At 31.7% G+C, this 72,089-nt stretch overlaps 3 protein-coding genes and 1 long non-coding RNA gene across 4 annotated transcripts in view; 1 reads left to right on the forward strand and 3 right to left on the reverse strand.

The window, feature by feature from the left end:
• LOC132740700 (uncharacterized) overlaps nucleotides 1–126 on the reverse strand; it is a 7,773-nt gene extending 7,647 nt beyond the window's left edge. Inside the window, exon 1 of the mRNA XM_060728666.1 lies at nucleotides 109–126. Coding sequence (XP_060584649.1) covers nucleotides 109–126 — 18 coding nt within the window. The remainder of the gene's footprint in view (nucleotides 1–108) is intronic.
• Nucleotides 127–7,866: 7,740 nt separating this feature from the next.
• Nucleotides 7,867–10,463, forward strand: LOC132740699 (uncharacterized). The gene is made up of 3 exons (XR_009627191.1): nucleotides 7,867–7,951; nucleotides 8,819–8,905; nucleotides 9,570–10,463. It is a non-coding gene; the product is annotated as an uncharacterized LOC132740699 (long non-coding RNA).
• A 22,549-nt stretch (nucleotides 10,464–33,012) lies between these two features.
• On the reverse strand, nucleotides 33,013–53,477 carry LOC132740701 (uncharacterized). The gene is made up of 6 exons (XM_060728667.1): nucleotides 53,451–53,477; nucleotides 53,046–53,085; nucleotides 52,303–52,368; nucleotides 51,353–51,778; nucleotides 50,966–51,083; nucleotides 33,013–35,990 (listed from the first exon to the last, which is right to left on the reverse strand). The coding sequence occupies exons 1-6, from the start codon at nucleotides 53,475–53,477 to the stop codon at nucleotides 35,102–35,104; spliced, it is 1,566 nt and encodes a 521-aa protein (XP_060584650.1). The 3' UTR covers nucleotides 33,013–35,101.
• Nucleotides 53,478–53,556: 79 nt separating this feature from the next.
• LOC132740703 (uncharacterized) lies at nucleotides 53,557–60,118 on the reverse strand. Its single transcript, XM_060728669.1, has 8 exons — nucleotides 59,936–60,118; nucleotides 58,965–59,043; nucleotides 58,078–58,708; nucleotides 56,377–56,640; nucleotides 55,611–55,880; nucleotides 54,830–55,383; nucleotides 54,464–54,637; nucleotides 53,557–53,776 (listed from the first exon to the last, which is right to left on the reverse strand). The coding sequence occupies exons 2-8, from the start codon at nucleotides 58,995–58,997 to the stop codon at nucleotides 53,636–53,638; spliced, it is 2,067 nt and encodes a 688-aa protein (XP_060584652.1). The 5' UTR covers nucleotides 58,998–59,043; nucleotides 59,936–60,118; the 3' UTR covers nucleotides 53,557–53,635.
• Nucleotides 60,119–72,089: the final 11,971 nt, after the last annotated feature.

Here is a 72,089-nt window from a genome sequence, read left to right on the forward strand (position 1 = left end):
TATATAGATCTTAAAATATAATTTACAAAAGCAAAGTGTGTAATCCTACGATAATCTATATAATCTAAAAACTATTAAAAATCAAAACTTAACAGAAATCAAGTTTACCGATGATGGCATCTCCATTGTTTCAATTTTTATTCGTTGTTACGTTGTTCGTCCTGCTTTAAATTGTCAGCCATACAGAACTCTAGAAGAAAGAAAATAAAATGATATACACTTCCTTTACTAAGATATTTTGAATAAGAACTTTATGTATATTTTTGTGATATGCGCACTCTTGTATACTTGGTCTAGAATAATGTATTTTCTAACAGTTAATTCTAATGTTAAATAAATTGTTTATTAAAGAACTATTGAAATTTTTAAAAGCGATGTGAACTGTTGTCTATTGATAAGTCGGAGGAAACTAAGCTTTGCTTCCGAAACTCCTTCAAATTATTTAGGAATGTGATTTAGACGTGTATACGTTTAAGAAAGATCCTTTACATTCTTTTTCTTAATTTTGAAAGGCCAATGAGATCTCTGATATCAGTTTAATTTAATGGAACTGGTCGTCCGTCCGTCAATTGGCAAATATTAAAATCATTAGACACGTTTATATCCTGAATTCTACTAAAGCCGGTGTTATGGGGCATGGACGGTAATTTGCGCTTTTCAGTACCGTCCAAGGACAGGCTTAATAAAGCTGAAGCTGCAACATATTCAATTTTGCCGATTTTGGCGTTCTTTAGGATGTGTGTGTGTGTGGTGGTGCGTGCGTGCGAGCGTGCGTGCGTGCGTGTGTGTGTGTTTTTTTCTTCACTTTTTTAAAAATGATTCCGACAGATTATATTGTTAACATGGTAATAAACTTTAAATTGTTACAACTTATTTTTTAGCATGTTCTTATTAACAAAATAAATACTTACTTATATAGGTGTCTATCCAACAATATCTTCTATTTTATAATTTTCGAATTAAGTCTTAATTAATCAAAAATGTCAGTTTTCACACATTAGTAGGCTAAATTGTAATGTCTGTTCTTTAAACCTCTCACATGGGTTCCATTACGATCGTTATGATAGATAAATTACATTTACTTCAATACAGCACCGTACACTATGATCGAGATATAGAGATACAGTTCATGGTCGGTTAAAAGTGTGGAGCACAATGAAATTCATAATAAAATTTGTAAATCAATATTTCAAGATAGTCAACTTAAACCAATGCATATATATTTTTACAGACTTATCTGGTTATATTAATTAACACTTTAAATCATGAAACATTTGTCCTGTTAAAACGTATGTATTTACGTACATGTAAAGTCAATATTGAATATTGATAGTTGTTTAACGTTTCTTCATATTGAATGCACGAGGGGCAATGAAATATTAAGCGGATAACAGTATTTTATCACGTGCATATGATATTGATAAAGCAATATTAATATTTGGACTAAATACTTAATATATTTAAAATAATTGTAAATCATTTTACAGAGAACACTAAATGCCACTTTGAAATTTATCATTCTTTACCACATGAAGCGCTCAGATTAAGGATAGTGACGCCAACAATGTAAATCCTTAAAACAGTACACGCAGATCTTAGTAATACAATCCTGTGTGGCAGATCACATGTGAGAAGGTAGTTTATATACCTCTGCGATGTTTTGCTCAGGAAGGTAGAACCCATTGCGCAGCGAAGAATGAATGATTGTTTGCCCTCTGTTTTCGTTTCCATTGTCAGTGACCTGCACGACAATAGTTCTGCCAACATTTGAATCAATTTATTTGAGCATCTTCAATATTGCTGGCAGGGATTTATTCAGTTTCACGCAAAAATCACAGTGCATTTTCCTTCAAAATGAACTTCGTCATGTGTGACCATTTTCATTTTTAAAACTTATTATTGCATTCATTTGTCATAACAAAACGTTACAATTTTGTATATAAATAAATTTATTTTAAGTTGCATTGAAATTGAATGAAGTATAAAACCGCTTTGCGACCACCCCGATATAAACCCATTTATACGAACGTTTTATTAGACCTGAATCTTTATTTTCAATTCGACGGATGCCAGCTACCATATCAAGATATTCCTAATATTCCGTAATACGAGGAGTAAATTCAGTTTCGTTTCGTTAATCTTGTTCATTTATCCAACGCTGGTTCTTTCTCACCTTGTATTTGAATTGCTTGAATATTGCTGAAATTCTTTTGATGTTTGATGCAGCAGTTGACAGCTTTACCACTTTTACCGACATCTTTTTTTACGAAAGACACCGTCGGGAACCTGTTACAGTATCGCGCTTTCCAGTTACAGTATAGAATTTTCAAGATTTAGGATTATATGTGGCGAAAACGGGTAGGTGATTTTATTTTGGTCCATAATACAAGTAGTTCAATTTCTAAAAGATGTTTTTGTAATTTGCTTATAAGGAACTGGATCAGGTATCTAGTCATATATTTCTTCATACCATGAAGCGCATTTTTATCTCTTTATTGTCTCATAAATGTGCTGACTTGACAGATTGAAAATTTGAATTGAGAGACCAACGCATGTTTCGTCCAATTCCGACATTATTTTAGCATGTCTACAAAAGTAAACCTACATAACGTTAGTCCTTTGTGTTTAGAAACGTTTTTAAAAGTAAATGACCAGTTGAACCTATTTTCCTGTTCGTTTGAAAAAATAAACAATGTTACAGTATAGAGCGAGGAGAGTATTGCAGAGCGACTTTGATCCGATTTTGTTACAGTATATACCAAGATTTCGGTTACAGTGTAGATACTTGCCAAATTTCAAATAAAGTTTGTGAATCCATTATTTTTATAAAATTACCCATACCATTCTATTTAATATATTCTTGAAAGTTGTATTATTGCCATTTTTTCTTCAGAAGAAAGGTTACAGTTTGAAACACACATTATAATGCATATAAGTTATAAAATACAGAATAGGAAAATACAACTCTGCAAAATTGAAAATGCAGACTCGATTTGTTTGAGCCTGTTCATAACTGCAAGCTACCGTCCACGCCTCCTAGCACCAGCTTAAGCAGAATTTAACATGAACTGGTAAACTTAAGTATTACTTATACATCTGTATAGATGTGTTCATATGAACGCTATCATGGAACCTACATTGTGGCACAAAGCGGCATATTGTCCTAAACATTTAAAATTGCTTGTGCCCTAAACGAGAACACAATGGGTGAAACTAAATAAAATAGAATTTTTGAAAGGGGATCGGAGGTTATGAAACCTGCATACCACAGACAAACTGTCAAAAGACACAATTAAAAAGCAGAAAACATATCCTAAGTTATTAAGGTCATGTGAAAACATTCCTACTTAACTGTATAATACAATTTTTTAATTGTTTTTAAGCACTGCATTTCTCTTAATAAGATATATCATCCTATGAAGTTTCAAGTTCAAAGCTTTTATAGGTTTCATTTTCACATCATCAAAATAAATAAAATAAATAGAGATTGAACACCCAGTCAGAGTTGGTCATGTATTCAATCCAAACCATACTCTACACTAATACAAAAATATTTCACAGATCTAGTTGAATATATTTTCAAGTTCACAACTAAGAGCCAAATACACAAAATACCAGAATATATAACCCTTTTAAAACATAAATCTTTTGGGACCGACCGATGAAATAAACGATATGCCTACTAAGACAGAATCAATGTCAGCTGTGCATTAATCATATGCTGGATCCCTGTAAAAACAGTGTAAGGGAAAGGAGCTCCATACTACATAAAGTCATTGCAAAATTTCTAACAATTTTGGTTCTGCTCGTATAGTGTCAAATTTATCTCTTTGAATTGGAGTCTCCATCTATTTTTAGAAAATCCAATTCAGCCAGTGAATATGATACTTCACCAAGTGTATACGATTTTATTAAAAGTTCCGTTGACTACTGTTTGGACCAATGAGATTGCAGATATATTTATATCATATAATAAACATGCATGTATATTTGTTTAAATGTACATTGAACGCTTATCGTCAAATGAAAATTTAGCTAATCAATGTTAATGGAGACACTCTATTGTGATACTATTATTTATTTCTTTTTCTTTTTTTTGGACATAAACAAACAGCGAAATGATTTCAAATTTATATGATATACACATTTACTTTGAGTTTTTTTCCATTGTATGTCAAAAACATTTACTAGTATTTTTAAATGTGTATCCGGAACTATATCACCAGATGAATACTGTTAATTGTAGTTGAAGGGTTCCATCCCTACCCCCGACATACCCTCCAATATCTTTATAATAAAATTCCATTGAATTCTTACGGTTACTGACTTTAGAAGTAAGAATGATTCTAGCGGTATACGGTTGACTGTGGCTTTTATTACGAGCTTACCGCCAGTTTTGAAAATGCTGCACCGGAGCTACGCTGGTAACCGCATAAAAAGGTTTTATTTTTATGTTTCTTTTTCTGTAGTCAGTCATTTGACAAATGTTAAAGGTTTACAGAATATCTAAACAATAAAGTTTTATATACGTAATTGTACTAAATTATGCCGATATAAATATTCAAAATGATCTTTAAAGTATTATGCCATAGCAACCGTTTGCGCATATTCATTTCTTTTCATTTAATTTACTTTTAAATATTTTATCCGTGAGCTTACTGATTTATTTGTGTCAATCCTAGCTCTGTGCTGAAAAGGCGCTACTTTTGTACTATTCGTGTGGATTGTTGTATAGTCCTGAGATACTTGTTATACACGGCGTGACAATTTGTGTAAAATTGTTGTAGATGCCACTACCAATGTCATGTGTGTTAACCAAATCAGAATTCACGAGGACCATAGTTGTGTAGAAAAGTGTTACATGTTACCACACACATAAGAAATAAATGTTCTAGAATTGCTTAAGTCTGCTCTATTTGATTTCTTGATATTCATGACTGCGGTTTAGAAAAATGCCGGAGTGTAAATTTTATGTCATAGAGCGTAAGATCACCTTTATGGCTAGCAAAAACCATTCCAATAGACATTTTTGATTTTAAGTAAAAGATTAAATATATTGCTCTTAGAAAAGTTAAGATTTTAATCTGCATCGTGTTATTGATATTCAGAAATTGCCACAGTCATCATAAAGGAGTCGTAGGTAAGGATATGTTGTTGAAATGCAAAAATATCTACAGAGCTATCGCTACAGTCATATTGTTGTAATCGTTGCTGTTACCGTTGCTTTCCGAAAACTTTCAGAATGGTCATATTCTTTCTCATTCAATAGCCTTCCTAATTGGACATAGCAACTCTTTGGTCAAGACCTAGAAATTGACCATAATGGACTATTCTCTTATAAATCACACCGACCATCAATGTAAGGTAAAGGTAAAGGTCTTGTTTATTATAGTGTCACCCCTACTGAAAGGGCCAGCCATTTTGACTTATGAGACACCTTTTGGTTGCATACCATGTACCTCCCAATTCCTACCACTATGCCAGGCGCCAGGCGGATAGAAATCGGTAACCATTCATTTTAACTACCTCGCGGCTCACGAAGCGGCCATTTCGGAACGAGTCCCACGAGAAACATTCATCCTTCAATTAACGCTCCCCGTGGGGCTCGAACCTTCGACCTCCCGGTCCGAAGGCGGACGCCTTAACCACTAGGCCAACGGTACCGGTTTTGTAAATGTAAATTGATTGATTTATGCTTAATTTTTGCTATAATTGACAATAACTTTGTTATTTATTGATAGATTGTCTTCGTACCTGGAAGAACAGTCCTTTGAACAAGTACTCTTCAAGTAGATTTTTGACAATCACTCCATAATTTTGACTTTGAAGGTCAACTTATTAACTTTGCTTGAATTTTGCTATAATTGGCTATATTTTTGCTATGTATAAATAGATATAGAGGATATTTGTTTGTTTGTGTGTAAGATGAAATTTTATTTCATCGAGTGGGCTTTAAAAACAGTATTCTCACGAGTGGCGTAGCCACGAGTGAGAATACTGTTTTTAAAGTTCACGAGATGAAATAAAATTAAATCTTACACAACAAACAAACAAATTTTCTTTTTATTTTATGCTTAAAAACAAGTTTAAACGAAATTTTCATGACATTAACGTAAATATTAAAATCTGTTTTCCCCATTGAGAGCCCCAGTTAGTCGGAATTTCTTATTAAAAACAAGAAGTCTTGAGCTGTAAAATAAGTCCGACAATCAACGTTAAATGACAGTGATATTATTTATTTTGTTAAAAAAATATGAATGATCGCTTGTTTTAATAATAAAAACAAACAATTCTTGTAGGAGAAAAATTCCAACCATCCATCCATATTTCTGTTACTCACTGCGTGTTTATATTAGACCTGGCTTTGTTAAATGTAAGCGGCAGCCATTTTTTAAAGTTGTGTATTTCACGGGAGGAAAATAATTGTGTTTGATTCAGAGGGATATCATTTGGATTTGTTAGTCATACACCTTTTTAAAAGAAAGAAAACATATTTGAGGATTGAAACAGACAAAAAATAAGTGTTGACAGATGTGAAAACATTCAGAAAAGGAGCTTGGAAAATGGAAAACTTGGAAGCTTGCTCGGAACGCTGGGTGGTTTAATTGTTCTACGAGGTGATAGCTGTCATTGCTTTTCAATTTTTCATAAAGCGTACGGCAGTTATTGCTCGTAGGATACTTTAATGTGCCCAAATGTCATCAAGAGCAGTTTGCATGTGGAAGGAATGTATTTGTCAGACTGTAAAAATGAAACAAAAAATTTAGAGATGAAATTTGGTGATTGGAATTTGAATGAATAGAAGTAAGTTTTCTTCTTTTTATTACTTTTGACATTTAAGTTGATTATCAATTTCAGCTTTGCGTTTTCTTTAAACAGCCTGATATTGTCAGAATTGTCAGTAAAAATAAAATTGAGGTACCACATGGGGAAAATCTTAAAAAAGTAGTTTCGTCATTGAAAAAAAGTGAAATTATATTTTGATAATTTTCACTGTGAAATTATCAAATATAATTTTCACAGATAAATCAGTAATCCACTGAAAAGCATAAAATAAAGATAGATAGTCATCATACAACTTTTTTCAGGTAAATTTGTTAAAAAGCTCAAACTTAGCTTGACTCATTTTTGAAATTGACGGTCAGAGTATTGTAATTTCACATGTTTTGCTATAATTGGCTATATTTGTTTTAGTTTTTTTATGGACTGTCTTTATTCTTGGTACAATAAATTTTTATGACAATAATTAAAAACTATGTACCATTTAATTCAATTGGGCATTGACGGTAATTTGACCTTGACAAACCCTCAAAAATGAAAATCCAAGGATAAGTATGTGTTGCAAGAGTTCCTATTGATTAAAATAATAAAATATTCAAGTAATTTTTGTATTCGCTGCGTTAACATTGAATACAGTTCTATCACAATTTGCGGGATTTCAATAGAAGAATGGGTACCGAACAACGCAAAGTAGTTCTACACAGATTTTCTTGTCACACACAAGTGATAAGATTTTGAATTGTCAGTAGTTCATTTTTGATTTTGTTATTTCTATCGTATATTATTTGCATGTTTTCAGGATATAATCAGTAAAAAATATCATTAGTATTCATTCGCGTTAACTTTGCGTAAGGAAGTAGTTCGTACCAAAACAAAGTTTTCGACGCTATATTTGTATGTGAAAGCTGATCTCATCATTTTCTAAAGTAGGTACAGAAAACTTACCAATATTATTTGAACTTAATTTAATCTGTTTATGAATTCTTATTTGGATTTCATGATGTGTAACAGTGTTGATAATTCAGGTGTCTTGATATATTTTTTTTTGTTGTTTGAGTTGTTTCCCTTGTTTTCCCGCAATATCACTAGTTTTGTCTATGTTTAAGCGGCTTAGTTTGTAAAAAGTTCAAAGTGTTCTTAATTTATTGGAAATATGGATTATTGATAGTTGGTCAGTATTATTTTGAGTTGCATTTGGTTTAAATTAGTGTTTTATAGAGTGTTTGTCATAGATGATTTTTAATTAAGTAACGAGTGTGGTCTGATTTGATATTCCAACTCGGCACGGGTCAACTCGGCCCACTTTTCAATTAATAATATTTAGGTTTGTGTTTTCACTATTTATTGTAATTATTTATAATACATGGATTGACAGTTTCCGAACTAGCAGCAGACAGGCTTTCTTATCAGTAGAATAGTGAGTAAAGATAACCGATTGCGTATCTCACTGTATTTCTGACTCGTGGTAGGTTTAACCGTAAATTTAAATACCTTCAGTGTCCCACTAACTCATTCATTCAAATTTGATTAGTGACCACCTGCAATTAATTAGAAGCTTATGATATTAAGTAAACACGTTTTTGTTTCTTATTTTTTGAATAGTACTTTTAATACAAACAAAATGCATCTAAGGAAACACATTTTCATTAGATCTATATTAATTTTATCGAATCTGCAAGACAAATAAATAACTTTTTTTTCTAAATATACTTTATTTCCGTAGAAGTAGATCTACAATGTAAAATTATATAATAATAAGATATTTCTCATTATTCATTTACTTTAACAACATGCAAAGCAAAGTTAATACGTTATATATATTTTTGTAAAGTGGGCCGAGTTGACCCGTGCCGAGTTGACCCGTGCCGAGTTGGTATAGGGCCGATTTGACTCTTTTCCATTTGAAATGTCATCAGTTTTCGTGATTTGGAACCTTTGAGAATTGTTTTCAGAAAAATCCGTTAATCTAGCTCTCTGTTTACTTAATCTCACAATTTATTCATATCACTTTGCACATTGTGTTTATTATATTTTGCAGAAGTTACAGCAGAGAGAGAGAGAGTTTGACAGTATGCGTGTTTGAAGAAGATAATGCTTTTTTTGGTACATTCAATTCCACGAACTGGTGAGTTTAGAATTTATTTATGATTATGATGTATTTTATAATAACTTCATTAAATGAACTTATGATTGTGGCGGCCAATAGAAAGCATATAGCTATATTATAAGTTAATATACCTACAGGTTAAGTAAGCAGTTCAATGTGTTGTAAATATTTAATACACCGGTAAACACTTTCAGAACTAGCAGACGAGAGGCTTTCCTTATCAGTAGTTTTAGGATTAAAGATAACCGGTTGTTTTCTCACTGTATAAATTGTATGTAAAATGGTCTGCAATGTGGTAGGGTTAACTGTTCATTTGAATACTTTGTGGAGTCAAAAGATGTGTTGAAGAATATACTATGATGAAGCTAAGATCCAACGTTTGCTATTGGTGTAATACATTTTAAAAGCGGACATTTAATCAGAAAAACTAGCGGTTTTGTTTAATCATAAGAGATATCAATTTTACTCGAAGATAAGGGAAGCAACTCGTATTTTTCACTTGATATACCTCGGTTATTTACGTAGATCATATAGTCTTATAGAAACTGTGAATGGGTTTATTGTAATTGACCATAAATTTGGAGGTTTTTATTTAAATGATAATTATGCATTTCAGACAAAGGAAATTGATTTAACTTGATTTAACTCTATTTTTATGTTGATGTAATTTGTTTAATTTCAGAGTGTTGATTTCCTCGATTTCATTGACTCGATGATTCATTCTCTGATTTATAATTGTTGATTGAATGTTCTAATAATCAATCAACTTATTGATTTACTGATTGATTGGACATGTCATGGAGCTTAATATAGATGGAGAAGTAACTTAGACGTCATACAGTTAAATTCAATATTATTGGGGTTGTTCTTGTGCAAGTTATCATGTGTTTCGGGATTTTCCAAGATTTGATGCATCCTGGGTAATAGTAGCCAAAATACCGCCATATTCAATTCCAAGAGGAACATTGACAAAAAAAGACGAAGCATTTTCTACTTACATAAGAAGCAATAGTTATTTATGTTAAAACGTACCATACACACTTTTCCACACAGATATTTCTAAAAAAAAAAACAATGTCGGCAATGTAAACAGTAGTTCATGGATATCGCCGAAGTTTAACGAGAGTGCGAAAATCGGAGGCTAGTGGGAAAACCCGATTATCACCGAAGCGCACTGTGGATCTGAATCTGACTATCAACTATTTTCTGAGCTTCCTATCCATTGTATATATATCTGTGGACATGTAAGACGAATATATGTGAACTGTAAGATGTTGAAATGTGCCGAGTTGTTTGTTTAGATGAGAAATACACAATTTTTGGAGAAACTTTTTGTTTGAATGATAAAGTTATAAACACTTTTTGTAAATGAACATCAGGCTACCATTTTCATAGTAATGGCAGGGCTTCCATTAATGGAAGTTTGTGAGTCTTTTCACTCCTTGAATTTGGCTTGTGACTTCCAAAATGTAATGCTTTTTTCTTCTTTACCAATATTTTGTTACTTCCAATGTCAAGACATTTTGCAGTCTTTGACTTCCAAATTTTGGATCTTAATGGAAGCCCTGAATGCCAGTGGACCTGCATGTTTCACCTAAATTGTATAGGAAATACATTTGTATGTGAAAAACTTCCTTTTAAAAAGTTTCTAGCTGAAGTTAAGCAGAGAAATGCATTGGATACCTCAGAATATTGCTATGTTGTTAAAAAAATTCCAAGCCTTATGGTCACATATTCATGGAAAAATTCGAAGAAAGGAAAATAGATTGTCAGGTGTATAGATTTCCAGTCTGCTTATCATTTACATACAATCTGGAAAACTTCAGTAGTGTCACTGGGGTCAACATTAATCCTGTCTAATGGTAATGTTGTAAAATGTTCTATTTTTTTGTTTAAAGCATAAAGTTTAATGCATATATGTATTATAATAGAAATTAGATATATGTATGGATATTTTGTGTAAACAAACACGTGAAAACCCTGGAACATCATTGCTAAAGCAATATTGTTAGGTACAATACCATACATTTAATAGGCAAGAAAAGTACGGTAAAAATATCATTTACTATAGATTTAGAATGCAAGAAAAGATAAAATAACATTCCTCGCTTCTTAGTACAAAAAGTGCCATATCACTTTTATATTTATATTAATGTTTACTGCATAAAACACTTTCTTATTTTTCATTTTTAGCTAGACTATACAAAGTATATGGAGAGCCGTCCTACTTGCCCCGGCGTCCGCGTCCTTATTCAGATTAAAGTTTTTGTTTTCCATATCATCAACCACATCTTATGTGACAAGGTTCATAACTCTAGCACCACTATTTTCAGATTTATCTCCCCTTGAACTTAGAATTTTACTTAAAAAATATTATTTTTTATCCTTTTTTCCTTATTTCTTTTGCATACTTCAAATATATGTTCCTTATCATCAACCACATCTTATGTGACAAGGTTCATTACTCTAGCACCAATTTTCAAATTTATCTCCTCTTGAAGATAGAATTTTCCTAAAAAAGTTATTTTTAGCTCGACTATTCGATAAGAAAAAGTAGAGCTGTTGTAGTCACCAGTGCGTCAGTGTTGTTGTCGGCGTCTGTGTCAGCGTAGGTGTAATAACTTATGTTAAAGTTTTTGTAATATCTCAAATATCAAAGTCTATTGATATATGGCTTTGAAACTTTGCACACTTGTTCACCATCATGACCCAACCTGTAAACAGGAGGAGATAACTGGATCAAGCATTTTAACAGAATTATGCCCCTTTTCTGACTTAGATTTTATGTTATTTAATTAAAGTTTGCATACCACCTCAGATATTTTCATATACTATTGACATCTGGCTAGGAACAAGTTGAAATTTTATACTCTTCTTTGAGAGCATAATAGGACTCTCTTCAAGGCCGAAAACAGTAACATGGATTTAAAGGAAAATTTGGCACTTTTGTTAATATTTAACATTACCTAGGCTCTTTTTCTATCAAGCACTTAGAATGGTAGAGCGTTGCTGTCCTACCGACAGCTATTATTTACTGTTACTTATTTATTTCTTAAGGGATCAACTTCACATTTCAAATATATGTTCCTTATCATTAACCAAATGTTATGTGACAAGGTTGTTAACGCTAGCACCAATATTGCAAGAATTACCTCCCCATGAACTTAGATTTTTTTTTTTATTGAAAAATATTATTTTTTACTATGACTTTTTTAGTTTCAAAGGCATCTACCTCTTACTTCAAATACATATTCCTTATCATCAATTACATCTTATGTGACTAGGTTCATAATTTACTCTTAAAGCAATATTTTCAGGTTAATTTCCCTACGAACTTTTTTTTAAAGAAATATTATAAGTAATTTAATTTACTTTTTAGCTCACCTGAGCAATGCTCAGGGTGAGCTTTTGTGATGGCCCTGTGTCCATCGTCGTGCGTCGTCAACTTTTAACATAAACAACATCTCCTCTGAAACCAATGACTGCACATCGACCAAACTTTACAGAAATGATCCTTGGGTGGGCCCCTTTCAAAGTTGTTCAAATGGTTCCGGTCTGTTGCATATGTAGGTCATAGGGCCAGAAATGGATTTCAAAAAACACAAATTTAAAAAATCTTCTTGTCTGAAAGTACATGGGCCAGAGCTTTGATTTTTGGTATATGGTATCATCTATGGGTCCTCTACCAAAGTTGTTCAAATTTTGTCCCTAGTGTCAAAATTGGGCCCGCCCTAGGGGGGGGGGGTCATAGGTTTTTCCTTATATGTATATAGTAAAATCTAAAAAAATCTTCTTCTCTTATTTGGTAAAGGCTACAGATTAGATATTTGGCATGAAACATTGTGTAGTAGACCTCTATCAAGATTGTTCAAATAATGGCCGGGGGGTCATTGATTCTCATTACATACATATAGTGAAAACTTGAAAAATCTTCTGGTCTGAAAGTAAATGGCCTAGAGCTTTGATATTTGGTCTATGGTATCACCTATAGGTCCAAAACCAAACTTGTTCTAATTTTGTTCCTAGAATTAAAATCGGCCCGCCCTGGGGGATCATTGATTTTCTCTATATGTATATAGTGAAAACTTAAAAAATCTTCTTTTAAAGAACCCAAAGAGCTAGAGCTAAGATATTTAGCATAAAACATCTTCTAATGGTTGTCTACCAAGTTTGTTCAAATAAAAGCCCTGTGGTCAAAATTGGCCCCGCCCCAGGGGGTCATTGATTTTCCCTATATGCATATAGTAAAAACTTAAAAAAAAATCTTTTAAAGAATGTAAAGAGCTAGAGCTAAGATATTTAGCATGAAATATGTTCTAATGGATGTCTACCAAGTTCGTTCAAATAAGAGCCCAGGGGTCAAAATTGGCCCCGCCCCGGGGGTCATTCATTTTCCTTATATGCATATAACAAAAACTTAAAAGATCTTTTTTGATGAAAAAATCAAATAGCTAGAGTTTAAATGTGAGTGTCTTCAAAGTTTGTTCAAATAAAAGCCCTGGGGTCAAAATTGCTCGCCCCGGGGGTCATTCATTTGAATCATTTTCCTTATATGTGTATAGCAAAAACTTAAAAATCTTCTTCGAAAAAACCTGAATAGCTAGAGTTCTGATATTAAGCATGAAACATTGTCTAGTAAGTGTCTACAAAGATTGTTCAAATAAAAGCCCTGCCCCAGGTGTGTCATTGTTTTTAACTATATGTGTAAAGAAAAAAACTTGAAAAAATCTTCTTTTAAAACACCCAACAAGCAAAACCTTAGATGTTTAGCATGAAACATCTTCTAATGGGTGTCAACCAAGTTTGTTCAAATAAAAGCCCTGGGGTTTAAACTGGCCCCGCTCCGGGGGCCTATATACAGGTGAGCGACTTTGGGCCATCATGGCCCTCTTGTTTATATTTCTTATCATTAAACATATGTTGTGTGACAAGCATGACTATTTCCAGAATTACCCCCCCCCCTCCACCTTGAACTTATTTATGGAATTTATGTAAACAAATGTTCGTAGTTTCATCTTCCATACCAACTTATCTCAGCCTCTTGATATTTGGTATACAGTATTGACATGGTCCCATACCGTCGGATTTGATTTCAGGTCTGTCGCTCACCAAGCCCCGTTTACCGTTAAATTTTCAACATTAATGGTCAATGGTAGGAAAATTTGGTGACAGATTTTTTAGCAACTACTTATCACAGGCTCTTGATATTTGACAAACAGCATTGACACATGGTCTTATACTGTGGGATTTCACTCATCCACTTCCTGTTAACTGACTTATTTAAATTTTCCACATTAATGGTCAGTGGTAAATATTTTTCAAAACATTACAGCATCATGATATTTGGTATAGAAATGCAACCCGACCTTTTCTGTCTTTGACCCATTTTTTTTTTTTTTTTTTTAATTTTGAAATCATTCATTTATTATTGTTGAAATCTACTCATAATACCTTTCAAATACCATGTTCCCAGCACTTTTTATTTACATGCTTAAGTTGTTCTTAACATACACAAAACAAACTTGAACATTCCTTTATTAGAAATTGTCTTTTTTTAATATAACCAGGCACAAGTGACAAGATAATATTTATTTATATGCTATTATCACTGTGGACACAATCTGTAAACAAAGGTATCATTTTTGATTCTAGTCAAAGTAAAAACAAACAGTGATTGCACTAGAGTTATATAAGAAAGTTTGTGGGAGCTTTACATGCTCATAACATTTCTATCTTTGTCAGAGAAATATTTGATTTCTGAGAACTATTTTGACTTCAATTTCCGAAGAAACATGACACTACACCTCAAATTTAAATGCATAATAACTATAACATTTGTTTGACTTAACTGTTTCTTATGGTCAATAGTGTTACATGTATATAATTTTTATGTTCATTTTACACTTGCTTGTTTTTCTATCATTTCAATCCATTGTCTTAATCATTATATAATTTGATAATACCTTAATTATGTAGCATTGTTTTTAGATTTACATTGTATTTGCAATTTTGTGAACATTTATCAGTAAGTAATATTCTTAAGGTGACAACAGACACTTTCCGTGGTACTCACATAAATGTCATTTAGACCAACTTATTTAAGTAATAATTGTTATTTATTTAATCTTTGTGCATTAAATGTCGTTGATCATCATAAAAAATAACATATTTGAAAATAATGCCTTTGTAAATGATTGAATTTTAATAAAAATCCTAAAATTTTAAATCGTCATATCAAAGTTATTTTTTATTTTTTTGTCATCAAACTTTTGGAAAATAAACATACTTATAATATCTGGGGAACCGTGTCTCAAATTTTTTCTATCTTTTCTCAAAAAAATATTACGTAACGTCAAACATTTTATGCGACTTTTTTCACCATACATATTACGTAATTAAAGATAATTAAGTCTCTGATTGAGCAAACAAAAATCCCTGACACGGTTCCCTCCGTAAATGAATTCCCTTTCATGTGCTTTAAACCGCATGTTAATATCTTGATTATTAAAAAAGTTATGCCGATTCAAAGTTAGTCCGACCCGCATCAAACGAAGTGTCATAAATCGGCTGTTCTCTCTCGGACCCCTACGTTTCACGCTAAATAATTGCATAATACACAAATATCGCACCAGAGAGGGTCACAAGTTGCGGTAACATACTCTAACAACATTTTATGACCAAGTGACATCTGACCAATTAAAAAGTTGTTGATTAATATCAATTTATAACAGAAATATCTTCAAATCTTAACGTGATTTACCTTCCGTCTGATATCGGTCGCACATGTCACGTGACTTTCGGTAAAATTTGAGGCACTCTGTGGGGGGAAATGGAACGTAGCGGGATATTTAATTGTTTCACTTTTGAAGTTTATTATTATTATTATTATCATCGGCATTATTATTATATTACACCAGTGTCACTCTGTCTGTGTATTCGTGTATGAAATTCCGTTAAAATATAAATTAAAATAACAAAAAACTGAGCTTCTGACGGTCTTTTAAAGTCCACGGTAAAACGGGATATTATATATTTTTTCCTCCAAATTGATATAAATGCTTAACATATTTTAATAGAAATAAAAGGTATCACTCGATCATTATGATCTGACCTTCTTGACTTCTATGATCATGAAAATCATCTATGCACGGCATAGAGATCCAGTTTCTACTGGGATATACAATAAATTCCATAATTTGTTCCAGGTTTATTAGTACTGTGTTCGATTTACTGGCGAACAATTTATTCAAAGCATTCACTGATAATATACTCGTATTTTATTATCTTTTTTATTGATTCATAGAGAAATAATCATCCCTAGACAATCTAAAATGGTTTAGAAATTTGTCAGGGACACCTTAAATTACCACAAGTCATATAGGCGTTCACATAAAAAATGTTGTCTGTTTTGTTGTTGTTTTACTTGACATTGTTAGAAAACGAGGTTGAATGTAAAGCAAGCCCTTGAATACGTACAAAAGTCCATAAACTCAATGTTATATCTATCAGATTAACGGGACAGACAAATTATTTTCACACATTATGGATATTTTAGCATCAACCACGTGGTCGTGCGATTTGCCGCTATATATTTATGTTTCATACATTATGTTACGTACATTGGCCGACAATTTCTTATTTTATAAAAAAGGCTAAATAAAAGGTAGACGATATTCATAAAAGATGTACGGTATTTGTACGATACATGAATTACGGGTAGTATGAACCAGTATGGACTGGTAATTCACGCATATATGGAACTACCGATTTCCCTCATTGATGCCTCAACAGGGGGCGGAGCGTTATCGATAATTGACAGGTTACGCGAATAGCAGATAAAAATCGTACAGGTACCGTTTTAAAACGTTTAAAAAGACATTTTTTGGACTAACTACTTCCAAAATTAAATCACGAATGTGTTCAGAAAAGGTTGATAAATCTACTAAGCAAAAAATCTCATTTTAGGTATTTTCACTGATAATTGACTCCGTTGTCACCTTAATAAAAGAAATTTCACAATTGATATGAAGTACCAAGCCATTTATAGAGTGTGTTTCCGATTTATGAAAATGTTTTTAACAAATGACTTAAAATTGAGAAATCACCATACTTTCTAGCATAAGAATCTTAAAATAAAATTACTTAAATTGCAAGCAAGTTGCAATTTTATACATGAGATAAACTTATCGTGACCAAATTTGTTTTTCATGTTAGCAAGTTCTGTATATATGCTTTAATTACAAAAGAACACTGATTATGTATGAAGTAACTGAAATATTGAAAGCTTTATAATAGAATGTTTGTCATGCAACATTAAATTGGGTAAGATTCAGACTATTAGATAAGGCGATGTACTTATTAATGCTGTTATAATTACATGTATTATTATTGTGAGTAAAAAGGTTCTGGGGATATTTCTATCATGTTTTAACGAGGGGCATGGATAATATACATTGTTTACTTTTTAGCTCACCTGTCAGAAAGTGACAGGGTGAGCTTTTGTGATCGCTTTTCGTCCGTCCGTCCGTCCAAAAACTTTTACTTTAAATGACATCTCCTCATAAACCACTAAGCCAATTTCATCCAAACTTCACAGGAATGTTCCTTTGGTGGTCACCTTTAAAAATTGTTCAAAGAATTTAATTCCATGCAGAACTCTGGTTGCCATGGCAAACAAAAGAAAAAAACTTAAAATATCTTCTTCATTGATTTTCCCTATATGCATATAGTAAAAACTTAAAAATTCTTCTTTTAAAGAACCCAAAGAGCTAGAGCTAAGAAATTTAGCATGAAACATCTTCTAATGGGTGTCTACCAAGTTCGTTCAAATAAGAGCCCTGGGGTCAAAATTGGCCCCGCCCCAGGGGGTCATTGATATTCCCAATATGCATATATAGTAAGAACTTATAAATATCTTCTTTTAAAGAACCAAAAGAGCTAGAGCTAAGATATTTAGCATAAAACATGTTCTAATGGATGTCTACCAAGTTTGTTCAAATAAGAGCTCTGGGGTCAAAATTGGCCCCGCCCCGGGGGTCATTGATTCTCCTTATATGTGTATAGCAAAAACTTAAAAAATCTTCTTTGAAAAAAACCAAATAGCTAGAGTTTAGATATTAAGCATGGAACATCTTCTAGTAAGTGTCTACAAAGTTTGTTCAAATAAAAGCCCTGGGGTCAAAATTGGCCCCACCCCGGGGGTCATCGATTTTCCTTATATGTGTATAGCAAAAACTTAAAAATCTTCTTCAAAAATCTGAATAGCTAGAGTTCAGATATAAAGCATGAAACATTTTCTAGTAAGTGTCTACAATGATTGTTCAAATAAAAGCCCTTGGGTCCAAACTGGCCCTGCCCCAGGTGTGTCATTGTTTTTAACTATATGTGTAAAAAAAAACTTGACCAGCTAGACCTTATAGATGTTTAGCATGAAACATCTTCTAATGGGTGTCTACCAAGTTTGTTCAAATAAAAGCCCTCGGGGTTTAAACTGGCTCCGCTACGGGGGCCTTTATACAGGTGAGCGACTTCAGGGCCATCATGGCCCACTTATTTATCAATATTGCAATTGGTTTTAAAGCTGTGTTTTCTTAAATATGGATATTATTGAATCATCCTTGACGTCAGTATTCTCATTTTTTAGCTCACATTAGCAAAAGCTCAGCTATTACAGACAGCCAAAGATTCCTGGTCTGTCCATCATCCATATTTCAATCATGTCATATTAAACTACTCAGTTTGAAAACGTCAAAAATTCTCATTTACTGTGTGCAAGAACGCTTAAAATTAATTTGGTCTTTTGCATGATAAGGTCACAGTAGGTAAAAAAAGATTAGATATTACAACCATCCTTTTCTCTTATTGTCCCATTTTGCTTGTTTTGCATTATTAAAGCCATTTCCTCATGCTCCCATTCCATTTGTAATGTTTCTTTGCAAAAAAGTAAATAACAGACTTTTAAAATTTATTTTTGACTGTTACAGGCTAATTAAAAATTTAATACTCAAACTATTAAAAGTACTTTTTTTGTATTTTTTTAATCTCAGAAATTTTTAAAATTAAAGTATTTTACAAAAATACCTATATTTTCTTCTTAAATTTCATGAAATTAACATGTTCCAAGTTTCACTTTTCATCAAAACTGAAATGCTTTAGCTAGGTAATCTGTCTGTCATTACATTTGAAGCTTATGTAGCAATATAGTATTCTAGGTATTGTTACTGTATATATATTCATTATAACATAATTCTCTCATCATGTTAAGGATCTAGTCATGAATGTACTGCATGCATTCATATTTTGGATGTATATTTTATTGTACCACTTAGATAATGAAATAAAGTTGTTCTCATTTAGTTTATTCTTATTTCTTTCCCTCTTTCAATGTAATATTCAACAACCAGTGTTAAATAATGTCTCTATCAGATTAATAATCTGTAATTCAGTGGCCCATATTCCTTTATTCGTTACAATTGCAACGTTTTTAGTAAGACACATATGTATTTATAATGCGCAGCGAATACGTCAGTGCTTTCAGCGCTTTGATTTTATCAAGAGATGGGTTTTTTATATTTCTTTTCACATGAACAAATAACGCAATTCCAATGGGAGATATTGGACACTATATGAACAGAATCAAGATTGTGTGAAATTTAGCATTCACTATATGCAGTCTGGAGTTCCTTCCATTACCACTTCTTTCCGTAGTGAATGTAGGCAGGGAGCAAGGCTATGACTAATCCAAACTGACATTGACTCTGTCTTATTTGGGCTATCGTTTATTTTAACGATCGTTCCCAAAAGGTTCATGTGTAAAAGGTTTATATCTTCTGTGTGTTTGTATTTGCATTTGTCTTTTAGTTTAGAACAATTAAAAAAGGTCTAACTAAATCAATGCACATGTTTTATATTTATATAAATATGATTTTTTATAACTTACCACGATATTACACGTATAGTATTAATGTTCTCAAAACTTTAAAAATTCGCTATAAAGAATATCCTAAAAAATGCACGTAATCTACAAATTTACCATACTGTACCATTCTCTCATAAATCACACTGACCATCAATGTATTTCTGCATTTGTGCTATAATTGGCTCTTACTGTGTTATGATTTGATTGATTGCCTTCATACTTGGAAAGGACCATCCTTTTACAAGACCTTCAAGTAAATTTAATCATTTTGGCACTCACCCATTAATTATATTGAGATTGAAGGTCAAATCATAAAAATGTGCTAGAATTTTGCTATAATTGACTAAATCTTAAACAAATTATTAATAGATAGTCAATATACTTGAGAACAAATTCCCTTCAGGACAATGCGTTAAATAAAAATCAAACTTAACTTGATTCCTTATTGAACTTGACTTTGAAGGTCAAATTATTGAAATTCCACATGTTTTGCTATACATGGTTATAACTTTGTAAGCTGTTAACAGATTGTTACAATAATTTTTTTGACATGAAAATATATATTACATTTAATTGAACTGGACCTAAGTTTTGGATTGGAATGTTAGATATTCCTATTCACACGGACAAGGGAAAGTAACTCCAAGAGATACATTATTAGACACGAAACGAACAGAACCAAGATTGTGAGAAGTTAGTCATTGACTATATAAAATTTAGTCTGGATTTCCTTCCCCTTACACTACTGTCCGTAAGTAAATGAAGGCAGGGAACCAGACTCAGACTGATGTCACAACTGATACTGACTCCGTCTTAGTAGGGCTATTATTTATTTCATCGGTCGGTCCAAAATGATTCCTGTTTTAAAAGGGGCATTTCTTCTGGTATTTCATGTATTTGTCTCTTAGTTGTGAACTTGAAAAAATATTGAACTAGATCTATGAATGTTTTAATATAGTGTAAATAATTATATCTATAATAACTAAGCCAGATAATATATTATAATTTATGAATGTTCTCAAAAGTTCAAAATTTCGCTGTAAAAAATGAATACCAAACCAAATGCACATGACATACTGGAACAAAACGCAGATTCGCTTGACTGGACCAGTTCATTGACAGCAATTTATGATTTAAGTCACCGTCCCCACATCAACATCGGCTAGAACAGATTTATTAACATTTAAATTAGGACATGCATTAAATTTTATTCAAGAAGCTTCTGAAGGTCCACACTACCTCAACTCGCATCTTTATTAAAAAGAAAAAAAATATATATGTACGTGCGCACTGTGCATAATGGTCGAACTTTGTTTCCTCAGTAAGTTAAATAAGTATCATTGTTAAAGTTGCAATATGTTAAATTTATTGATATCAATGCATCCATTTGACGTTATTATGTTGTTTTTTGTCAATCAGAGGGTTGCTCAGATTTATAAAAACAATCTCATCCAGATGACGAGAGCTGAAGTTCTAAAATTTCACAGAAAAAAACAACGACAAAAAATACACGCACAAACACATGTCAAACAGGTTTCAATTCCAAGTGGTTTAATTCTTTCGTCACGAAAACATGGACGCACGCAAACTCGCGATGAGGACACTTACCTACAGTACAGTATTGAAATAGTCAAGTACGACGTTAATTTTAGTTCATCCTGCTGTCTTTACAATGAATGAGGTTGTGTCTTTTTTTTCGTTGATAAACTGGAATAAAATTTTCATTTCATATGAGTGATTAAATAATAATTTATGTTTTTCCTCAAACCTTTTGCTAAGATATGACAAAAAGTAGGCGTGTAGGGGTGTTAGTAGAAATGACAATTTGCAGTATAAATCAATCTCAATCATCCATTCATTCGTTAGTCCTTTAAGAAGATTGTCTTGTTGTTTAATTTTATTCGAATTGGATTTTAAAAAAGTTATAAACTTGTAACCATTCAACCTTTATTATGAAAAAGTAATTAATATTTACATTTAGTTACAAATACATTCAAGATAAATAAGTGCGACATCAAAATATTAAGCAATGTCTCGAGGAATAAATAAGCCAACTTACAAACTAATTAATTTGATAAACAAAGTAGTTTAGCAATGCCTTTTTGTAAACAAAAGCTTTCAAAGTATACATAGTTATAAGCTAAATCTCCACATTCGTTACAGGTTTATCCTTTACCGAACAACATCCACTTCAGGACAAAAACCGCTATAGAAACTAGTTCTTCATTCTGCAGTATTGTTATTCTGATTACATATCATTAAAATATTGTTTGCAAAGTTGTTTTAATTAATTGAAAGTTACCAAGTGCAAATCGTTCATTTTCATGAAATAATACATTTCTAAATAAAAAAACCCAAATTTTTTAGTTCATTGATAAAATCGTAGTATATACCTACGCGTTAATTTTCGCATACATGCATGCACATGTAAGCATGAATGAATACATCGTAAACATGGTAAAGTCGTAAGAATTATATAAATGAGACGAAACATCTTACTTAATAGAAAGATAGATTCTATTAAATCAAATAAAGTTCCTCATTCACATTTATGCAATGAAATTGTCCTTTAATGTTTAACAAAACGAGTATGGGGCTGCGTAACACAATTTACCTTCATATACCGAAAAATGTTGTTTTTTTAAACTGCTTGGATTTATATGAAAGAAAAATAGAAATTTCGTCAGCAATTCTTTTTAATACATTTTTACACATGATTTTCCTTTCACTTTTGTATGCTTTTGTATACCTTTTTTTTAAAAGGAAATATGTTTCGAAATTCAGCGTTTATTCCCTGATTCAGTAACGGGTAAAAATAACGATTTGGCCTCTGGACCATTCGACCGATAACAATTCGTCAAACTTGGAATACTGACGATTTAGTCAGTGCATGGAGCCGATTTATATGTTTATAATTTCTAATTTTGTTCGTTTATTTCTGTTCTGGATGCAAACAATTACTGCAGATTAATTTAAAACGTCATACATGTCCTTTTGGTGTAAACATATTTATTTAAGCTCGATTGCGAAACAAGTTCTTGCAACTTATATTAATCACTTTCGAGTCCGTTTCCTGGAACCAACTAGTACTGGTGTCATATGAAGAAACATGGTCGTTTCGATGGGCTCGAACCCATCATCTCTGGGTTGAGAGGCAAACACCTTAACCACTAGGCCACCGCTCTCCCTACATGTCCTTATCATTATAATGGTTCAATATGCAAAACCGGTACACATGAACATTTGTATAGCATGAATTTGACTCAAATCAATTCAATTTGAATAATAAATTCCTGGTTCAAATTATGTTTTGTATGAAAAAAAATTCTACAGAACTGCTGAATAATTTTGTTTCACTTGAAACAATTTTTGATTTAGATATATTTATGCAGCAAAAGACCTATCAGCCTAGGATGGATTTGACTGAATGTTAGCCCTTTCAGAACTCACATACAACAATGTAATTCCTGGTCAAAGAATTGCACATATTAAGGCAATACTATAACCATTGCTGTGTACATTGAGCGCATTTAGCAAAATAAAAAAAAGGATTCAAAACGTAAATATAAAATATCGTTTTAACATAAAATTTAAGCACCTTTGGCTGTTTACCTATTTGTTTAAATGATGAATTAATATATCTTTATAAAGGTTGATAAATGTAGATTTTTTAAAGGGTTATATTAATATTCCGTATCAAATAAATTCTATATTTGAAATGAAACTCACTGGTTAAGGTGAAAGTCATAAATTAAAGGCTCAGGCCTCTGGGCCAATATTCATAAGTTTTTACAAAATTCTTCCCCTTAAACAAAAGAGGTCGAATTAAGTACGGTTATAATGTTCTATTTAAAAAAAAGTCACAATATGTTCTATATTGATTTCAGACATAATCATTAATAAATGCAGTCAATTCGATAATAAGCTGGAAATATAAATTCATATCAGAGGGTGAGAAAAATGAGAGTCTAACTAAAGACATTCAGCTAAAATACTGTACCCCAGCACTTCCTAATAAACCTATACTCCTTGGAATGCCATACAAAGCTTTACCACTTTAACTTTTATCTGTCCTTATACATGTATAATAATGTGATCTTCTCTATACATTGGTATAGTCCCCAACTTTCTTGAAATTTGTCCTGAGATCACAGGTACACTAAACTAACAAAGTGAATTGACTTGAGAGTTATATACCCCCATAAATTCATGGAGGGCCCCAACAGTAACATGGTTAGAAAAATGTGCTGCGTGACTGGGGAATGAAACTGGGAAGCACTGAATCTATACTGCAGCTCTACCAACTGAGCTTTAACCGGGTTTCTAATTTTATACTGTGGCTTTCCTACTACATTAAAATATCTCCACAATGTTTTTAAAGGAGTACAAAGAATCCATTATACAGCTAAATTGTATCTACCATCATGTCCCAACATTTGAACCAAATATCATAGGTTGAAGAAGAACTGTGCATTCTAGTGACCAGAATCAACACGAAACCCTCAGAATACTATATGGGGGTTGTACTGTGTTAGAATCTGGCTATTTCACATCCCACCAATTTAAGGTATTAGCACCCTAATGCATTACCACCGCGTTGAAGAGTATTCAAATAGGCTAGAACTACTGTTAACTACATTGAAAATGAGGGCCATGGGTTCAATCCCCAGAAGGGTCAACTTTTTTTTCTTTCTTTTTTTCTTTTAACATTATTTATGTATCTCTCATGTCCCATTTGGAAAGAAAAAAGTGTTTAATTTTGATTTTTTTATTTATATAGGTATTTATTGGCTAAATTATGCTACATCTAGTAATAAATATGATACCTGATATTTTCAAAGTGTAATATAATCAAAACTAGACGGTAAAAGTATTTCATATTTTACAAGATCAACCAATATACTTTTTTAAAAATTTAGGGAAACTTTGAAAACAGGCACTCATTTGGGTAAATTTTAAGAATGTTTTAAATTAGGCTCCCAAATTAGAAAAATGGTCAGACACGTGGTAAAAATGGGTGGGGTAGGGTAACATTTTTATACAGATTTCATAAATTTTATGTAGAAACCATAATTTTGCTTATGTGGATTGTTAGCTGAATTGTACTATTTGTTTCTTACCAAAAATTGATGGGAAAACATTTTTTCATTAGAAAGTTATTGCAGATTATTTAAAGGTTCCTCATTTCTAAAAAAGGGCCCTCATAACATCCTAGCTTGAGTTCAGAAAAGTGGCCATAACTTGATTTCCGTACGATAAATTTTGTTTAAATTTTGCATACGGGTGTACTTTAAGGCATACATCTGACCTATGATGTCAATTTTTCAGTTCCTTATAGTGCCCATTAGGGTCCTAATACCTTAAGATAACAGTTCTATACTTTCTATACTGTTACATAATTATTTTTTATTTGAGCCCTTATTTGCCTTTAAAGCCTCAAATGGTATGTTAATTAACGTGAAAACTTCAGAGTGCATATACCATATGTTAAATAACCTAGCTAGGTCCAGTGGAGCAAATATACTAAGTGGGGGATGTAAAGACATACATGTAGGCTATCTAGTTTGGGATGTAAAGACATACAGGTAGGCCATTTATCAGTTGAAAAGATATGATATGTTTGGTTGATACAGCTAGGAAATCTATTTTTATTTTTTCACAGCTCAGGTCAGTCACGTCAGTTACTTAAGGATTCATTGTAATGATCTTCAGAATTCTAATTTTATTTTTTTCAATTATGTTGCTTTCCAGTTCAAATTGTTGCTTAATTTTTTCTCCCAATTTTGTTCAGATTTACTTTTTTCATCGTGTTTAGTTGATTTGAATCCTTGCGAGAAGTTTGTTTATATTTTTACAGTTTGTGTTACCAACCCTTTAGTGTCCTTTTCCAAAGATGTCGTTACAAGATTTTTAGGGAGTGATGCAGTAATTTTATAATGGTACAAATATTCATTTCTATATACATCAAAATAATTCTATAATTGTTCGAATGTTTTAAATTTATTTTCATTCAAATTGTATATATCTTAAATATACAAAATATTTTTAGTTATCCAAGGGGTGTTACAGAATAGTTTGCCATTGTGTTTAATTTCACTATTGTTCCAAATTATATGTTTTAAATACTTTATAATATTTTTACACTACACTTTCACCATAACATTTAGGAATTGACGTTTTATGTTTACTCTCTCTACATCTATTTCTTTTAGGTTACCATTGAAATAAAAACTATAACACCTCTTAACCCATTCATATAAAAACACTAAGTCACCATTGTTTTCATCATTTATTATCTTTGTTACATTGTACCCCCGATGCTTTTATAGAATCTCACTATATATTTATATCTATCATTTTAGGCCCCCATTTTTGTAGTCTTGAATGAGGGTTTCCCGCTTGACTTTTTTAGCTTACCTGAGCATATGCTCAGGGTGAGCTATTAGGATCACTCTTCGTCCGTCGTCTGTCGTCCGTCGTCCGTCGTACGTTGTCCGTTCACACTTTTCAAACGACATCTCCTCTGAAACCATAAGGCAGATCATAATGAAACTTCACAGGGATGTTCCTTGTGTGAAGCCTTAACAAAGTTGTTCAAAGAATTCCATTCCATGCAGAACTCTGGTTGCCATGGCAACCAAAAGAAAAGCATGAAACATCTTCTAGTGAGTGTCTACCAAGATTGTTCAAATAAAAGCCCTGGGGTCAAAATTGGCCCCGCCCCAGGGGGTCATTGATTTTCCCTATATGCATATAGTAAAAACTTTAAAAAATCTTCTTCTAAAAAACCCAAAGAGCTAGAGCTTAGATATTTGGCATGAAACATGTTCTAATGGATGTCTACCAAGTTTGTTCAAATAAAAGCCCTGGGGTCAAAATTGGCCCCGCCCCAGGGGGTCATTGATTTTCCCTATATGCATATAGTAAAAACTTAAAAACATCTTCTTTTAAAGAACCCAAAGAGCTAGACCTAAGATATTAAGCATGAAACATCTTCTAATAAGTGTCTACCAAGATTGTTCAAATAAAAGCCCTGGGGTCAAAATTGGCCCCGCCCCAGGGGGTCATTGATTTTCCTTATATGCATATAGTAAAAACTTAAGAAAAATCTTCTTCTAAAAAACCCAAAGAGCTAGAGCTTAGATATTTGGCATGAAACATGTTCTAATGGATGTCTACCAAGTTTGTTCAAATAAAAGCCCTGGGGTCAAAATTGGCCCCGCCCCAGGGGGTCATTGATTTTCCCTATATGCATATAGTAAAAACTTAAAAAAATCTTCTATTAAAGAACCCAAAGAGCTAGACCTAAGATATTAAGCATGAAACATCTTCTAATTAGTGTCTACCAAGATTGTTCAAATAAAAGCCCTGGGGTCAAAATTGGCCCCGCCACAGGGGGTCATTGATTTTCCCTATATGCATATAGTAAAAACTTAAAAAAATCTTCTTCTAAAAAACAAAGAGAGCTAGAGCTTAGATATTTGGCGTTAAACATGTTCTAATGGATGTCTACCAAGTTTGTTTAAATAAAAGCCCTGGGGTCAAAATTGGCCCAGCCCCAAGGTGTTATTGATTTTGCCTATATGCATATAGTAAAAACTTTTAAAAAATCTTCTCTTAAAGAACCCAAAGAGCTAGAGCTAAGATATTAAGCATGAAACATCTTCTTATCAGTGTCTACCAAGATTGTTCAAATAAAAGCCCTGGGGTCAAAATTGGCCCCGCCCCAGGGGGTCATTGATTTTCCCTATATGCATATAGTAAAAACTTTAAAAAAATTCTTTTAAAGAACCCAAAGAGCTAGAGCTAAGATATTTAGCATGAAACATGTTCTAATGGGTGTCTACCAAATTTGTTCAAATAAAAGCCCTGGGGTCAAAATTGGCCCCGTCCCAGGGGTCATTGATTTTCCCTATATACATAGAGTAAAAAGTTAACAATCTTCTATTAAAGAACCCAAAGAGCTAGAGCTAAGATATTTAGCATGAAACATGTTCTAATGTATGTTTACCAAGTTTGTTCAAATAAAAGCCCTTGGGTCAAAATTGGCCCCGCCCTAGGAGGTCATTGATTTTCCCTATATTGCATATAGTAATTAAATACTTAAAAATCTTCTTTTAAAGAATCCAAAGAGCTAGAGCTAAGATATTTAGCATGAAACATGTTCTAATGGGTGTCTACCAAGTTTGTTCAAATAAAAGCCCTTGGGTTAAAGTTGGCCATGCCAGGGGGAGGGGGGGGGGAAAGTCATTGATATTCATTATTTGTGTATAGTAAAAACTTAACATCATGAAATATCTTCTAATGGGTGTCTTCCAAGTTTGTTCAAATAAAAGCCATTTGGTTTAAACTTGCCCGGCCCTGGGGGCCTATGTTCAGGTGAGCGACCCCAGGGCCATCATGGCCCTCTTGTCTGTTTTGTTCCCCAAATGAATTCAAAGGGTTTTTGCTTTTTTCACTTGGATTCGGATGTACCGAAAACAGGTTAGTCAATTTAGGTAAATTATAAGTGTTTTGAAAATTGTAATATTTGCTATCGTATTTAAATTTCAAATTTTCCATCTATTCATTGTGTTTATAAAGGGTTTTATTTAATTTTCATAATTTATATCGTTATAAGTTCTTGCTTTTGTTAAAAGTAATCATTATGTAGCTTTCGCTTGTTTACTTTTTGCAGTCCATTTTCTTTTTTTCCTTAAATATACCAACTCGTGCTGTTTTCGTAATGATTTTCCTATTTTTAGTCAAATACACTTTTCATAGATAAGTTTAAGACCGGATATGTTGCCAAATTGTTCAAAAGCATCAATTGTGTTTTCAAAACTTTGTTTTGAACCATCTAATAATATTGTTGCAGCATTACATTTTTTAAACGTTTTCCCATATATCTCTATGCCTTTAATATTTTAAATGTATCGAATGTGATAAGACATGATTTCAATTGTTAAAATAAATATATAAGGTGATGAAGGACATCCTTGTCTAACGTCTCTTTATATTCAAAAAAAAGATAAATGTCCATTATTCGATACACAGCTCGTTGGGGAGTTGTAAAATAGTTTAACCCATTTATTTAAAGATTCTCCGAATTCAAAATATAGGTACTCTAATATTTCATGAATAAAATTGTGATCAATGCTTTCAAATATTTTCTCAAAGTTTGTAAAAATAGTAGTCCAGGTGTGTTATGGATTGCAGTATATTCTATTGTTTCACACAATAATCTGACATTTTCTCCTATATATCTGTTTTTATGGCGGCTGATTTGTGACATTCGTGTTTTCACCCGGCGACCCCGCCAAGCGAAAAGTCGAAAATTAACAAGTTAAAATGGCGGGGGCACGCAGCGAAAACACGCGTATTAGCGAGGGCGCTGGGCAAAATTTAATAAATAAAACTTCGCCCCGCGGAGGCGCGGAACGAGATTTAAGATATAAAACGGCGGGTCGTGGGACGAAATCACGTTAACTAGCTGGGGGCGCAAGGCGAAGTTTTTGTTTCTTAAACTTCGCCCCGCGACCTGCTAATTAGCGTGCTTTCTTCCCGCGACCCCGCCAAGCGAAAAGTCGATATCGATAACTAACATGTTAAAATGGCGGGGGCGCGCAGCGAAAACACGCTGATTAGCCAGGGTGCGGGGCGAAGTTTAATAAATAAAAAATTCGCTCCACGGGATCGCTGAGTGATAATTAAGAAATTAAACAGAGGGTCGGGGACGAAAACAGGATAATTAGCGTGGGAGCGGGACAAAGTTAAATAAAACAAAATTTCGCCGAGCGCCTTCGCTAATTAGCGTGTTTTCGTCCCGCGACCCCGCCGAGCGAAAAGTCGATAATTAACAAGTTATAATGGCGGGGGCGCGGAGCGAAAACACGCATATAAGCGGAGTCACTAACAAGCGTGTTTTCGCTCCGCGTCCCCGCCGTTTTATTTCTTAAATCTCGCCTCGCGGGGGCCGCCTGGCGAAATTCATCTATTAAACTTCGCCCCGCGCCCTCGTTCATTAGTGTGTTTTTGCTCCGCGCCCCCGCCATTTTAACTTGTTAATTATTGACTTTTCGCTCGGCGGGGTCGCGGGGCATAGATAGGAATGGCACAAATCAGCCATTATAGTTTTTAACAAAACCTGTTTTACTTTTATGGATGATATTGTTTAAAACCTTTTTTAGTCTTTTTTCTAAAGCTTTTGCTGCAATTTTGTTCTCAACGTTTAATAAACGTATAGAACTCCAATTTCAATAAGAGTCAAATCTTTGTCCTAAAATGTCCTAAATCTAAACGTTTATTCAGTGACGCTAGCAGATCGTCTTTTATTGTATTCCAAAATAATTTATAGGATTCGACATTTATTCCATCTGTTCCGGAGCTTTTGCCATTTTTCATATTTCTTATTGCATCTTTTATTTCGTTAAGCGTTTTAGGGCTTTCACATAATTTTTTTCTTCTTCACCTAATTTTGGTATGCTTGAGATTTTGCTGAAGACATCAATATCCGATTCTTTTATTTCTTTTTGATAATAAAATTCTCTAAAATATTTAAATTGTTCATTTGGTATGTCAGTTTGTTCAGTTTCTTCAGTGTTTGGATTAATTTACTTTCCGCTTGGTTTTGCTCTAACTGTTTCAAGATTGTAATGTTTTTGACTCCGTCTTCAATATGTTTTGATTTCAATCTGGTATGGTATCCATTTATTTTCAATTTATATATCTGTTCAAGCTCGTCTTGCTTTGATTTAAGGTTTTGTTGTATTATTTCATATTTACTTCAGTAAAAGATTTCATTAATTCTTTTATCTCACGTTCAAGTTGTTTGATTTTTTTTCATTTTCTAGTTTCTTTGCCAGACTGGACATTTTAAAGTTTCATTTCTAATTGAACCTTTTTTAATTCCCAAAGTATATGCGGATCTGTATTTGAATTGTTTATTTTCAAATCATTTATTGCTTGAATCACATTTTTCTTATAAGTATCGTTCAATAAAATAGTATTATTCATTTTTTAAGAAGCCTTTTTCCTCTTTTTTGTTATCCCATTTCTAAAAATATTATGACTAAACAATGAACAGATTTTAACCCCGCTTCTTTGTCTGACTTTGAAATACTATTGACAATATGATTTGAGATTAAGAAATGATCAAGTCTACAAAAGATTACAGGTTTTACATTTGTGTGCCATGCATAAGTTTTATCTGTCGTGTGCATTATTCTCCATATATCACATAAATCAAATGTTTCAACTAATGATTTTACGTTTTAACGGCATAAGTTACGGGTATTTTTAACCCCCCTCCCCCCTTTTTATCGATAATTGGATCAAAGGGTAATTTCCAATCCCGTCCCAAGATAAAGGTTGTATTTTGTTTATTTTCCATATTTTTTCTAAAAAAGCAAAATATCGTCATTATTTGGCCCATATATACTAGGACGAAAAAGAAACGCCGGGTAACCTATAATGATTGTTTTAAGGGATAAATTGTATTATTGGATTATTATATTCATTTTTGTATGAAATGTCATCTGTATGGAACCAGGTGTTGAAGTTTCAATCGATTTCCGATGCTGATTATGTGAAAAAATACCCCCTTTTAACGATGACCCTTCTTGTTTTGCGAAACACGGCCGGACATATCAGTATCTTGTGTGTCCTCCATGCGCAGCTGTGGCAGCCCTGATCCGTTTATGCATGGAATTCACCAGGGTATTAATCATGGCCATGGGGATGTTATTCCATTCTTCATGCAAGGCATGTGTGAGCTGGACATGATTAGTGGGGGCATTTGGACGTCTCCTTACCCTCCTATCCAGTTCGTCCCACAAATGTTCAATTGGGGACAAATCTGGACTGAATGCTGGCCAATCGAGTGGGTGTATGTTACTGTTGGCAAGAAATTGCTGGCAAACTCTGGCGACATGGGGCATTATATAAATCTGACCGATTTTCATTATTTTAGGCCAAGCAATAAAATATGTGTTGCATATTTTATGTACCCGGCGTTTCTTTTTCGTCCTAGTATATATTAACAAGCGTAATTTCAGTATCTAAATAGATAAATGTCAGAACAAGTGCCCTTCCATCATAATTTCATAGGTATCTGTAATATCTATGTCTACATTTTTGTTAATAACAAATCCAACGCCTGAACTGTTCGATGAACATCCGCTTAAGTATATATATCAAAACCCCATTCAAATTACCATGTTTGGCTAAGGCATTTATCAAAATGTGTTTCTTGTTAAAAACAAATGCCGATGTTTTGATCTTTTATATATCTAAAAACTGCCATTCTTTTTTGCTTTCCTCTAATACCCCTGATATTAAAAGATGATATATTTAATCTAGCCATAAGTTAAACAATGAATAAATTTTGATACAAAAAGGTGTAAAATACTCCCACTAAAAACTAAAAGTAAAAAATAAAGAATAACAAAACATATCAAATTTAGGTTCGTGGACGTTGCTTATAAAAGAGAAAAAATATATACTTAGTAAAAATACATATAGGGATCAAATATATTTGCTTATGTTTGCTTTAAATAATCTTAATCTTGAAGATTTTCTTTTTAAGATAACAAAATTATTAAATAAATTTCTGCGTTTAAATGTCTTTAAAGTAATGCGAAAGCTAATTTTAAATTTTATATGTACCGGCTTTTTAAAGATATTTTAGAACAATTTTGTTTAAATAACAACGAAGGATGATCGTAGGGTAAGAAAAGATTAAAAAAGATCACTTAAAGCCTAATAATACATTTGATTGCTATCTGACATGTTTATCATATGACTATTTTAATAAGAATATGTTTTAAAGCTGCCTACCTTCAGTAATAAAACACAACATTTGTTTTCTAGGTTTAAATGTGAATTTACATTTTCTTTACAAAATATTAATGTACTAGGTCTTACGGATAATTTTATTCACTTTCCTTTAAGAATTTACATATTTTTGTCCGATTTGAATCTGGAGGCGGAATTCTTTTACTCCTTTATATAGTCATGATTGTTTTTCCCTGTGTCCTCTATAACCCCGAGGTCTGAAAAACCAGTCAGTAAACTTGCATTTTTGCCCGAAAGGCCATGTTTTATTTGTTATATTATACAGAATCTAAATTCTTTTATCCCTTTTGTTGCTGTCATTTTTACTTTAATTTGCTTTCAAATAATAACTTATTTGTTCAGTGTGTGAAATATCTCAAACCCTTGTCGGATTTTCTATTACTATTTTCAAGCGATACAGCAAAAGAAACACACACCAAAAAAAACAACAACATGCTCTTCTTTTGTTATTCAATTTTTGTTAATCTAATTAAACAGGCAACAGAAACAAAAACAGATTTTCACAAACTGTATAAATAAAATTTATAATCAATTTAAAAACAAATCATGACTTTTGATCAACATATAATAAATTTATGTGAAACAAAACAATAAATTCTGTAAAAAGAATCATTTAACAACAAAATAAAATGATAAACATCATTTGCATACGCCCTTCTATATTTATTATGGCATCATCCAGTCCATATAAGAATTGTGGACCGCTTCCGGTCTGTATGCGGTTTATGGACCGGATAACGTCATATCAAATATAGAAGGGCGTTTGCAAATGAGGTATAAATAATATAATGTATTTATCTATATATTTTTAATTAAATACCAAACCAACATTATAGTTTCAGTCATATAAATATACACTCACATGCATGCATACAAAGTTTACACGTCTAATCATGTATGTACTTATATCAACCGTTTATAGAATACATAATCATATCATTACTGGCAAAAGCACAATTGTTTAATATCTAGTCATTTTTAAAAAATAAAGAAAAATACAAAACAAAATTTTGTAATATGTGCATATACAAGCATGACATTTTATACACGTCAAAACATTAAAATAGCTATGAATGTACTTATATCAACCGTGTATAGATAACGCTATCATATCATAGCTGGCATATGGACATTTGTTTTAATATCTAATCATTTCCAAAAAAAAAAAGAAAAAATACAAAACAAAATTCTCTAATACACGCTTATACATTGATACATGTTTATTTATATAAGATTTATTCGCAGCTGAAGCAAATTACAAATAGTCAAAAGCTTTATTATTACTTGAACGATAATTTTTTAATTGTAAAACAATTACTTTTTATCGTTTAAAAAAAGTTTAAGTGGAACAGAAACTTATCCTTTGTACCTGTATGAACATAAACAACTACTGTGTACTAGATTATTATACGCTTGGTTACATTTATACTGATTAAAAAGATTGAGTGTCTATGAAAGTATTTTAAAACTGATGTTTTATTATCTGTAATAAGTGATAAAATTTTTTATTGACAAAAATGATAAGAAGAATCATTTATATGTCAGTCATATAATATATGCATACACACGTAATCATGCAAACATGTTAAACATTGAAATATACATGTGATTAATTATATAACAACAGTATATGTAATACGTTATTATACACTAACTAACATATACATATTTTTAATATCTGATAAACGCAACAAATATCTCTCCTGTAGACTTGAAACCCGTACATGTTTACGTTTGTAAAATCAATACCTAGTTGAAACGAAATACTAAAGATTTGAAGCAGAGGATATATAGGTAAAAAAATGTGATATTCAAAACAGGTTACTGGATTGTATTTACTGGACTTAGAGTTAAACAGATTTATCATTATTTAAACCCAAATAAAATTAATTTTTTTAGTTATGAAAAAATATATGTATATATTTTCTTTTTAAATGAAAACAATGACAACTTTCAGCGTTTAACTGTTCTTACTTGCTGATTTTACTTAGAATTACTAGAAAATAGTTATTTATTTCACTTTTAAAAATTATCAATAAAGGTAGTTAATGTTGCGACTTGAGTTTTCCATTTACCTGTATGTTTTATAAACAACTAGTATACATTACATCGTTTCACACCTTAATTCAAACTGGTTTAATTTACACGTGCCTATGAAAATATTATAAAATTCTAATATTTTCCGGAATATTAAGTGTTGTTTGAAAATGTAACTTTTTCACAAAATGGTTTTAACTTTTATCGAATTTCGGCCACTCCAGATTAAACCATTATCCATAGTTTTCAAAATGAATATGGCTGATTTTATCGTCTGTTTTTCATATAGCGAATGTTTTCCATTGTAGGTTCCATTGTAGAAATATGCATAGAGGATATCTTCTTTCCGTTTTAATAAACATGGCCTTGGTGACAAAAATGGATTGTATTATCAAGCAAAGTATATATCAGTGCTTTTAGCGCTTTCATTCAGTTGGTTCTTGGTTTGGCAAAAACTGACATTTGTAAATATATATCTTATCTTCAAGTCCACCAACTATAAGTCTACATCTGTCTCTGTCGAAACATATAGAACACGCATACAAATGAGTAAATGGTATCTTATATACAGTCCGATGCTTTTTTCCTGTATAATCTAGCTGATGAAGAGTGTTTGTTTTATCTAAAACAAGAACAATACCTGCAGCAGCAATACATATATCACGTATCTTATACTCGACAAATTGAGAACTTGTGAATATATGATTTCCTTTGGCATCTATTGTAGTTAGGCCTGTGTTTGCGTTGAAGTAGAGTCGTTCCCCATTGTCACTTATAGCAACTGAGTGTTCGCTGAACATGTGAGGCTCTATACTATAAAAATAGATATCTTGCCTTTGTTTACAGTATTTGTCATATTTGTAAATTCCGTATCCACTGTTTATATAGAGTGTGTCACCGTGACAAGCTAGACAGAGACAATCATGATCTAGCGTCACTAATTTTCTTAGGTTTATATTATCTGACACATCCACGTACTGTATGGAATTTATATCTAAACCAACGACAGCTGTATTGTTGCCAATATAACATAGAAAATAGATATGTTTACTAAGGGCACAGTAACTGACTACTTGGTACAAACTGTTCAAATACTTCAGTCCTTTATTCTTTGAATCATAAATGAGAATTTCACGATTAGGAAACATGCATATTTTAGAGATAATACACCGATGTTGATCATTGGTGTCTTTTTTCTTCAAAGTTTTATTTTTCTTAACGTTATAAGTTCCTTTTATACTTTTGATGTCCAGACTGAGTTTCTGTTCAACGTAAGAACTTTCAGATGTTACTTGTTTTATTCCAAGACATGTGCTTTATAAATAGAAAAACAGAAAAACATTTTTTGACACACTGTTCATTTATGATTATGAATACAAAACATATATCACAAACAAACAATTCTTCAGACACTAGCCATACAATCATTTAGAATTTAGTAAAAACTTCTATGGACTTTAATTATAGACATTTAATAATACGGCTTCTGTTTCGATTTGACCTTTGTGTATGTATGTTGTGTATATAGTGCGTATATGTAAACTGTTTAAACATTGTAATTGTGTATTTCTGCTGCGGACCACTTGGAAGATCGGGAAACCGAATGTGTAAGCCTCGTTAAATAAAGGCGTTTACTTACTTACTTACAAACAACTGGTTAACTTCAAATAAAATTAACTATAAACAATAACTATTTAAACGTATTAATACAATATGCATGTTTAAAGGGCACATACGTTAAAATTTGTACAAGACTATAATTATGGAAGGGAATATTCGCCAGTATATTTAATATGCCTTGTGGCATTACAACTGTGGTCTTCTAATGATTTAAATTAATATTCGAATAGCATTGTTGTTCCCTTATTTAGTAATTTATATGTAATAATTATAATAGGTCGTTCATTGTTGCTGGTTACAACGATTTCTTGAGCGGCATCGGGTACCTATGTAATTATTATCCCGCTAGATCAAGCGTAAATCGATTCATTACCGACGTTCCTGGACGGCGATATATACAAATTGACAAGATTTGAACAGTTTTACCTGTACACTTCTACCTGTATACAATAATTCAGTATCACATGATAACAAAATGAATGTCAAAAACTTCAATAAGGGATGCTTAAATGGACTCGCCAAACCGTCATGTTTTGTTGGATTACTTATTCGTACAACTGAAAAATACCATTATCAATGTTCGAACTCAGTACCTTAGTCTCTTGCAGGATAAACACAGCAAATTGCAATATTTCTTTGCTACATGTCATTTCAGATTAGAGAATATAGTCTAAAAAGGGTATATTTTGTTTTCTTTCCAAAACTTGCACTTAAAGAAAAAACTTTATAATTAAAAGCCCCCCTCCCAATAAAAAATGCAGGTAGGACAAAAGCCCCCCCCCCCCCCACAAACCCCAGTCCATCAAACAATTGTTATTGAGAATCTCGTCAGTTTAAATCTGGAACTTGATATATTTAACAAATCAATGCAATTGTTTTAAAAGATAATTTACATTAAAATTTAAATTTAAAGGTACCAAAGTTCTAATTTGATTTATTATGTAATTCGTACTTATAATTCATTGATGATATGAATGTTTTTATGTTTACTTTATTATATATTGTGCAGTACAAAGAAAATGAGTATTTTCAGAGAATCGCTTTTCAAAGCTTATCAAGGAAATAAAAGTGAAAGGCGCATACTTGTCTAGATTTATTTGAAGTAAAACCCAAGTTCCCGAACACTGGGCGTGTAAAAATAGATAGTAATCAGTCTGGTCTATAAACCTTAGGGAGGCTTTTATTTGATGAACGGGGGGGGGGCTTTTGTCCTATGTGTAACTTTAATGTGGGTCTTTTGTTTTACCCGCTTATTGTTGTTGTCACATAAATTTGTGTTATTTATAAATATTTCTTAGCGCTTCTAAAACGTCTTTTATTATTATTATTATTATTATTATTATTATTATTATTATTATTATTATTATTATTATTATCATCATCATCATCATCATCATTATATTATTATTATCACTATTTTCATCATCATCATCATAAGTATTATATTATTATTATTATTATTATTATTTATCATTAATACTATTATTATTATTATACTTATTATTATTATTATTATTATTATTATTATTATTATTATTATTATTATCAAAAAAATGAATAACCAATTGAGCATTAGAATCAAAGTTTTGCCTATAAAATATATCAATGGTTATGTTATACATGTATGCAAAGTTATCGTTTATGGATAAATGATATTTCCAATTTAATATTGCATTATTTTGGATCGAATAAAGGTCTTAGTATGCTGGTTTCTTCCGCATTTTCACCGACCTTAATATAAAGCCGTGGCATTATCAATGCTAAATGCTTTATTACACAAACGGTATCTAGGCATATCACGCGTTTTCAAAACAGCCAATGAGTTTAAAACGTTGGTTATGTATGACGTGAATCCTATCAACCAATCAGAAATAGCGCGGGCGAAATGAAAAAAGAAAAAACGGGATTGGAAATGGATAGTAAATAAAATTCAGAATATTGCAAAACAAGGTAGGTTAAAAGTTATTTTTTATCGTTACATTATCAATATGCGATCAATAGAATAGTTGCATTTTGTGAACAACAGCTTATTTCAGGGTTAAACTGATTTGTTTTTAGAAAACTGTAACACTGTTTAATCTGTTTCGCTATCCAATATGGCCGCCGGATTAGATAATTAAAGCAGGGATATATCCCTAAATTTAGACTGGGAGGTTACGAGTTTGATTTTGATTTCTAAACTGTATCTTGTTTAATTAATAATTTATATGAAAAAATGCAAAAACAAAACAATGAAAAGGGCATTTGTTAAATGCGTTAATCATAACTTCCCTTCAGGGTAAAAAAGACACCGAGTTAAAAATTACGACATTTAAACACCGAAGATGTCAAGGTATTACAGCCCCTGGACATGGTTAAGTACAAAGGAATTAATCAGTGTGTGTGACACGACCTATGTATGCTTGATTGGTCAACTGATTGGACCTTATAATCTTGAGCGATCTCAATTATCACTTTACAGCAGGGGTGCGAATCAATGTGCAAGAAAGATCTTATCGAAAAGAGACACTCAAATTCTATTCATTTTAATAGTAATTTATGACATTGATAGCCGAAAAATAGGTTATCTGATATCTATTCAATATAATAACAAAAATTATCAAAATTAACAGATTTACATATTTTAAAAGAAAATTGCTTAGTACTTCTAAAAAATAGGTTTATAAATTTTTAGATAAAATTGTTTCTCAGTCTTGATAATTTAACGAACAGAATACTTGTTTTATATTCGCAGTTTTTATTTGTATACAAATCCCCATTATTTGATGCAAACATAAGTCAATTTAAAGACTCCGCTCTTTTCAATTTTATTCACTTTTTTAAGTTTCTGTACACATATTTATATTTCTTATTTATATTAACCTATTCTTAAATGAACACAAATCTTAAACAAAAATAGGAAACAAACATTTCTTTTTTATTTAAATGAGAATAAATCATTATACATTTAGATGAATAAATAAAATGAAAATAATTGTCAGAATTTTTTATTTACATTAATACAAAGTATGTGTATGATTGCATGCAATATGGCCGACAGGTGTTAAGTTTAACAGTTAACTGTTAATTCACTTACCCTTGGTGTCAAAACATATGAGCCGCGTCACGACAAAACCAACATAATGGGTTTGCGACCAGCATGGATCCAGACCAGCCTGCGCATCCGCGCAGTCTGATCAGGATCCACGCTGTTCGCTAACGGTTTATCTACTTGTTATAGAGTTTGTAAGCGAACAACATGGATCCTGATCAGACTACGCGGATGCGCAGGCTGGTCTGGATCCATGCTGGTCGCAAACCCATTATGTTGGTTTTGTCGTGACGCGGCTCAATTATGTTTATTTTTACATTGATACGAAGCTTAGATCAGGAGCCTGTTGTCGGTGTAAGAATTTTAAAACTCGTGAATATAAAATATCGCAACGAACCAGAAGTTTTAAAACGGTTTTGTTTGTATTGTTTTAGCATGAAAAGTAATTAGCAAGATCGAGTTTACTCGCAATTCAGGATAGACAACCCTTGGTTTTCATTCGATATTTTTGGTTATTTATCTACCTTATTCAGGATTACCCAGATTTTAAATTGTATATCCATGAACTGAGTTTTCGACATTTACAATGAATTTTTTATTGGATAAATCAAAATTTAAATATTTTTTTCTTATTATAATTAAAACTCTTTGTTTAGTTTTTAAGATAAACATTACGCATAAGGTGATATCGCATGGGTCAGTCACAAACACGCGCCTGTTTGAGGAAACAGTTATTTAATATTTCATTATACATAAATTTAAAAGCTTGAAAAACTGTATTGAGCTTTGTATATCACACATTTTTCGACATTCCATATTTTGACTTATATTTCACATAAAGCAATTGGTAACACACGCACGCACGCACGCACGAACACACAAAATACATAACTACACATGCACATAAAAGTGAACACGTTCCTACAGTATTAACACTTTCGCACATGTGATCACTTATGAAATATTTTCAATGTGCTCTTTATCATTTTATGCTGAAGTTATGTTCTGATTTTTCAGGACAGTTAAATCTTCTAGAAATGCAGCTGTGCCCTCTTTACAGCAATTGTAGATGAAGCAAAGTATGGTAGCAAGTTATATAGATGTAAGTTCACGTATATACATTGTTGTGTTTTGTGAATAAAATAAGACAATTACACGGACATATGTCTGTGTAGAAGAGTTACCCAGACTCATATATTCCACTCTGTACTGACATCATGTGTTTTATTCTTTCCTAAGGCAAAGTCAAATTCCTTAATTACCCCAATTTATTTTGACCAGAATAAATGTGGTTAGTTTACTGTTATAAATACATTGGTTCTCTTTTATATCTTGTTAGAATCAATTCTTAGGCGGAATGATGTCACACTTCATAAAATGATGTCAATTAAGGCATATATGATATAAGCATTTTGCCGCGCATTTGAAAATGCTAAACCATACTTGCTTTTAATATGCAAAAATCAAATATATAAAATATAAGAATTAACTCGAACACACACAATGGTTTGATATAGATGCACTGTGCATGCGACTTTATTTTATCAAATTAGTTTTCTTTTCTTAAACATATTACTGTATCAAAAAAAAATGTATTTCTTTACAGTTTAATCACTTTTATATAATATGTAAATGATATAAATGAGATTATTATATAAGTACGCCGCTTTGATAATGTGAGAGTGACGTTATATTTTTATTTGGACATGTACACTAAAGTTAACAACATTTGCCTGAATAGGTAAAACAGGGTTTTCAAAGCGAATATAATGTCAGATAAGAAATAGAATTTGAAATGTCTTGATGGAAAAGTTAGAATGTCATACACATTAAATTTTATCACAAGTTCGAGCCTCACAAGTTGTCTTACTTTTTTGCGTTTTTCTTTCCATATTTTTTTTAAATTTTACATTAGAAAATGAATTGGGATAGAAATGTAGTTTTGTTATGATATTTAATAATTTAGATATACATGCACGGATGATAGTGATTTTTATCCTTGTATAGTGTGTAGTATGTAGTAGTCATAGTACTTTTGCAGTGCAATAGTATTTCGTGCAAACTTAACTATAGTTGAAACAGTCTGTGTACAGTATCATGCATTCCGTATGTTTGCACCAACTTGCTAAATAGGGCTAAATATAGCTACATTTAAAACAAAATGAGAAGATTATAGAAAATATCACAGCATTTATAATCTTTACAATAAATGATACAAAACTTTCTTACCTGATTGATAATTATAAAGCAATATTTTTGGGGAAAAGGTGCAATCCGAGCCTAGCTGTCTTGCATTGATATTTACCGCAACCTTACCTACTGCATTACGCTGAGAGTTGATTAATTTGTTGATAATTTAATTTATATAGCTAGCCTGTTTGAAGATAATAAACACAATATGATAGCTGTTTTACACCTGGATAGTGGACTTGACCACCTCGCCACTTAATCATCATACTAAACGCACAGTACTTGTGCGCACTTGAAACATATTGCGTTGATACGTAAATGTTTCACGTGCGCACGTAATAGTCTCATTCGCATGTATTAACTAAAATATTTCCTATGTTATTTTATGCAATTGTCACATATGATACGTATATTTTATTATCTGAATTTGATTTTATACTATCAGATTAATGCTATAGGCAAGGGAGGATATTTTTATTTATATTTCGTGAGAATTATCACTTTATTTTTAGAGATGACACACTGTAAGAGAATCTATTGTCAACTGCCCTAGTTAGACAGTCGTAACAATAAAAAACATATTAATCTACACTATTGTATATTGAAGGTATTCATTTGTTGCTGAGATAGTTTTTGAAACAATTGAAATTGAAACAAACAATAATCCAAATTTGTTAAGGTTAACGTTTTTATATAAATGAGAAGTATAGCTGTGTATTCCACCTTTTACTTAATTGGATATCATTTTGCAAACACGGATCTATATCTGAGAAACAAATATCTGTACTCTTTAAGCCTTTTTTCAAACGGATTGACTCCTACTTACAATGCTAATGTACATCGTTAAACGATCAAACAGATTATGTCAGCATTTTTTCCCAATACAATGTTATTTTGTATTAATATATTTTTAATCAATAAAACACTCTTTACATAGAACAAAGATACTATTATCATTTATATTACAGGTGTGAAATAGATATATTCGTAAAGGTTTTATAACAAAAACATATAACTTATCATCCGTCATAGATTAATCATTTCATTTAAATCCTGTGTAAATGGTTGCTTATAAATGACATCTTTATCCTAATAATATAAAAAAAAATTTGAAATTTGCGTTAGAAAAAAAATGTATCTCGTATATGTATACGCTTAAAAAATGCTTGTGTATAGTCTTTTTGAAAGTTGTGATAACTATTTCATGACACTATTTAAACAGGATTTTAAACTCTCTTTTTCAGATACATATGCCGAAGAAGATTGCAATATCTGGAGATAACATTTCCTACGTCACGAAATAGACACCGTCACACTGGTCTACGTAACATTCCTATAGATGATTGAATTATTTAAGTGCTTTTAAGAACTGTGTTTAAATGACGAATTTCTGTGAATACGGATTTTTAGTTTTAATGATTATTATTAAAACTTTCTGTAATAATTATTTGTGCTATGGACTCATTTTCCTAAAATTATATGTGAATGTTAACACGAACAAATGATATGAATATCTTTATAATATTTTATGGGTGTAATATAAGTGGCTCATAAAAATCATTGTTAAGATAAATAGAATCGAACTTCAAGTTGGTATAGTTTGTTCTAGATTTAAACAACATGCAATTCATAAAGGTTACGGCTTGAAAATATCGAAACATGTACATGTATAACTCGATCTCTAAAGAAAATATCGCAGTGCGGATTTTCTCCACTGTGATACGTATTTCATGACTCTGTACCGCATCATACCGGTATATCGCCGTTCCGTTGCAACGCTACATTAATTTGTCCCTCTGGAATAAGGCCTGCAACAATATATGACTGTTGTAGCGAAGACATGTTTATTTTGTTTAATATATGTATACATATTGAATTGATGTTTATGAAATAATAAATATTTAAGAGTGACGCGATTTGGTTTTTACTTTATTATTTGAAATACTCCAATTGTGAAGATAAAGTTCTTAAGCATATGACTTTACAGTTCCCATTCAAAATGTGAAATAAAACATGTTCTATTGTACAAGTCTGCATTTCGGTCATGTATATGTGTCACCTATATGTAAATGCATGCTTTTGATATTATGTGTATCTTCTTTTATCAAGAAAATACAGTTCTGTATTCCCTGTGGACAACAGAAAAATGCAATTCCGTATATCCCCTGTATATATTGAAAATACGATTCCGTATATCCCTTGTATATGTAGAAAATACGATTCCGTATATCTTCTGTATATGTAGAAAATACAATTCCGTACATCATCTGTATATGTGGAAAATACGAGTCCGTATATCCTCTGTATATGTAGAATATACGGTTCTGTATATCCTCTGTATACGTAGAAAATACGAGTCCGTATATCCTCTGTATATGTAGAAAATACAGTCCCGTATATCCTTGGTATATTTATAGTATACTAGGGATAACAACCTTAATATAGTCCGTATACGGGATTTTATTCTCCGTATACTTCAAAAGTACGAACAAATATACGTACATGTATATGGGGCAAATACGGAATTCCGTATATGCCTGATGCATATACGGACTTCCCGTATACTCGGTGATCCCTATACGGACTCGTATACTTGGTCCGTATATTCGACGAATACATCCCGTATACGCCCGTATATATCAAAAATACGGGACCGTATATTCCCGTATATCAGTATATTTTTCGAAGTATAAATGCTTTCTTCCGGTTATTGCAATTCTGTCCCACCCAAGTTTTTTTTTCAATTCAAAATGGAGAACCTTACAAAATGTTTATATAACAGAGAATGAATAGTTCCAGTACAAAAATGAATAATCATTTAACAGAGTACACTTCCAAATAAAAAAAATATAAATATCTTCTTCTAAACTTAGAAATGAAATATCGAGCCGAGATTGATTAATGCAAACCATTAATTTATTAAACTACAAATTTGTATTAAGCGACCGCGCAAGGGAAACACCCAAAACGGGCGCTCAATGAAACGGTCCATTAAGACAAAGCATGATAAAAAGTCAAAATTTATACATGACATCTTTCTTTTGCGGTGGGAATGTTTTTCAACTTCATTTGTATAAATGTTTAATAATTAGAACGCTCCGATAATCTAAATGGATGCTAATGTTAAAAAATGACTTTCAGACCTTTATTGACAAATCAGTTTTGATCCATTACGTACATGTTTGACATTTTTCCAGAATTTTTAAACTTCAGCGTTGTATTTCCCTGTCTCCAACACGAAAACCCTGATAAGTGAAGCTTTTTTCTGTTGTGCATTTTTCATTTGAAATTTACAAACTACATCTGATTGTAAAGATTAATTTAATTGCTGGTCAAGTTCAAGGTCAGTTGAAATATCAACAGCCAAGCGTATACACCATCTGAGTAGGGATGGAGCGTTGCATTGTTTTATCGATATTATTGGATAATACACGTCACGTGTATACTTACCTTTATTTGTATACACTAAAAATGTATGGCAAATAGAGTTTCTCACACATTTATATATTGTGTTTTGATTGTTGACACTTGTGACATAACGAGGCGGTGTTCTCTAAAACACAATTACTTGACAGGTAAAAGTTGTCGTTTAATGAAAAGAGTGATCTCAATTAGCTGACTAATTAGCGGTCGTTGGTCGCGTTGAGCAAAAGTCGCTTAATACATCAAAGATATGAACGGGGGGATTGAAAGTAGCTTAATACACGCGGTCGCATGGGCAGGTTAGACTTTTGAAGAAAAAAAATTGGAGGTTGTTTCTAATTACGATTTGAACAGTTATGTTCCGAATACGCACCTGCATGTATGTTAAACACGTTATTTAGTACTAAACATTAGCACAAGCATGTAGTAAATCTGCGTGTGAATGTCGTGCATAACAGTTATCTACAACAATAAGGTAGGCCATTCATAGATTTAAAAAAGTATAACAATATGCATACGAGAGAATCTTAATTATTATGAACCAATGGGATTTAAATTATCGGAATATGTTGGAAAACACTTTGTCTGTAAAAATGTTAGCTATATCGATTTATAAATTGTACAATAAGATAATATGTACTTGCATTTCTTACTGACTCAATGACTTAATAAATAAGATAGTACATACAAAAAAATATTGAAAAAAATAAACATACAATTAAAGAAAACAAACGAATGAGTAATATTAAATGAAATTTTTCATTAATTATTAAATATGGAGGCATAAAGATTGTTTTTATAGTAGAATTTATATTTTTTCGAAGCTCCCTAAAACATGTACGTTATTTGATTTTAATAGTGATTGAAGCGAAATTTCGTGTTCGTGTATTAAATTTGCGTTTTGGAAAAAATGCTCTCTTGGTCGCCCGAAAAAAACTACAATGTAAAAAGTAATGCTGTTCGGTACCAATTCGGTAGACGCTACACAATGTACAAAGACTTTTATTTTTAGGATAACCATCGTATCATTTTCTCCAGGAAGTTTATGATTTGCTGTAAAGAAAGAGTCTTCATAATTTGAATGATGAAGCTGCAATTACCAAGTCTGTCTGTATTGGTATATTAGTATTTATGTAGAAGTTTAAGTTTATGTATATGCACGTGATTTGTTTGGGTCTGGTTTTCCAAAAGATCAGGCGGCGAACACAATTCAGAATGTCTCTTATCTTAAAAGTGATCAATTTAAACTCATGATTTGGAAAACTGGCCTTGTATTTGTAAAGTTTAACCTTTATTCATTTTTCCTCTTAATGAAACGATTCCAAAATGAGATTTATAATAGATAATAGATACCATCCAAGTTCGCCGGATTTACGAGATTTGGTTATTTTACGTAGAAATTCATTATGAACTTTTTCTAATATATCTAAATTTTCAAATCTAAAAAAAAAACATATCCAAATGTCAAAATGTCAATAGAAAGACAGTGTGATCAAATAGTTTAATTGTAAGATCTAGTGGTAAATCGAAAATACATTGCCTTAAATTCTTGTTTCTAGCTTTAAGGAGAGAATGTCACACCTAAGTCATGTCATGGTAAGAATTTGATATCTCGATATTTTCATCTCCGAAATAAAATGTAGAATCCCTGGTTTACCAAGCACCAAAAATAACTATTTAAGTTAGCAGTGTTCGATAACAGAATAAAGAATAACAAGAAGTGTGAGCCATAACGTAAGATCGTCGTGATTCAACAGTTTCACTATTCTGTAAATAAGTTTGGAGGTCATTTATTATAATAAGTACATGGAAGAAATGACTGGATACAAATTCACACCCTGCCTTACCATAACATAACATAATCTTTATTTCTCCCAATACATGTATACATGCAAATATGAGGAATTTACAATAAATGATATAATCATACGAGACTCATAAAAAGTGACAAACAAAAATGCTTATCAATAATTACAAATTTAGAACCACTTTTTCGGAAATGAACGACGCCGATACAGCTCAATTATGTAAAATAAATGATTAAATGAGTTTGTGAATATTAATAATAACTATGAAAACTTTACCATTCATAGAATTTTCGAGCAATTTATACCCACCCTCCATACTTTATCAAAAGCTTGAGAGAAATCTACAAAAGCATAGGAAAGTTTCTTTATTTAACTTTTTAAGTATGTCAGAAAGAGCTCGAGTATAGTGTAAATAAGTGATTAGCGCAAGGAAAACAGCTTGAATTTAATGTAGAATATTATGAATTTCGCTTTTATTTTGTTAACAGTAAACCTTTTGTTTAACACTGATGTAAAAATTAAGCGCCAAAACAATCTGACATGTATATAATAATTTACTGCACGACAGTGTTTTACGCGCTGAAGTGTGGTCATAGAGGCACTCGGTATTGACATCGCTAATAGCGTTTTGTTAACGTGAATTATCGGGTGTTTAACTGATAAGACCGGTACTTCTGGTGCAAATTGATTATCGTCGATTGCCCTTAATTCGTCCATGTCCTAGCCAAGAGTCAACACCCATTTAATTTATTTTTCAGAAGGTCTAAATAACAATTGTCCATTTAGGCGGCGCTGTATTCCGATCACAATAATCTGAAGCTTTACGGAAATAGTCGAGCAATTTTCATTGATGATAAAATATTCAACCGCGTAAATTGTGATTGTGACTTTATTGACAATTCTATAAGCCAAAGTTACTTTTAAACTTTGAATGCGTTATAATTCGTTGGATACTTGTAGCAAAATAAAAATATTTCTTTCTTTACATCGCTTGTTTTAAGCTATTTGGAGAACTACTTTGTGTTGTAAGGTTTGTTCTAGATACTGAATGTCAGCATTGTATTTCCTGATCTGCGATCAGAAAATACAAACAGTATGTACAAAAAAGCTTGCACCCTGGGTTTATTCCTACAAGTTTTTTTTTACTTTGATATTATATCCATTTCGTTTATAATCGTATGTACATGTACTTTCATTGGGGAAAAACTAGTTCCACGCTCAATCTCAATTAATTTCTGTTATGGATTCATTTTTAAAGCGCGCAGAAATATCGGTTGCACATGCCAAAAACTGCCGTGTAAAATATGGCAGCTATGATAAACCAATGTATGAAAACATGTACCTGTAATTCTGTAAGTTTCTTGTTTATATTGAAGCATATGTTCAAATGGTCAGCACCAATCCCTCCTATCATTTGCCAGTTTGTTAAACTTATTGACAGACATATTTGTTGATTTTGACAACTGTCTGTTTCTTAGAAATTGCGACAACCAAGATTAACGGCGATATTTTAACGTAGTTATTAACGACGTTAATACTTGGTTGCTGTCTGCCTTTTGGCGATAAAATACACCATTGGTCTGCGGTCCTGATGATATTTTAGACATCATCGGGCCATTATCGCACAATCCAGCAGCAACCTTGTATTAGCCTCTAAGAAATCCGTTGAAAAACGGCATGCAAAATACCCATCATGTTCAGGGAATGGTTATTACTTTCATCAGTTGTACGAGTTATCAGCCCTGTTACAGAATAGCCAATTTTAATTACTGATAAGTTATTTAATGTCAATAATAATATACATGCTCTAATAATTTGCATGTTTAGAAAATAGAATGACTATGATCAGTTTCAAGAAAATAGTATTATAACAAAAGGTTTATACCAGTAATAACAAGTTAAGAAGAAGAAACGCAATGTCTATATTCAAATTCATTATCACATTAACCGCGGTACAGAAGTGTAATACATAGAGGATATTGAATAAGTGTAGGTTTAATACTAAATTTATTGAACGAGTAGCATAAAATCATATTGTGCGAGCCTCTGGCGAGTATAATATTGTTTTATTGAACGAGTTTAGTGTAATATAGTTTTTATTTAATGGCTTTATTACACTCCTGTGCTTTATGTGATAAAGTGTTATTACACTAGTATAATATCGTTCTGATTAAATGGCTTAATCACATTAACCGCGGCGCAGGAGAGTAATAAAGCCATTTAATAAAACGATATTTCGCCAGACGATATTACAATAGTGTAATAACACTTTGAGTTGACTTCATTTGCGCTATAAACATATTGTTAGCGTTACACTATAGGCGCGTCAAATACAAATAGAGTCTTGTTAACAGTTAACCGTTCTTATTTTATATATGTGATAAAAAGAATATCATATTCGTGTAGATGCAATACTAAATTTATTAAACTCGTTCAATAAAACGATATTGTGCTCGCCAGAGGCTCGCATAATATAATTTTATTCAACTCGTTTAATAAATTTAGAATTAAACCTACACTCATTCAATATCAGAACGATATTACACTGGTGTAATAACACTTTGACGTGACGTCATTTGTGCTGTATATTAACATAGCGTTAAATACCGCTAACGTTAGCTTTACACTATAGACGCGTCAATGACAAATGACTCCTTTTAACAGTTTATGTTCTTATTTTATGTATTTGACATATAGAATATTATATTCGTGTAGATTCAATATTAAATTTATTGAACTCGTTGAATAAAACAATATTATACTCGCCAAAGACTTGTTAAATATAATTTTATTCATCTCTTTCAATAAGTTTAATTATAAAAAATATTACACTGGCTGCCGGTACATACCATAGCTCGAGGGTAACTGTTTGTGTAACTGGTAACGAGGCTTAGCCGAAGTTCCGCTAAACAGAGTCGCAAGAGCTAGATATTCCCGTGATAAGGACATCCTGTGTTTAATTGTTTTCTTGCATATTACATTACATTTCAGAACAGAAGTTATAATAAAAACTGATCTTATCATTACGCACTTTTTCTCAAAGTAGCGAATGAACTTATAACTTCATTCACAACGGTAAAATGACGTAATCCTAAGAACGCAACTCATTCATAAAAGGACGGAGGCAATGAAGTCATTTAAAGCACTCGACTTGTCTTGCATGGGGTGTAAGTCAGGTTTTTCTAGCAGCAGTGTAAACGGAAGATAATACATGTACTGTCTGATGTGCAAGAATAAACAAACACTCATTCAATATCCACTTTTTATGAGACATAAATTGTACATTATCATGATAAAAACATAATTGAAACAATTATCATGATCATCATATTCACATAACAGCTGATATTACGAATTAAGATAAAACATGTTATTTCAATTCAAATTTTTACATATTATTCTTCATACATATAAGATAAGTGTCATATTAAAGAAAAACTGGCGGATTCTTTCTTCGAACAATAATTATTACTCTGTTAACTGTTAAATAAATAAAAGAAACTATCAAAATGCTGGAATTTGTCAATCATTATTGTTAGTTTAGGTTATATTGCATGATTCAACAAGAAGACTTATTATCCTGTCAACACTACAATTTTTATCAAAGGTGTTGACTATTTATGTTTGATTCGTCTAACTAACCAAATAAATTTAGATTATTTCAATATGGTACAATGAGGAATAAAAATGACTAGTCAATAAAAGTATCAAATGATTTTTTGTAAAAGTATTAATTGTTCTAATTTGTTTACAAATTTAAAAGTAAAATCAAACTTCAATGTTTCTGACTGATGAGATGTCAGTTATTGTCGCACGCTTTCAATTAAAGTTAGGAACAAAAGTGTGGGCCAATAAAAGTTGTTTTGTCGTACGAAAGAGATTTAACTATTGTTGACATTTTTGTTTTCATTAATCATACTTTACCAACAACAGGATAATTAGATATATCTCAATTATAAACCTTTTTCAAAGATACACAGATCCTTTATGGCAGCTGGAAATATTTCAAATAAAAGGTATGGAATGATTTTTTTAGTCAAAATATAGCTTTTTCTATTTTATTTTTCAAGTAATTTAAGAGAAATCAACCTTAAATGTTTCTGATAGATAAGTTAACAGTAATTGTTGCACGCTTTTGTAATTTGTTAGTTTAATGTGATACCTTTTGTACCACATTAACCACTATAAATTACTGATTGTAAGAAATTAATAATTACCCATGTCTTGATCCCTTGCATGCTGTACATAAAAACGTGTCATGGTCGGGACAATAGAGAGTACATTGCGTATTTTGATGTTCGGCACAAGTCATACTTCTAGTTACGTCAGTAAGGTCTGAAGACAGTAGATTTACGGTTTTAAATTTACGTTTTCAAATATCTGTACATGTCTTTGTGTTTACAGAATAAAAATATCAACGTATTAAGATGTTCAATGATCCTTAGATATCTTAACGATAATGAGCAAAAGATTTTTTTAATTAATTTTGATTTAATCAGTCAATAAATACTATTAATATGCACTGATTACAAATGTTTTACTTTAGCATAACACTGTTGAATATAAAAAAAATTAATTATCATTATTATTCATATTTAACTTACGCAGATGTTGTTTTGCTTTCTCCATGCCATTTGATGAGCAATTGGCAATTATGTCATGCGATTCAATGCCATATTGCACTTGTAGCCATCGTCTAAGGCCAAACAGTTTTTGTTGAAATTCGTTACTGATGACAGACTTGAGAAAATCTTCCATGGCCTTCGAACTGGGGCAGTTGATTTGTATGTCTGTTGAAGATTGGTCAGTGACAGAAATATCTATGATACGGCATTTCTTTATGGCCTTGATGAAATCTACGAGGTGACAGACTGGTGTATCAGTTGATCTTTCACCAAAAGGCGAACAAGTCATACCATCGTTATCTTTAATATAGTCTCTCATTACCTCATAAATTCGTTGATTCCCTTCAGCATTCTTTTCACCATTTTTAGCAATAACTTTTATTTGTAGATCAAGCAAGAAGTGCTCTGAAAATAAAACATAATAGAGAATTAATGCACCGTTTAATGTGCATCAACATATGCAGATGTTAATGCCCGCACAAATAGTGTATTAGCGCTATTCTCAAATAAGTTACATTTGCCATTCGTTATTTTTTTCCACATAAATGTAACACAGGTTTCTTTATGGTTTCCCGATTATATCCGTTATTCATGGTGCCATTAATCATGCATATTAAAAAACAAAGTGCATGCTTGCGTTATTATATCTGTAAAATCATGTTTCTGTCTTCGTTACAATACACCTTACGTGCGCAGTTTTCATGCAAGAACAACAAGGAAAATATAGAGAACTGGCATTTTGACTATGAATTATTGATATATTTCAAATATAGCTAGTTCAACTTATATTCTCATTTTAGTCTTCAAACAAGTAAATGTATAAAATAATAATAATGTTCTGTATCTGTTTTCCTTTTGTCTTGTGTTCAATGTTAACAAGTCTTTATTGATAAAAGTTGTGAATTTTCATTTTTTTTTAAATTTATTACCTTTAAGATTGTTTTGTTTTCCTGCAGATCTAAGATTAAGCATAAGCCCAAGCTCATTTTCTTTATCTGTAAATAAAAACACAACTTGAGCAATAAAGGAAATTTATGAAAATGATATTCAATAATGCGTATCCTATTTTTAAGTTATCCCGCATGTATATAAAATTGGAAGAATCCATTTTTAGACAAAACGTTTTTGCAAGATAGTTTTGACACACCAACACTTTTGTGTTTTTTTAACTTTTAAACAAGAACAACACTGTTTCTGTTCAAAGTTACAAGGCTTTTAAAAGAAAAAGTCTGCAAACTCTGGAATGTTTTCTATTTATGGATTATTCCTTTTTTTTTCTTTTGATTGTTTATTTTTTATAGAAATAAAGACTTTTTATTAGAAAATGTTTCTTGCTTAAACTTTTTTATAGTGTCAAATTCTCAAACCCCTCATTCCTGATATATGTCTATTCAAACATCATTTTCATTTCAAAGTGTGGTTCTATTTGTAGCTTCATTTTTTTAAAAATTCTTCTTTCTCTTTGTAGCTATTTATATATTTTGTACGTATATCAGTATAACATAAGTTATATCAATTTTGCATAATGTTACTGTTTTGTCAAATCCAACAGTTCTATCATAAAAAGGAAACAATTTATGAATTTGTGCAATTTAAGGGAATAAATGTAATTCTTTTCAAACGGATACAGGATTTTTGAAATTCACCGTTACGTGTAAATTCAAGGACAAACCTTTTATCTGTTGCTCTATCAGTTGAAGTTTCAATTCATGCTGAAGAAAAAAAATTAAAGTGTTACATTATATATATTATTCGAACCATTCGATTATTGTGCATAAACATTACGAAGAAGGAACTAAAATTTAATTATATATATTTTGGTAATATTCATTTAATTCCTTATTTTCTAAAACCCAAGATAATACTAACAGAACACTGGAATAGTTCGGATACTACCGTCTAAATACTATATGTGTTTACCTAGGATAGAAGACAGTAGTTTAGACCTGACCACAAAGTATATTGACGTAATAACACTTTTATGTCATTCAAAATTGTACTCTTTTCCATTACTAATGAATGTTATGTTCAAAAAATCTAAACGAGGCTATATATTCAAGCGTGCATGATGGTTAACAGAGAGACATGTAACAGTAAGAGGCATCTGTTTTAACATCTGTTTCTCAGTAATGATTCGTATACAATAAAAAGACTAGCAACTTTAGAATCGCAGTATTTTTAAAAGACCTTTTGAACTTATTATCCATTGTATTAGACTTGAAAAACAATATTGCCTTACTTTATCGGTCGTAAAAGCATGTTCTAACAATACTCAAATGCATTAGCTATAACACTTGCCTGTTCTTTTGCTGTTTCGTATTTCTCTTCTAATCTAGACATCCCATGCGCTCTCAGCTCTCTCATCTCATGTTCAAGGTTAATCTCAATCTGATTTTGTTGCACCTGTAAGAAATTTATGATAGGACTCCGGTCCGTAAACTCATTTGACGAATTTGCCTTTGTCATACAATACACACATGTCTGAATGCATATTAGGCCAATTTTATTTCATAAGAATGGAAGGACCTTTAGTATCACTTGACATCAAAGTATGTACTACAAGAGAAGGTCAAAATGAACTTACGTTTATCCAGGTTAATTTTTTTACAACAAACTCCCGAATTATTTTCATGTAATAGGCTTTGTTGGTAATTTTTTACATTCTGTATTGTTGCAATCTTGTTAATACTCAAATATTTGACTGTGTATATGTGTGAAAAGCCTAGAATTAACGAACTCACGTTTGCAAGATGATACAGATTGATCCACTACAATGTTACAACAGATAAAGTTATTGTACTTACTATTATAGACAATAATGTTCTCACTATTATAGTCAATAAATGTGTTTCACAATTATGCAAAAGGACCTGAACGCACTATTACAAATTATACATGTATTGCAAAATAACAAGTTGTTAAGAATTTAGAAATTGCTAAAGTATATTTTGCAACAAATATTACAAAATTGATCAATATATTCTTAATTAATACATTTAGAAAGGAGACGATTTATTACGTAAAGAACCAATACAATGTATCCCAATTCGGCAAATTTTGTCTTTATAATTACTCTTATAGGATAGTTACCATATCTAGTAAATGTAAGGCATTTGCAACGCCTGGCTCCCCTTTCAGTGGTGTATTGCCATGTTTGTCCTTGATTTCTAGTACTTCTTTGAACATTTTGATAAACTTGTTTAGTTGATTTTCAGATAGTTCATAGTTTGGACTGTGAAGAATATCATTCCGCGCTTCCCGTGCCTATAAAATAAAACTTCAATATTTAAATTCTCATTTTAATGTGTTGCTAAAACACTCTATTTGTAAATTAAGCAACTTTAAAGCCTATTCGAAAAGGCTGTTCTAGAATTGCACTTTAAAGGCTAAATATTAAATAATGTTCAATTGAGATTACAACCAACAACAGATGATAACTGTGGTGAAGATGTTTACCTGTGCAAACGCATCTATTTTCCCATCGATGATAACTTCCCCAAGCATCATTTCTATATAAATGTTGTTTATACACATACTAAGTAAACCAGAGCAGTCGACATCTTTAGCTGATTGTTTGCCTTTGTAGCCAGAAGTATTTATAAAGCATGTAGCAACACTCCACGGATCACTGCTCCATTTCTGGACATCTGTGTTTGTAAATGATGGATCTTGAAAGCGATGTTTACAAACTATTCGATTATAAACGTTGCCACAAAATCCCCCATTTGGACACGTTTGTCTTGACTTGTTTTTCTGACTCTTAGCACATAAACATTGGTGTTTTCCTTGCCGTGGACATTGATCTTGTTTATGTGGGAGAAGACTTCTCTCTGTACAAGTGTTGCATGTGTTTCCAAGTGTTTTCATTAGATCATTATGTTGTTTAGTAACAACCTTGTTGGAAAACCCCTCTAAACCGATTTTCAAATATTTTAACGCTAGAGCGCCTCTCATCCAATTTCTATACAATTCGTGTGTTATCTGTTTTCTGTGAATAATGTCTTTTTCCCCTAAATTAAATTGAAGAAAAAATTGCACCAATGATCTGGCATCTTCAAAATTCGGTATGAAATTAATGGCATTATTTGCTTTTAAATTTAAAGTCAAGGTCTTGACCAAAACCAAATGAATACAATCATGTTGTGACAAAAACTTACAAAAAGGTCGAATTAAAACCAACAGCAATTAGTATCAATATTACCCAAACTTAGATAACTTCCAAATGTGTTGATTTTACCTTGTATTTGAACTGTTGTTTTAGATGAGACATTCCCAAAGTCAATTATATATTCACCCTCGTCGTGTAATGTTACATTCGTGATCATCAATTTATGTGTATTACCATTGGCTAGTATAACCTTTCTACAAGATGATTGTAGACTTTCCCCTTTGTGTCGCCAAATAGGTTTACTCGATAGCAGGTTCACCTTACATTCTATATCAATGTTTCCATGCTCAATAACTTCAATCTTGACAGGCAAATCAACGACCACACGTAATGCCTCATCTGTTTCAATATGATGGGATCATGATAATTGAACGAAGCATAATACATTTGCAATTCATTTGATCATTCGATATTAAGTCTAATATTGCAATATATGAAAAAAAGACACACATATTTGTTTTGAAAATAAATTATACATTAAAATGATTAATTCATGAAGCAAATGTTTTTTCGTTTGCAATGATGTACTAAAAGAAACTCAAAAATAATGTTGCCATAACATAGTTTTCCTAGCAGGATCTTTTTCGTGAATGTACAAATATTTACGCTTCCTAATCCTTGTAACCAAATTAACAATTATTATTTGGTTATGGAATAGACTTATTATAATGTCGTTAGTTGTCAATCAAACTTAAGTTAAAGCCTTATCTAAAATTATAATTTTCATATACTCGTTTTATTAACTAGATAGAAAGCTTTAAAAGTTGTAAATGCCATGGTAAGTATGACTATCTCTTTATCTGCTTCTAAGCATTCAACAAGAATACAAGTATACCTATAACAGTAAGATCAGCGGATGTTGAAATATGGCCATATATACACGTATATTGACCCAGATCTTCCAATGATGCACGGGAAATCGCTAACCAGTGATTGCCATTCTTGCTCATGACCATTAAATTGTTTGAAGTTTCAACCGGTTTGTTATCTTTCCTCCACTCAACATTTTCATCTGTTGGAATGTTCAGTTTACATGTCAAAACAGCTGAATCATTGACGTAGACAGTTTTGTTCTGAAGTTCTTCAGTGAACGTTTGGCCTGAAGTATATTGCATTTTGTTTATATGATTATAATTCAGCTATATCAATTGTTTTGTATGTTATTACCACTAACGGTTTGGTAATGTTAATTTTCCAAAGGCTACTGAGAGTTATTCATACTGTTAATTCTAGTGTAGCACATCACTAAGAAATTTGTACTGTTACATAAGTAAAAGTACTTTTTAACACGTCAGTATAAAATTTAGTGACGTGGTTTATTTTCTAACACAAAAAATTGCCGCCATTCGTTTTCTCGATTAAATCTCTAATTCTTCGGTGTTCATCACGAAGGGCCATTACCAAATAGACTAATGCAAGACAGAAATATTAATTGTTTGCATCTGGAAAGTATTTCGCGTCTTTATTGTCTTTTGGTTGAATAATTGAAAAGTAAGAAATACAAATTCGTTTTTTGAAGTTATTGCATGTGATTTAATATGTGTCAAAATGGAACAAACAGACGATTAAAGGATTATTTAACAAATTTAATCAGTGAAACATGAAGATGTAGGATACCATCGTAATTCCGTATAGGCACATTGTCGAAATCCATGAGAAGAATTTTCTGGTTAGCATAGGATCAGATTTTATAGATCATAACGGATAAATGTGTGTGTGTTTTCGTTTACAAATGAAAGACAGTTTATTGTATGTTCATGACTGTTTTATATCATCATTCCCTTAAAGAATAAAAGAAAAATAGTTCAAGTTCACTAATGTCTTGCAACTTGTAAGGCAAGGACAGTTGAGTAATTGTTACTCTTGGTTCAATTTTGTTACAGTTAGTTTTAATTGAACTTTTTAGATCATTGCAGTTTGTGGTAATAGTATACTTAACACATGGCTTTGTGTCGAATAGTAAAAATATCATCCCTCGAAATAAATACTGTTACCCGAGGCGTTATACTGCTCCTTTCATTATCAAATTGAATACGATCTCATATTTTATGCTAAACTTGCATAAAGCACATACTTGTAAACTGATAAGCGTCTTACAAAATGATTCAATGAAATAAAATAGACAACAGCACAGACATGAATAAGACAATTTCACAAAGAAATAAACATTAAGTAAATTCTCTAGATTAATTTGTTCATACCTTGTTCTGGTTCAGTCAGGTAAACATGGAATAAAAACATGACTGTATAAAATTTCTTCAAAGATAAAGTACATTATATATCATTTGATTGACCATGTATTGTATCAGTTTCACTCATGCTGAATACAAATTTAGAATAAACACACATGAACGCTCACTTTACTTAATATTCGATCCTGGATATCAATAAAACAATTATATCGCTATAGACAAAAATAAACACTATTTTTAAAACTTGCATACTAACGTGTGTATAAAGTAATGTATTTAGATAAAAGATAGCCATGTGAACAAATTTAAATGTAATTCTATACGTCTGTAACACAAATACTTACCATTTGTCTGGAGCTGTTGATCGTTCTCTTCGCCAATGATATCATTCTCTGTTACGACATCTTCTTCTATTGCAATTTTAAGATGAGTGTTAATGTCATCTGTCTGTGTTAGTTTGCCTATCTGTGATTCGCTTAATTTTATTGTTTTTGATTGAAATGAAAACACCATACGTTTACAATCAAGATTAGCTTTGTCGTCTATGAGCGTTATTAACTCAAGTAATTGGTTGTGCAATAAATATTGTTTCTCCTTGTAGGTATTGTATGTTAGGGAGGCACATTCTAAGTAATGTTCAATATCTTTCCTCTGATCATATATACATTGAATGGCTTTAACTTCTGGTTCAGTTAGATCAGATTTAAACAAAGCAAATGTAACAGCACACAATTGAAGAGTGTCCCACGTATCAATGTTGTCATTAACATCTTCTCTTTGAAATAATTGAAGAAACTCTATTTCGTACTGGGTTTTAAACGTATCTTTATTCTCAATTAGCAAAATCCCAATATCTTTTCCACATTTTTTCTCTTCTCTTTTTATAATGGCCTTCAATGCGATGGGCGAAGCTTGTTCCAATAACAATATATGACTGAGGTAGTGTTCATGCCCTCTTGTCACATCACAGCTCTTCTGTAACATTAATAAGAATAATGTTAAAGGTTTCATTTCTTATAAAAAAAAAATCAAAATTCTGTTTGATATTTCATTTGATGCTATTTTGTCCAATTTATGACATAAAATATCCAAGACAATTTTAAATAAGCAAACTAAGCATAACAATAAGGTATAGATACGTAAGTAATAACAATTATCTTTGCAACAATATATAATGCGTAATTTAGAAAGGAATGTGATAAATAAGATATATGAATTCGATAAATATTACCGCTGGGTTCATCTCATTTGTTTTAATTTCCATTTTTCTGATCAGGATGATATGTGATAGTCAAATATAGAGCTACAGCCTGAAGAAACAATCATGAATATTTTAAGATAACAGTAACCACAATAAAAAGTAACATTTAAATACATGTACATGTATATACTTTTCTACACGTAATGCATGTATCACATGCATCAATGCAACTCAACGAATCTTGATAACATTCGATCTTTGTTTGCAAAATGACGTTTCTGGCATTATACCATGTAGTGGTAAATCTTAAAACTGGAATGAAGCAAGCTTTTTTTCCAGTCTCGAATGAAAATATTTTAAATAAAATAAAACAAAAGGCTGTGGAAGATTTTAAATATCCCTCTACTTTGATTTCAATAAGAAAGTCAAGTATTTCATCATTGTTAACTATGACAAGAGACATGTAGATTGAAATGACTTCCAAGTACATTATCTTCATTCTAATATTAAGGAAATTTAAACATTTACAAAGATTTATTCGCTTCTAAGTTTCAGGAATTTATTGACATATACTTTCCTGAAAATGAATATGCGTTTTATAAATTTAAATTTCCGCATGCGACAGCTAATATAAGATATGTCTTAATGTTCAATTACGACATTAAACTTTAAACTGCATAAGTTGCTTTCAAGAACAATAATAAAATGTTTTGTATTTTTTGTTCATTTTGTGTGTTTTGTTTTCCATTTTAATAATGTATAGTAAAAGAAGTATTAAGGAAACCAATATTTTGTTAGTATTTTCTATCAGGGATTATGAAGCTTTAAGTGCCTTAGATGTAGCTATATGAACATATCTATTATAGACATCTTACATTTATTAATATAAATAATAAAACCTTACGGTTAAATATAAGAACCACACTTTTTAGATTATGAATGATAACAGCCGTTTTGAAAAAAGTCATTTTCGAAAAAAAAAGTAACTATCTAATACTTACAGATATGACAAAAGCGAGTAACCTGTCCACATACGTCATGTCAGTTACATTTGCATGTAGATACATGACTAATGTTAGTCCTATCTTGTCTGTAAATGCCCTGTAAATAATATAATTTATTTCACTATTTGCTTGTCAAACAAACGAAAATTAAAACATATATTGCGTTTTGAAGTTAAGACAATTTTTCCGTATGCTCTAGCTATTTCTTGAAAGGAAATTATTACAGAAGAACAAATTTGTTTAAGAGATTCATTTATACATACTTATAACGAAGAGTAACCAATACATGTATAAGTGAATATAACTGGAAAAGTAATTGATATTAAGTTCCTAAACAATAAGATTAATACATTATGAATCAGCATTACTAAATTCCCGCCATACTTGGGTAAAGTTCATCAAAATTGTTCACGTTTGTCGTGTCAATTACTATTTGTGGGTTAGTTATCTATTACTCGGAAAACTTTTTTAATAAATACAATAAAAGTCAAATGTCTGTACGTGTCATGAAGCTACATGTAGACTGCACAAAATCTAAACGTTATGAACAATTGAACCAAAATACATCCGATTTGTAAATTGGAAAACATAAGATAAAATTAAATTCATAAATAACCAAAGCAAAACATTTACAGGGGGAGAACCCATAAATTACATGTGGACAACTGCACGGCTCGGAAATTCTAAAAAACAGGTTGGAATTATGTAACGTATTTTTGTTTTCGATCAAAGGCTGTCGCTAAAATAGTTTCACTTCCATTACAAACAGAAATTATTGACGCATTCTTAACATGTTGGGGATAGTTCTTGTCTTCTAAATAATTTTTATGATAGTTCTTACAAATTAATAATAAAAATTTTGAGGATAGTTCTAAAAAAAAATATACTGGAAGTTCTTTACCTTTTCTAGTTTTAAAATTGTTCAGATATTAAATTTCTTTAACTATAACTTCCTACAACAAAACCTTTTAACTGGGTTTTGATCTACACATTTCCAAAGAAAAGTTTTTTAAAAAAAAATTTTGCTTTTAGTTTGGCCAAATAATATAATAAAAAAAAATTTATGCCCTGTAAGTTTTCTCATGGACAAAAAAAAAACCCAAAAAAAACCCCCCAAAAAATCTGAACTTATCAGGGAATTTTGGCAACTTTTGCAGAAGCGGCGCAGGGGGGGTATTCCCTCCAAATAGGCGGGTAAAAAAGGGTTTTTTGTAGTTTTAACTTTTTTTCGGGAAAACCTAGTGAAATGGCCAAAATTTTATTTTACATTTAAACGAAACCCCGTATTTTGCCTTTATCAAAAATTCTGTACCGTTGACGGGGGGGACTTGCAGAATTTTTGGGGGGAAAAAACCTACAAATTGTGAAAAAGGTCATAAAAAACCCGGGTTACATCGGATGGATGACACTTAGACAAAACAACCATATTTATGAACTTTTGGAAATTGTTCATGCCTGTTAATAAAAGAATTAACAAAAAATGATTACAACGCAGACGGCGGTGAATTCGATTGCAACGCCGTGCGGTGGCCCGATACAAATTATGTCTATTTTGAGGGATTAACTTGACACAACGCTATTTTCAATGTACTTAACATTATGTCAATTATATTATAAATTGCCTATTTACAAAAATGTTTTGTCTTCGTTGTTGACTTGAATGAAGGGAAAATAAATGTTCAAGGGAATTCAATGCATTTTTCATTTTGACGATGGTTACATTATAAAGCATAAATAAAGTAAAAAATAGTAAAGGTTTTTACGATTTTTGTTCTCATTTCAAATGACCTTACAAATTAAATGCAAAGGCAAATAACCAAAAAGCATAAAACAGTGACTCAAATACTTTTCGCGTTTTAAACGAATTCTGTATATTGCTAAATTGCAACTTTTAAGTAGTTTTCATTCTCATATATGTTTATTTGGAACCATAGAATAAACTTTTACATGGAAAGAACTTTTATTGACTGCATTCGCTTTCTTATCATTTTCATTGTGTTTTTGTTACTGATTATTCGATTCATCCGTGCACCTTGCTGCAACCAATACATCGACTTAATCAGTTGGGAAATCGAAAAAATCTCATACACTCATACAAAGATAGAAAATTGTTTTTAGAACATCAATAATGTATTATAAAAGATATTTACTAAGCACTGATCTGAATAAGACTTCGTATATTTAGTCACAGGAAACGCACAACACAAATTATTCGTGTTCTATTTCGATATCATCCATTTTATAGGTCTTCTGTTTTCAAAGTAGAAAATAACATTGTCTTAACTGGCCAGTTATCACAATGAAGGACTTTACAAAATGTTTGATGTGTTTGTTTTAATTGCTATAGTTTATAAGAACGTTAAGAGCGTATTTGATCAACTAGGAAATATTGTTCAAACAATAACCATGTAAACAGTCGAGCATACTTCCTGATCGGGAAACAAGGGGACTCCCCTTCAAGGCTTCCCGATCAGGCAGCAAACGAAAAAAATCCTTCCCGATCCGGAAGGTTTTTTGTGTCTTTTTTACGTAGTTCAAGAAAAATGGCAAGTGCATAACAGTTTTCAACCAACTTCAATATAATTTATTACCCTTAAGTGCAGAAAAGATACATCTAAAACATGTAAAAATCCTACCAAGTCAATTTCTTTTAAAATGTCTAAAATTAAAATAATCTCAAAGTGAATTTAAGTGAAGTTTTACTATTTAACTAAGAAGTAGCTGCTTCTCGTTTTCGAAACATTGCTTTCTGATCAGGCATCTAGCCTAATATTCACCATTAAATATTTTCCGTTTTGGAAGTTTTTTCTTTATGTTCTATTCTGGAAATATTTCGTGTTGATTGAGATTGCCTGGGACAACATCAACAACAAATAAAGTAAGTATTTTTATTAATTATCTGTGCAACAAATCAATAGAGTCATAGTGTGAATGTTTTGAAGTCTAATGTGTCTAGCAGTTGAGATACAAATGGTAGCATCATAGGTTATGTCTTCTTAAATTTTGTAAAAATATATTTGAACATAGAAATCGATTATTCGAACATCAATTTCCTTATTCGTTCTAGGCCCTAACTGTTTTATTATGCCCAACTCCGAAGGAGAGGGGGTATATTGATTTGCTAATATCGGTCTGTCTGTCTGTGTGTCTGTCCGTCGGTAGACCACGGTGATTTTCTCAGAAACTGTTTATTACAGAGTCTTTATATTTCAAATACTAATTGGTCATAAATAGTAGATGGCACCTATTGATTTTGAGGTCAGTAGGTCAATGGTCACAGGGACCTTAAATGTCAGAATGGTGTCCGCTCATTATCTTGAAAACTATTTCTCACAAAGTCTTCATACTTCATAAATTGATTAGTCATATGTAGTGGAGGACTCCTATTGATTTTGTGGTCACTAGTTCAAAGGTCAAGGTCACAGGGGCCTTAAATGTTTTAGCTCATTATCTTGAAGACTATATGTCACTAAGTCATTATGTTTCTTTATTGATTGGTTGTAACTAGTAAATGACCCCAATTGATTTTGGGGTCTTTAGGTCAAAGGTCAAGGTCACAGGACCTTAAATATGTTTGCTTATCCGTCGTTAGACCGAATTGTCTCTGCTGATTATCTTAAAAACTATTTATCAAAAAGAGTTCATATTTCATATACTGATTGGTCATAACTAGTTGATGACCCCTATTGATTTTGAGACAGTCAGTAGACTACTTTGTTTCTGCTTAATATCTTAAAAAACGTTTTATCAAAAAGTCTTAATATTTCACATTGATTGGCCATAACTTTCAGATGACCTCTATTGATTTTGGGTTAGTTAGGTTAATGTCAAGGTTATAGGTGCCTTAAATTTCAGAATGGTCTCCGCTCATTATCTTGAAAACGATTTCTCACAAAGTCTTCATATTTTACATAGTGATTGGTCAAAACTAGTAAATGACCCCTACTGATTTTGGGGTCACTAGGTCAAAGGCCAAGGTCACAGGGGCCTCAAATGTCAAAATGGTGTCTGCACAATATCTAGAAAGGTATTTATCACAAAGGTTTCCTATTTCATTTGTTGATTAGTCATATGTGGTAGATGACCCCTATTGATTTTAGGGTCAATAGTTTAAAGATTTCAGGATCCTTAAATATCAGAATGGTTTCCGTTCATTATCTTGAAAACTATTTATCACTTATTTAGTCTTTTTATATTTCACACTTTGATTGGTTATAATAAGTAGATGACCCCTATCGATTTTGAGGTCTTTAGGTCAAAGGTCACAAGGACGTTAAATGTCAGAATGGTTTCCACTCATTATCGTCAAAATTACTTATCAAGTTTTTGTGTTTCACATTTTTATCGATCATCACTAGTAGATGACCCTATTGATATTGAGGTCACTAGGTCAGAAGTCAAGGTCATAATAACATTGAATGTTAAAATGGTCTATGTGAAAATATATTTTTTATTCCAGCTATCCTTCAACTTGTACATGTATAACTTACTAATGATAGCTTTCATTCAGTTTCAGGTCATAAATTGGTCATTATTTTTTTCTATTTCCATAACACTTAACACTTCCATATACCCATTTATGGCATTTTTCTATAACAAAATTACAAATAGTGTGAGTCAAGAGCTAGAAAGGGGGGCATATATGACCTTGAACATATCTTTTTTGTTTTATTTATTTTATATTTTATTTAGATTTTTTCAATTAAAAGTGGCCTCACTTTAAGAAAACAGAACTATGACACGGTCACTACAGAAACATGTAGTATGCAAACACGTCTTGAGCTATAGCCATTTTCAAAAAATATTTATCAAAGTCATTACCTTCATATCAACAATCAAGTTTACCCATCCGTCTGTGAGCTCGAGTAGACAGTTTACTTATTTTTGAGCTGCATGGTAATTGTTTTGAGAAATAACACACTGTGCAATGTTGTTCAACATGTGCTATACAATCTATAATGTTAGATTAAGGTGAATCCAAACGAAACTTTGCTTGTCATATGCGCGGCAATTTTCTTCAAATAACAATACTAAGTGCATTATCTTACTGTTATGTGTTTTTTTAGAACATTGTTTGAATTATGTGAAAATTGCGCATCAAGAAATTGCTTGTTTTACTTTCTATACACTTGCAAAGAACATGTGTAGGCTAGAGACCTTCGGACAAAATTTTACATGGACTTCTACGAGAACAGATGTCAATAAAATGATTGATTTTGTGTCCTAAGTGCAGAAAGAAAGCTTTTCTTCATTTATATTGATACCAAATTAAACTGCTTTGTGCGAATTACTATACCTGCATGTGCAATTTTCACACAATTCAAACAATGTTCTCAAAAACCACAAAACGTATGATAATGCACTTTGTATCGTTATTTGAAGAAAATTACCGCTCATATGATACGCTTGGTTTTGTTTGGATTGGAGAAACGTTTGTCACCTTAGTTTAACATAATAAGTAACTGATCGGGGCTCAACAATCGCCATTTTCTCGTAGGCATTACTATACAGTCACATGATCCCCCCGATGATTTTTGTACTAACCGTCAAGTATAGCTAAAGTTTTGGTATTTTACGCCTTACAAGAACACAAGCTTCACTAGAAATATTCCACTTGCCGTGTTTGAATTATGTGCCTGGTCACGTGTTTTTAAATACTGACCAGGCTTGGCAATTTCTTATCCAAGGTACAACTACAAACATAATGTACTTCCAGATTGGAAAGCAGTGTATCTTAAATGAAACTTTAATGAATATTATGCCAGATGCCTGATCAGGAAGCAACATTTCCAAAACGGGAAGTGGCTAGTTGTTTTGTAAAATGTAAAAAACTTTACTTAAGTTCACTTTCAGATAATTTTAATTTTAGACATTTTACAAGAAATGACTGGGTAGGATTTTAGATGTATCATTTCTGCACTAAAGGGTGATGTTCATATTGCAGTGGGTTGAAAACTCTTATGCACTGGCCATTTTTCCTGAACTACATAAAAAAGACTCAAATACTTCCGGATCGGGAAGGATTTTGACGTTTGCTGCCTGATTGGGAAGCGTTGTAAGGGAATCCACTTTTTTCCCGGTCAGGACTGGTAAAAGTGGTTGTACATTTTTATATTATAAGAAGTACTTTTCGTATGAAATCTTCCTTTGAGATAACAATCAATGCAGGAAAAGACCACCAATTTACAAATGCATACTGAATACCAGTACTGTGGCGAAATACGTTTGCATTACATCACTGAGTGAATCTATTTATCGTGATATTAAATGTATCATTACAGCATCTGTATTAGAGATATGTAAATGATTTTTATAAGTACCGTTTTAAAAAAAATAATTGATCGAATTCATTTTTAGCATAGTTTGATAACCAATCACATATAATTAGAAATGGAAATAAGAAATGTTGTACTTGCCTTTGAAATTCTTTTTATGAAATCAGTTGCACATTGCATCACATTTCCCCGATTACGCACTATCTTCATATATCAATTTCCCGTCATTATAAATCATTTTATCGATGTTTGCGTCCTGTTAACATATATTCTAAATTAAGCATTACTCTTTTTGTATAAGCGCCATGTAAATATCTCGTAGGTTTAAAGAAAATAAAAGAGACTTCCGCAATTACCGGAACGTTTGGTACTTGTAAATTATACTTATTACACTTGTTTTTGTTATAATATTTAACCAGTATATAGTCATTGATATATAATTGACAAGAACAAAAAATGTCCTCATTTGAAAAGTAGGGGAAAATGAATTCCCTAAACAATGTCCAAAACGGCGGAAAAATTAAAAGTATCGCAGGCTCGGTTTGCTTGATCATGTTCATGTAAGTACTGTTATCCAGTAAAAAAAAGTCTGGAAACAAAATGATCCCATCAGAAGTATTATTCACAACAATATTACGTGAAAATTGCAGACTCGGTTTGATTGAGTCTGTACATGAGGGATAATAAATAAGTGCAACATCCGTCACGCCCCCCCCCCTTAGCACCGATTTGAGCGGTACTCAATTCTCAACACTCAATAGTGCTGGCATCAATGATCCCGAAGGACCAGAAAATAAAATAAAGTCATAAAATTCAGTTCTTCACTCCATTAAGCTCAAGAAAATTATTCCAACTAGTATCTTTCTATGAACATGTTGTAATAGAATTAATTTCCTTGCATTGAACACAGCTAATTATTTCAGTATTGTGTAATAGCACAGTTAAACATATCCAATACCTGATAAAACAATAAAAACATGACATGCTAAAGCTATTCGTGTTTCTCCGAGATCATAGAACATCGTAACATTTACCCGGTAGATTACAGAAAATTCTCCTTTTAACTCTATGAAATTGCATGCATGTTTAGAAGTGGCGTATATAAAAGTACGGATACATCTGATTCAACGTATGAACATTTTTTTCTAAATGTTAAGTACCTTTCATGTATGTTACAAAATATATGTATACGTATCTGGGTTTAAAAATATTGCGTTTATTTACTTTACCATGTAGTCTTTGACCTATGAAAATGTATCTGAGGTATATGCAATGCGGTATATACAATTGTTGCGACTATGGGTTATGATTATAGTCTAAGTGTGTTTGTTTGTTTGTTTGTTTGTTTTTATTGTAATAGCTGAAGTTACAGTTGACAAACGTTGCGGCAAATGGCAGATGCCACATTTATTATTTTAGTATGTTGTTGACATTTGTAATTTAACAAAGCAGCGGCTTAATATGTTAAATTGATATTGTATTCTTAAAGGCTGTAAAATCAAAAAGTACAGACGAACAAGGACGGAAAACATACAAAGGGATGAAATGAGAAGAAGGTGGACTTGCAGGACAGTCGATATCTTACTTATCTCGAAATTTCGACTTTGTAACTCGAAATTTCGACTTATTAACATTACAAGAATGGCCAAATGTATTAGTTAGATGGTATAAGATATAGTAGGCAGTGCCTTTGAACGATGGAGATGGAGAAACGGGTGCCTGGACAAAAACTATTGAAATTAAACTTAAACTTAGTAATGGCATGTACACACCCGACCTAAAAAAACCAGGCTTCCTTTAATTTGTACGTTCAGACGTTCTTCAGACGTTGTATTGTATCCCATCTGTTCGAACATATCTTTTCACTAATCATATTCTTGTCATCCCTGTAAAAAAAAACGATCCTATACTTCACGTGTGGGACATCTGAGGAAAGAATCGTGGCGTGGCCAAAATAGGGCGTGCTGAGGCCTTTGTCAAAATTGTTGGACTGACTATATTTCTTGTAAAATCGGATGCTTTTATATTATTCCCAACATATATATAACAACAAGTATCACTTTTATCAACTTTTGTCAACACAATATCAAAGTATTAGTAAATAATGTTACAAAAACATTATTAGTATAAAGAAACGTGACAGACTAACTGGCGTATACACGCCAATTAAAACTTATTTAACACATGGTACTGCACAGTTTACAATAGGGTGGGTTTTGGACTTGTTGTTTCTCCACATGATGGTTGTATGTGTGTTTAAGAAAAAGATACAAAAAGTGTGATTTTACACCCCCCCCCCTCCACAAAAAAGCGAAGGATTTGTTCAGTATGTGTGGTCAATTTGACCCTATAAAATTGTTCTGTTAAATAAATGTTAAAGGTGCTCTGTCAATGTGCAACAGCTACACACGAAAGAAAGTATCTTGAATTCAATCCTTGCTTTCACCGGTAACCAAAGAAAGTCTTGCAATGTAAGTCGAAATTTCGAGTTAGTAAGTCGAAATTTCGAGTTAGTAAGTCGAAATTTCGAGATAAGTAACTCGAAATTTCGAGTTAGTAAGTCGAAATTTCGAGTTCATAAGTCGAAACTTCGCGTTAATAAGTCGAAATTTCGAGTTAGTAAGTCGAAATTTCGAGTAAGTAAGTCGAAATTTCGAGTAAGTAACTCGAAATTTCGAGATAAGTAAGTCGAAATTTCGAGATAAGTAAGTCGAAATTCGAGTTAGTAACTCGAAATTTCGAGTTAATAAGTCGAAATTTCGTGTTAGTAAGTCGAAATTTCGAGTTAGTAAGTCGAAATTTCGAGATAAGTAACTCGAAATTACGAGTAAGTAAGTCGAAATTTCGAGTTCATAAGTCAAAATTTTGAGTTAGTAACTCGAAATTTCGAGATAAGTTACTCGAAATTTCGAGTTAGTAAGTCGAAATTTCGAGTTAGTTTCTCGAAATTTCGAGTTTACTTAATAAAAAACATACACCTGGCACTAATGCTCCATTGTAAGACATCTCAAATTGAATTTCTTTTTTTCAATGATATATACTGTATTATAAGAAATATGAAGTTTTTCCCGACCTAATGTTGATTTATGATCATAAATAGAAACATATTCAGTATGGACAAATACCAGACATACAATCACCTTGCATTGAACATAACGTTCTATGGTCATTCTAACTAGTTTTAACGATATGATTTTAATTATAATTTATCAATTTAAGACTTTTGATAAAAAACGAATAAAAGTATTGTATTCGCTTATAACTTATTGACACTCCATGCATGTTTAAAGGGGTGTATATTTATATGTGTTCAAAGACAATAGAACCAAAGGGCGCTAATCCGTTAACTTTAAATTCACCAACCTTGAATAAAAACGGCTGATGAATCTTCGTAAGAGTACGAAAAAGAAAATAAACTTGAAAGCTTTAGTTAAAAATATTTTGAAAATAGCAGTGCCAATATGTATGCAGTTTTTGAACATACAGACAAGGTCCCTAATAACCTATGTTTTTGTTCTATCAAGTTAAAACAAACACAAGTATGCCCTGTAATAATTATGAAATGTCCTTACGTCGTTACCGAATTTAAAATGCAGTGAGTTTCTACATGAAGGCTGCAATTTTCGATTAAGCGACGGACTCATTTTGTTACGTTCGATTCCATAGATATTGGTGATTTTTTTCTTCAAGAATCCGGTCGGTGATATAATTTCATTTTATTGATTGACTTATAATGTTTAAAAATATTATCTTAATTGCCTTTCAGTTGAAATGTAGCTCTTATAAAGAACTTATTCATATTGAAGCTTCAAGGTGGTTCCCCCGGCGGCGGATTGGCCACCGCTGCCGTGGCGGTCACGGCGACAAGTATACAAGACTACTTTTTACTTTCTCGCAAACGGACATTGCTTTATAAACCAGTCAAATTGGTGTTTCGTATTCTATATAGGTACGAAGCCTTTCATCTTAAATTCACGGGATGAGCAGGTGTTTTATTAAACTTTACCTTCCCTTAATTATTTATTGGCTTCTCCTTTTGTCTGTCCGTATCCATGCGATGCCAATTCTATAAAATATTTGGGGGAAGGGGTTTTGTGACATATTCTCTCTCTTGTTGATCTTGATTTCCGTTATCAAATTTACACAATATTTTTAAAAGGTCTATCGTTATCAAATGCCAAAAATATAATTTGATAATAAATAGAATTTAAAGTACCTTCATATTCCGTTCCAATATAGCCAAATATATAGTATCACTTGTGAGTTCAAACATATAAATATTTATTGCGAAAACATAATCAAATCGAATTTTATTAAACAAATGTTTCCTAGTTTTCGATGCAAGCTCAGTCTCTGAAAATTAAAAGAAGCATACGTCTGTCAAATGATTACTACACCAAAAAGTATGTAAAATACGCATTAGCATTGCACATTATTTTAATTTATGGAATACATTTTTTTGCTAGCTATTGAAACACAATACCCTTTACGGCAACTTAATGTGAGTTTATTTTTATCAGATAAATAAATATATTAGGATGTTGAAAAGTTAAACATCCCATTCCGTTAATGTAATTGTAATTAGGTAAATACTGATATATTGTAGCAGTTATTTATTTCTTTTTGATTGCTTAGAATGTTTCACTGCCTTTTTGTAAAAGATACGTTTATAAATGAATCGTTTGCGACAAGACATTGATGAAATAATAAGATGTACATTGACCGTGCATGTACAAAATTATTCAATGAGAGCATTTACAAGAATATGCAATGATACAAGAACAATTATTATGATAAGTACGAGGTGTAAGGGTTACATTAATCACAAAAACACTCATGGCACAATGAAATGATGGCCGATTCACAACATGTCGCATTTTCCCCTTTCATCACAAAATCAGAAAATTTTGTCATAGCATCGTGCTTTTCAGTCTTCACATTTTTGATGCGAAAAAAGAAGGATGATAACAAGTACCATTTGATATTTTAACTGCCTAATTTCATGTCTCGTCTCTTTCTGCGACGAAAATACAAAAAAAATATGAAAAGACAAAAATGCAAGAAGTCATTCCTTGATTCAAATTGTTGCATTTTTACTACGTTGCATTGTTACATATTTCCCCTTTTTGTATTGTCGCAGTTTCGGGTTCTCGTTGAACAAGCACATGTACACTCTAATAGCAACAGAAATGTTAAAATGGGATGAGGTATAAACGAAAAAAATGCGTCTAGTGAAACATGACCTCATGAAATCTGCAAATGTAGCCTTACGTATATTTGATAACTGTAAACAAATATGTTGATGTTTTAGACCCATTATGTGTGGCAGAGTAGCTTTAGGAATCAATTTTTGAATGAAAATTCAAAAGTAAGGCTGTGTTTTAAGAGTTCATATTGATTCATTTAATACAAATAGTGTAAAAATATTTATTTGCAGTTTGTGTTTTCATATAAATATTCACATAAACACAGGGAACGTAATTCCAAGAGTGACATATGACACTAGAGGAACAAAACCAAGATTGTGATAAACTTTGCATTTAATTTTGTCACAACTGACATTGAATTCGTCATATTTAGGCTATTGTTTGTCTCTGAAAGTAACCCCAACATCCCTGTATTCAAAATACTAGTAAAACATGAAACATTGAATAAACACGTGCGCATTGTGCATGATGATCAAAATTTTTTATGCTGGCGACCAAGAATAAAAAATATACGATTTTCAATTTTATAAAGTTGCAATATGTTATATTAATTGATATTAGTACATTCATTTGACGTTATCATGTTTTTTTCCAAGGTACCTTTTTCATAATAATGCAAAAAATGCTTATAAAGGTAAACAATACGACACCTATAACAGATTGCTCTGG

The sequence above is a fragment of the Ruditapes philippinarum genome, unplaced genomic scaffold (assembly GCF_026571515.1).
Source record: "Ruditapes philippinarum isolate M1 unplaced genomic scaffold, ASM2657151v2 ctg3897_1_1_1_1, whole genome shotgun sequence".
Lineage (NCBI taxonomy): Eukaryota > Metazoa > Mollusca > Bivalvia > Venerida > Veneridae > Ruditapes > Ruditapes philippinarum.

Excerpts from the sequence above, each read along its gene's own strand:
- LOC132740701 (XM_060728667.1), bottom strand. The coding sequence starts at position 53,477 with ATGCCTCTTACTGTTACATGTCTCTCT. Across the intron at positions 52,369-53,045 it reads GATAGAGCAACAGATAAAAG|ATAAAGAAAATGAGCTTGGG; the intron begins GTTTGTCCTTGA and ends TTTTATTTACAG. Across the intron at positions 35,991-50,965 it reads TGCAAGGGATCAAGACATGG|CACATGTCTTGGAATAAAAC; the intron begins GTAATTATTAAT and ends CTATTTATAAAG.
- LOC132740703 (XM_060728669.1), bottom strand. The coding sequence starts at position 58,997 with ATGGAAATTAAAACAAATGAGATGAACCCAGCG. Across the intron at positions 58,709-58,964 it reads CAAATGAGATGAACCCAGCG|AAGAGCTGTGATGTGACAAG; the intron begins GTAATATTTATC and ends TTAATGTTACAG. Across the intron at positions 54,638-54,829 it reads AAATAGATGCGTTTGCACAG|GCACGGGAAGCGCGGAATGA; the intron begins GTAAACATCTTC and ends TTTATTTTATAG.